This window comes from Nestor notabilis, unplaced genomic scaffold, assembly GCF_000696875.1.
Source record: "Nestor notabilis isolate BGI_N333 unplaced genomic scaffold, ASM69687v1 scaffold9637, whole genome shotgun sequence".
NCBI lineage: Eukaryota > Metazoa > Chordata > Aves > Psittaciformes > Psittacidae > Nestor > Nestor notabilis.
In genome coordinates, this window is record NW_009936046.1 from 16,599 (window position 1) to 88,687 (window position 72,089).

Below are 72,089 nucleotides of genomic sequence, written 5' to 3' on the forward strand. Positions count from 1 at the left end.
AGTTGTTGAATTTGTAAAGAGCTTGATATATAAACATGAGAACTCTGGAGCTCTTTAAGAACTCAGTTTTTCTGTTTTCAGGTACATCTACTGTTATAAGCCTTCTCTGACATAGGTGAATTTTTTCTTTTGATCACATTATCTCTCTGTAACCATCTCTCATTCCACCCAGCTTTTAATATTTGAGCACCCACCAGAATTTCTGAGGTCATCTTATTTCCTGTTTTCACATACTATTTGTAACTGTCTTTGGTCTTATTACTAGTAACTGGGTGACCAGCACTTTAAGGTAGATATGGCACCATTCAAGAGAGAGATGTGTGGTGTTTCTATTTGAACCTCATCATCCATCTACAAAAGAAAGTAGCGCTGCAGAACAAGCTGAAACCTGTAAAAAACATGTTCCTAATTGCTAAATCCAGGGTTAAAAATCCTTGTGGACTTATTCAGGGAATCAAATACTTTCCAGGGAATTCTGTTGCTGCTAAATGTGTCTGTATAAAATTAAACTCTCTGAAATGTATGGGTGGAAAAAAAATAAAACAACAAACCTTTAGGAGACTGTTGAAAACAATTATTTCTCTGACTTGTTAGGATTGCCTTGAGGATTAGGTCTATAAAATACTCCAAAGCTTGGCAAATATATTTCTTTATCTCTTCTTGTAGAGATACATCGAGTATTTCTTGAGGCAAAATGATGTGTTTAGGAGAGATGATGACTTTGCGTAGATGACAGTTTACCCATATGACAATTGTTGCTACCATCTTGTGTATTTCATAGATACTTTACCTGTCCCTTAGGGCCACTACATGGCCTTACTCCTAACTAAAATCCCTGAGATGGATGCTACCTAATTAGTTTCAATTAGGGACAAAAGGGGAAGCTCATTAGTTGGGAGATTGTGTTCCCAGCTTATTTATGTTGGTATTCTAGGACTGCTTTATAAACACCTTGTCATTTTCCTTAAGGTCCTTTCCCAGGACAGGGCTCCTCTTCAGTAGTGGGCTCCTACTCTGTGCTGTAAACTTCTGTGCTCTGGCTTCAGGGCACAATTGGCTTTCCCAGAGGGAGGAAACGCAATGCATGTATCATACCAATTGGAATGTCTGGGGAATAACCCTTTGTTTGGAAGCTCTGATTTGTGTTATGCTTTCATGGATCATTTCATAAACACATCAGGAAAGTGACTGTGTGGGCTTCTTGTATGGGTCGTGTTGTGGAAACACCTTGTGGTGGAAGTACAGCTTTAAAGCTTTGAGTAGCTTGCTGAAATGTTGTTCTAATGCTGACTTTGTTTTTCTCTGGTAGCTTTTAGTTGTGGTGTGTGCTAGATAATTAGATCTGTATCTCACATAGGGTCTCTTAATTTGGAAATGACCTTGAGAAAATTAGGATCCCTTGGGGATTGTTGCCTGCCCTTTTTTTCTTGGACAGTTCTATTATTTTAAGAAGTTCTGCATGTTATTGATGCGCATATATTGCTGCAGATAGAGAATACGGGACTTGACTAGTCTCTTGTTAATGTGACCAATACTTTTAAGATACCAATTAATAATCTAGAGGTGGTTAACTTACGTTATCTACTAAAGACTTAGAAATAGTGCTGTGGTAGTTCCGTGGCTGTGTAAGTTTAAACTGCTAAGACAGATGTTGGCATTTCTTTAAAAAAAGAAAAAAATCTAACATCTATAATCTGACTGTGTTTCTTAAAAATATTTGTCCTGAACAAAATGATTGTGGTGTTTGTCTATGAGGCAGCTAAAGTGCTGTTTGTTTGGCTTTTAGTCAACATACTTTCCAGGAAAAGGTGAAAGGACACAAATACCACAGACAAGTTTCATTTGTAGTTCAGTGAATATAAAGTATATGCTTTAAAATCAAGTCTCTCTTTTTAAAAAAAAAAAATAGAGACTTAGTAGTAAGACTCAAACTTCAGCTCCTCGCATATGCAGGGCTGCTTGCTTTCAGACTTGGCAAGTGTGGTGTTACTCATCAAGGCCACAGAACTGTGTGTTTGGATGCTGTGGGTCCTTCAGTAATTGTAGTAGTTCTGTTACAGTTCATTAGTTGAGCATGTTAGTAGTCTTGGGCCTTAAACAGTGACAGTAGATCCAATACTAAATACCTGCCTGGAGCCTCTCCTTAGGCAGAGGATTATATTGTCCTTCTATATTGATACAACACCTAATACCTTAGAAGCCTCTCAAATTCCTTGTTAACAGTAATAATAAATATGCCAGATAGTCTGAACATCTGTATTCTCAGTGGGCAGTATGCCAGCATGCCTCATAAATTAAAAAGCAGGATGTGTTCAGAACCAGAAGTCTTGAAGCAGACACATACATTGGGGTCAAAAATGTGAGATAAGTAAAAAGAATCCATAAAGATGTGATCAGCTTTTAAATGACAAGACCTTGAATCTGTTGCCTGAAGAGGATACTCCGGTGTTGGTAGTCATGGAAGTGGGTCTGATATCAGAATGACAGTTGGATCCAAAATATTTCCCTGTTGTTAGTTTGGATGCCAGGCCAAGTTTAAATTCTTAGAACCCATAAACCCATTGGTGGCTTTTTGTTGTATTTGTCAAAATTAAGGAGACAGTTTTCAGAGGGGACACCTGGAGGAGGGGAGAAAAGACAGCTTCAGAGAGGGGCTGGTAATGGTTTTCACTGCTTACTACTGTTGTCATGCAGCTGACAGGAATTAGGAGTATCATTATTAGCAAGTTTTTGTCCCTGCACCAGAGTACATGCTCTGATGTGCTGTACCTGTATAGATTGGATCACACATGCCTTCTGTGTGAAGGGAGAGGATGGTAAGTTATTAAATGGAACTATGTGCCTAGGTTCGTTTACAGGAACGTTCTTTTACTTCAAAATTTTAAATGTTTCAGTGTGCTGAAATCAATTTACAGGAAGTCAGGCTTGACTGATTCACTTTCTGCATATCGATTTCTGCCCAAAGTGAAATAGCTGATATTAGCAAAACAGGAGTGATTTTGTCTTTTTTTTTTTTTTTTTTTCTTTTTTAAAAGACACCCACATGAAATGACTGAAAATAATAAAGCTTTGATTCCTATTCTTGAAAGTTGTTGTTTTTTAAAAAAAGGTAAGATTTAAATCTGAATGACTTGGGGGAATTCCTGTAACAGTGATGAAGTTTACAACTGGTTTATCTCACTGTTTTCCTACCTTCATTTCAGTACCTTTTCTTGATCTTCTGAAGATAAATTAGCCACTGCCTGCTAGAATAACCTGTTTTCAGGGCTATCCATATTGCAGTCATGACAGGTCCTAAAACAGAGTGAAAAACTTAAAGGATAATACTTCAGTTTATTCCTTCTGTCTCTTTGATTCTCTTCTGTTAAGACTTGGGATTTCATCCATCAAATTAGCTGGTGAGATTCAGACCAAAGTTAGATTTTAGTTTACTGATTGTGACTGAAGATGAAACAGGTTTTCATTGCTTGATCAAATGCCTGCTACATAAAAATACTTTATCCTTCTACCAAAGGGTTTTGGATAAAACTGTTACAGATTAAACCATGTCAACATGGCATTGCCTTCTGCTATCTTTTAGTAAATAGGACTCTGGTTGCTGAGAGATATAGTGTCAATTGGCTGCTTTTAGACAGCTATTAGGAAGTTTTTAATCTCAGTTTTATTGTGGATTTTTATAAAAGAAGTAAGCCAGATACTAGATTTTTTTTAAGAAGCTGGAAATTCATACCTGAGTGCCAGTTGTTCCTAGTGGTATTAACTGTGCAAACCAGGCTAATTGGCTTTCATCTGAAGGCTGCTGCCCTTGTTCTAGCACAATCCTTGAAATTGTTTAAACAAAAGATTATTTCAAACCTTTCTAAAAGACTGGATATTTTTTCCCCTGTGCAGAACTCTGAGCTTTATAAATGTGTCAGGCTTTCTGGATTTACATACTGAACTTACACTACTGAACTTCATTGCCCAGTGTGCTACATTAATTGGTGTTAATACACCAGTGTTCATTCATATTGGTGTATTAACCTGAGCTGAACACTGTAAATGAATTTAAATGCTTGAAAGATTAGCATGTGTTTGAAAATATCTTCATACTGTTGAAGGAATTGAGAGGGGTTAATTCGTAGCTGCTTGATGATTTAAAGACAAAACCCAAAAACCCAAACCAAACCCAACTTTTAAAAAAGCAGTAGAACTTGAAAACCCTATTTTCAGTGACATGCAAGTGAACAGTGCACCTCTACAGGTGATGCAGTGAGCAAGGAGTGTCTCACATTTGATTATCTAATTTATCATTAATTTTTTTAATCAAATGAACTGGTTTATTTTAAGATTAAATGATGATCATGGATTATGCGGAAATTTGAGGCAATAGTACAGTCTTGCTTTCTTAACATTAACTGAGATTAACACTGTATGTAGTATCTCTGAAAGACAGTGAAGGAGCCTGAGTGAGTATAAATAAAAAGTTATTTCATGATTCCTATTTCATGAAGTCTGAGATCCCCTTGAGAAACTGTAAACTATCTGCAGTGGTTCCAAGGGCATCTCTTGTCCTTTTGTTTTCAGTTTGCATCTTATTATTTGCTGCTTGTCTAAACTGTAGAAAATATCTTGGTTATATGCAGCGCAGTGATCTGGTTTTGCTGTGAAAAGGTGCAAGCAGCAGCTTTTCTCATGCCTCCCTCACCTAGTTCTTACAGCCTCCGCACCCACTCCCACCCTCCCTGAAGCCTTCAAAGTCTACACACATGGTCTTTACCTTGTTGGGTGGTTTGCTTTTTTATTGTGCTGGTAACTCTGTAAAAGCAATAATGCTGCTGGTGGCTTGTGAGATGTCAGAATGAAAATATTAGGTAACTAGGAAAGGAGGACTCTGTTTATAACCACAGTTGTCAGTTTATGGAGCCTGGAATACACAACAGGTCAGGAATTACACATTTTAAAACTCATACAAAACCCATGCTGCAAACAAATTAAGGTCTGGATTTCCTACACAGACTAAATTCCTTTAGGAGTTATGAAGGTATCTGGACTGTCAGATGCATCGGTCTATTTGAGATGAGGTTAAACCAAAACTCTATCTGGAGACCTGTAATGTTTGGGCAAATCAAGATCTGGATCTCATCTCTGATTATTTTTCTTATAGGAGAAGAGTAACTTGAGTTAGAACCTCTTGACACTTTAATGAGACTGTGGTTTATTTCCTGGCACTGACTTTGTTTGATGATACAGATAGCAAAGCTTTTCTTTTGCACAAGAGCTGTCAAGAAAAAGCCATTTCTTCTTCTCAGAAGTCTCTGTCCTTCCAATAATGTCTGAGATACACTTCTGGAACAGATTGTGTATCTGGGAGGAAAAACAGCAATGGACATGAAGAAGGGAACTTCACTTGTTTTCTTATACTGACCCTCCATTCAGTTGTTTCCTGTTTTGGCAGTGAGTACATGGCTACAAAACAGCAGAAGTCGAGTGTTCCTGCCAGCTACTCTGAACTTCTTCTGTTATGGGTCATAAATTTCAAGGACAAGCCGTATTTTGAACTTACTGAAATTTGAGAAGTTGCATGTAATTCTTTAACCTAATATTAGAGTTTAGCTCTTTGATCACCCTGGCTCTGCTGCAACCCTCAAAAATAGCAGAACTGAAAAATCAGTTTTTCCTCAATGCAGATAATGACATTGAGGCAAATCAAGAATGGGAACAGCTGAGTTCTGCAGAATTGCAGTGATTTATTCTACAGCACTGTCATCCTTTTGACAACATGCAGAATGAATGTACTGTTACAATTTGGAAATGACACAAATCTATGGTTTTCTCTCTTTTGGAAGTCCATACCCAAGTTGTAGAAACCATTTGGGTGCAAGTGTTTCATTGAACATTTACAGTGTTTGGTTTTCTACCATGATGAAGTGGACACGGTGAAGTACTGCAGGGTTTACTTTCACCATTCTTAAATTTCTAGTTAGGTGTATTGAAACTAGTCAGGGGTGAGAAACAATCTGTAATCCAGCTGCAATAAACATGGGCCCAGAAAAAAAGTAGTACACTTTTCCATGTGCTGATATGATTTAAGAACACAATCGTGCCCAGTTTACATTCTCCTGGGGGGTTATTTCCGTGCCTAGAACCAGCTGACTGGTGTCAGAAGCTCTGCTTACACTGCTTGCGACAACCTGTTCAGATTGCCCATGTAGTGCTGAACTAGCAAGGGGCTTTCTAGGAAAATGATGTTGCAAGTGTGGGGTTGGTTTTTTTTTTTCCTAATAGAATTTATTTATTCTTTTAAACTCATGTAATAGTGTTGCTGAACTTTAAACAAGCCTGTTCTTTTCTCTCTCTCCATGCTTGACTTCAGGAAGAAGCTCAGCATACCAGCTGACTGGGGGTTTTTTGAGGGAGATTAATAAAATCAATATTACTATATTTTACTTGAAAGCAAAACTAAGAGACCAGATAAAATGTTTTAGAAGGGTGTTAAAGTCTACGTTTATTTCATTTATCTGGCTGAAAGTCTGCAGCTTGTTAAGATTAATGTCATGTGATACAGTTCACTGTTCATTTACCTGATCTTTAGATGACCTTCTTGTTACCTGTAAGTTACAGCTTCATTTCTTGTCCCTGTCCAAATATCTTGATACAAAGCTTTAAAAAATACAGGATAAGAAATCCAATCTTCCTTGTCAGAGAGGCTTGAATGAATGTTTGATGTATGTATGTATGGTTTATATCTTAGCAAGGTTCTTCTGTTAGAAGAGTCAGTTCACTGCTTCTATGTGACTCAATTTCATAGAATCATAGAGTCACAGAATGGTTTGCGTTAAAGGGGCCTTTAAAGCTCATCCAGTTCCAACCCCCAGCCACAGGCAGGGACACCTTCCACTAGACCAGGTTGCTCAAAGCTCCATCCAACTTGGCCTTGATTTTTTGCGCCCTTATGCACTGAATCTGAAGACCTTTCCCCGTTTGTGTAAAGTGGTTGTTTATTTTGGATCCCTTTGTACTGCCTCTTCTTCTTGTATTCTTCTGTACAGGTCTTTGCCACCTTCTATAATATAACTGCAGTGGCATTTCCGTTCTGAAATCAGCCTGTAATGGCACCTCAGAAAACAGCAGCTTTCACTTGACTTTACTGTAACTTTATTTTTTACTCTTCCACCTTTACAGCAGTGTCATCGTGTTTTCAGTGCTCACTTTAAGAAGAAATTATCTTTTTTTTTTTAATAAGCTCTTAAGCTAAAATTACTTTTTTATTTAAGTCTTTATATACTTGCTGTGAATTGCTTTCCATAGTGAGACTGCTTCAGTCGATAGATTACTGTGCACTTCTATAGCCCATGATAAAATCTTGGCAATTGCTGCTTCCCGTAGGAACAGAACTGTTAAAATGACAGTATATCATTATCTCTTAGTCTGAGCTACTCCAGAGTTTATGGTATAATAAGAGAGTGTGATCAAATTAAGGCCTGCAGCAAAGTTCCCCAGGAGCCTTTCTGTTGAATCTGAAGGCCTTTAGACTGGACATTTATTTCCTCTATTGGAAATAGTAACATGCAAATCTATGTAACATTGTGGTGTGCTTGAATGACTGATGTCATGAACACCACTTTATGTGACCTTGCCTAATACTTCAGGATTTTGGGGTTTATCTGCTCTTTCTTAATCTCCCACTGGTGTCTGAACAAGATGAGGAAAGTATAGTCAAATGCACTGTTGTGCTACGAGTGTATGTATGGCAGCTATAGCATGGTGCAGAGTGCCAGTGGTTAGAACAAGTTGCAGAAAATACTTCCTATCCAAAGGGGGAATTGGCAGACGTCGGACTCCAGAGTAGTTACAGCTTGGAAGCCTGAACGGAGGGGAGTTTTTTGAAGGCTGGGAGGAATAGAAATAAAGTGCTGTGGGCTACAGAGTGAAAAACTCATGTTAGGTATTTCTGACAGGAAGAAGGGTCAGGCATTCTGGTGCAGAAGGCTTTGGGGCAAGGGGCTGAGACCCGCCATGAGCACCTCTTCCTGGTGAACATCTGTAGGTCTCTGGAAATTAAGACTGTGTTCATGGGACTGATCGCTTTTGTCTGATCTTCCCTTGTGTTCTGTGTCCTTTCTTTGTGGCTAGAAATGTGATGCTGTCAGGCCAAGTGGAACTCATTCACGCAACTGAGAGCAACCTTCTCCTGTAAATCACGAAAGAACTTCTTATTCCAGTCACTAATGAATAGCTGCAAGAACTTTCCATTTGAAGAACAGTGCTTCAGTAGACTTCCTCTTTCCACCCCTGAAGCTTTTGGGGTATTTGCACAGAGTATGGGACTTAAAACCAGGAGATGAGTGGCATAGGATGACTCATCCTAAAAACCAGAAGCATTTGACTTTGGAAAACTGACTTCAGTTCTAGCCCTTCCTCTTTAAAGTTTTATATTGCACGACCTTTTAAACGAAATGTCGAGCTTCCTTTTTAACTGACGGGATCTCTGCAGTGTGACTGTGAGTGTGATTCAAGAAGGAGTTTCGTAACTTTATCAATCCCTGTGTTCATCCGCTGTCTTCAGTTCTCATGACATCACTGGCTTCAAGTTCCTCATAGCATAATAATTCCTTCTGTGAGTGATTCTGCTTTCTCCAGCATGGAGATCCTATTGTATTACTATTGACATATTCTGAAACCACCCTAACGCCAGTGAGCGTCAGTAGTTACGTGACTCCTGCAATAACCAGTAACGAAGGTTTTAGAGGAATGTACAAAAACCCTGTAACATGGCCAGTTGTAGATTGTTCCTCTCCAGTAATTTTCTCTGTTGGAGGCCATCTGATTTCCACTGAAGTCGGCTTCACATTCTGGAAGTGATCTTAAATATTTTGGGGGGGGTCACTTTAGATGTTTCAGCAACTGCTGTAGCCAAATAAAAAAAGACAAACCCAAAAAAAAACCCCACCAAAACTCCAAACCACTTTTATCCATGTTGCTGAGAAGAGCAAGCCTCTTCTTTTCAGGCTTGGCTTTGACGCTGAGGTCCAGGCACGCATACCCTCCAGGATTTTGGATTTTATTGGTGTCCATTACATTCAGAAATGAAGTGCTGTGCGTTAGCTGGATTTTCACAGGAGGCAGCAGGTTGCCTGTTGCCTTATCTTGGTCCCTCATTTTATTACCACTCCATTTTTTTTCTGTTTGTTGAAGCGTGCTTCAGAAATACATTATGCTTTTTAAATTGTCTGTGTTTCTGGGAGGTACATGGGGAACTTACTTCTTTTCATTTTCTCTGTGCATCTCCTAGAACTCCCTTATTCTTTCAGTACCTTGAGGCATTATAGCATCTTTAAACAGATCCAGTATGTGGCAGTGAGGTAACAGCCAGTTCTCTGTTCCCGGAACAACAAATTACCAGTTTCAGATCCTTAAATATGGGATTTTGGTATTTGAATCTGTGGAACATTTCAAGGCTGGGAGTAGAGTGTATGTGCACATGCACATTTATGCTTAAGTATGGTACTTTAGTATTAGAATGCCTTTGTATCAGTCCGTTTCCGTAATGAAGCATTTCATCAGTTTCCTTTTTTAAAAGAGAGGACAGTTCATTTCAAATGTGTTAATGTTGTGAAAGGAAACAGTGTAGATTAGTGCTGCTGCTAATTTAACCCAGCATTTACAGCAAAAATGCCTAAGGGTCTTTTGGTTTGATTTGCATTTTGCTGTTCTTATAATATGAATCCTAAGGGGGAGGGGGGGGAGTTGTGCTGGGATTTTGTTCTTTTTCTTAACACTTAAAAGAAATTACGTGTAGGCTCTGTGGGAAATGTGGTTAGAGATCTAGAAAACCTTTTTTCCTAGTTCCCTGTTTTTCTCTTGTTCATCCTGTACAGTCAAGTACAGAAGAAAAATAAAGCCCTGCAAAATACAAAGTCACCAACCTAGTGTCAGAGGTGGAATTCATGAAAACACCCATTTTAGCTGCCTCGTGTTTGAGATATTAGACTGTGGCAGTCAAGATCATATTCTCCAGACTGCATTCTTCATACGCAGAAATACTGGCAGCCATGTGTTCAGTTATAAAAAGATAGCAGCTGATGTCAGGGCTTATTTCAGAGAGGAGCCATTTCAGAATACTGTACTAATTTTGAGCAGGTATATGTAAAACAGAATTCTTCCCTTGACATGTAGCTTTCAGTGTAAACTGATACAGAGCTGAATAATAGGGTAGAAAAAGATGAACAAATAATAAGCTGCAGTATATAATGCATTTAAAAAAAGAATTGTCAGCATTATGCATGATTATTTGTGCAAAACTGAGAGGAGCAGAAAACCAGTTCAGTTTGGCCTGTATGTTAGGGATTAGATTTTTGGGCTGGTACAAAATCCTCCTGCTCTAATGTTGGAAAGTTACCACGATTTGAATCGGAGCCTGAGCTAATGTAAAACTATTCATAGAGGAGTGCCCAGCCTTTCTGTGCAGGTGATCTATGTATCACATGCAGCCCTCCAAAATGCACTGACTTTATGTGTGCAGAAACCTGTTCTCTGGTCACAGTGGGTGTGGATCAACACCATGCTCAAATATAGCTGTATCCGGACAGAAAACTTAATTAATTTTGAACTCTGCTTCATTTAGTTGACAATATTTAACAAAATTAATGTCATCCACTGAAAGGGCATGAATTTACCTCCATAATTTCTTTTTAAGGGTGATTTTTTTTTTTTTTTTTTAGTGGCCTCTGGGCTTGATTCATATATTCATTTCATGTACAATGTCTGTCTCAGGATTTCTTACACTTACTATGCCATTGAAATACCAGTTCTATGATAAATCCATTCCTTTGGTTTTCATTAATTTCAGTTAAATCGAAGCTCTTCACCCAGAAGTTTCTAGCACTATAATGTTTTGTATACTGACACAGTATTTATTTACAATGTGCAGTTCTGTTTCTACAAATTGGAATTAATGTCCAAGGACAGCAGAAGTCTTATTCTAACTTCTGAAATCGTCTCATCTTGAAAACAAGTGCATATAACAGTTCAGCCATCAGTGCACCATCCGAAACTCTAAATATATATATATATCTGCTTTAGCTGAGTATATGAATTGGATACAAATACCTTTCACCATTTGCAGCTTTATGACATCTTGCTGATAAGATAAAGATGCAAGTGATCTTAGACAACTTAGACACTGTGTTTGAAGCCAAGGGAGGTAGAAAAGGGTTTTTTTTTTCTATGACAATCAACATTTTCTAATTGCTGCTGAGTCACAAGTTGAACTGATAATTTCAGTGATAGTGGGAGCAATTGCTCCATCAGGAATGTAAAGGCATAATCTCTGGTAAATGTTCTGCTACTTCATTATGCAAACTAATAACATTTTAATGCACAAATAATGTTAGTTTTGTATTTTGATAAATTTAAATTCAGTTCTTAATATGAAGCCCAAGGTACTTTCGGTCCAGAACTCCAACATGTGAAGATATAAAATCAAATGGGTATTTGTCTTAAAATAACTAACGGTATGATGATATTAGATTAATATCTAAGACTTTTTTCCTTGTTTGTTTGTTTCAGGACATCAGGCACGAAGCCAGTGACTTTCCATGTAAAGTGGCCAAACATCCCAGAAACAAAAATAGAAATAGGTACAGAGATGTCAGCCCCTGTAAGTACACTTTCTTTTCCATTGTTTGTAATGGACTGTTGGCCTCTAATGACTTCTTGTAACAGCCAAATGTTCTTTGCAAGGACAAGATTTATGTTAGAGGGATACGCATCCAAGACGGTTGTTTTTGTTAACGTATTTATGAGATAGATGTCACAGGATGCCGCTATATCCATAGGATTGTACTAGAGCACCATGCAGGAGGTTCTGTGTTAGCGCGCACAAATCTGAAGAAAGGAACTTACTTTACCTTTGAATTCTTGTGCTAGAGATAGACAAGAGTGGTGGCTGAAGTAGCATTAATAAGATGGCAAGTTTCCTTTCTGTGTCAGTGTACTTACTAGAGCATCCTTTTAGTCAATATAGTGTAACTGCTTCTATTGGGAGATGGGAAACAGTCTTGCATGAAACACATGATTTCTGGAAAGAAGTCTAAGCTAATTAGAGCAGAGGGAACATTAGCAAAGGTGGTCTCACTAGTGTGAGGCCTTTGTTTCTGAAATGATTATTGTTACATATTCTGGTGCCGGGTGCATCCTTGAGCATGTGTCCTCTGGACAAGGCACAGTTTGGTGTTGCTGCCTGTCCTCCTTTTCATGATCCCGCATACAAAGGCAATAATACAGAGCATGCCAGGCAGAGGGAAGTCTGAACTTTTGGGGTGCAAGAGAGACTGCGACAGTCAAAACATGCAGAGCGCAAGGAAGTACAGGACAGTAGTTAAATGGTCAGCAGATAAAACTTAATGTATTAGACACTAAAGAAAGTTCAGAGCTGGCTCAGTAAACTGCCTTCTTTGACAGTGCCTGTTCTGGAACTTCTTTCCTTCTTCAAGGGTGCAGCACTGCCACCTGTTTTAAATGCAGAGTTTCTATACTGTCTACAACTGGGCAGATGTCTGCTGTTCAAAGACAAGAGTATTACAGTATATCAGGATACTTAAACTTAGTAGTTAAAAGTTCGTGAAGTCTTTGGGGTAGTTAACTGGGAATAGTAATGTTGCACATAGTTTGATTCACTAAGCAGTTCTAATCTTTGGGGATGTGAGTAACAAATAGTTCCTCTTTGCCTTTAGGTAATACTGCTTCCAGTCTGCATGGCTTTCTTGCAATATGTGGGAACTCTTGTGTGTGTGTTGGTGTTTTGGTTTATTTTAATCCCAAGTGGAGCAAGCCGAGACTAACAAAAGAGCAATGAAATCGCATTTCTGTAATTCTTGAATTTTGTTCATTCTGTACGTGACGGTGTGGTTGGGTTGGGAACAGTAGCAAAGTGTCTGTAAGAAGAAGAAGTCTGTTCTGTTTGTCCAATATATGTTTAGGCAAACCTTAACAACCTTGAACAAGCTGGGTTTGAATGTTTAAGCTGCAAAAGATAAGCAGTTGTGTAATGAGATTTATTTAAAAACAGTAACTTGTTAACTGTACAAATAGGTCAGTGTGAGCTGGTTTGCAAGTTACCCTGGAGGTTACTTCAAATAGTTCCATTCTTGCAATGTATTCTTGTAAGATGAAGTGCGACATCTGTTACTGCCCTGCTGTAGTGCTGTTCTTGAGGGACCTGTATTGTATTTTCAGAGTTATAAGCACCAGCAAACACTTCTGTGCTACCTGTCATTAAACTCTTTAGGCTTTTTTGATCATAACATCTGATGAGGTTGTGCCTTGATTGTGCTGTGTTGCATATACATTAACCAGTGTTTTCTAATTATGCTGCAGTTGATCACAGTCGAATTAAGCTAAACCAAGGTGACAATGACTATATCAACGCTAGTTTGATAAAAATGGAAGAGGCCCAAAGGAGCTACATTCTTACCCAGGTAATGGCTGGCAGTGGATAATAAAAATAATATGGTGATTGGAGTTGGTTTTCGTGAGTTTTCTTTAGCCTTACTGTGTTTGTTTTCTTTGTTGTAAAGCTTCTTAAGTACATATTGACATCTGTGTGTGTATATAAACATACACATAGAACAGATTTACAGAAGTGCTACATATTCCCTCTTGCTTCCTGTCAGCGCAGAGTGACCTTTTGGGGAGTGTTCTGGCCACTTGGTATATTTGACTTTAGACCCATCTAGGCTACAAACTAACATACCTCTACAAATCTGCTTGTTGTCTTATGACAAAGCAGCATTTAGATGTGATTGAAACAAATCATGCTTCTACACGGAACATCAGCACAGGGGCTTCAGACCACTGGTCTTAAGTGTCCTGATAAATTCTCTGAACAGAGGTGAACCTCACTTAATGGGAGGGCTTCACATTTGCAGAACTGTATATATGAATGTAAAGATGTTGAAAACCTGTATGAAATAACATACTTTAAATGTAACAAGTATTTGTGTTGAGTGGGGCAAAAGTTAACTAAAACATATTAGGGAATTTCTTGCACCTGATCTTCTGTTTCAAATAAGCAGAATGCTCTATCATGTGTTTCTTGTTAAACATCCTTCTGAAAGTGATGTTTCTACAGCATTTACAAATAATGTACCTCCTAAAACCACAACTTCCAAAAGGCCTAAGTTGGGCAGTGCTGATGCTTGTACCTTTAGTGTGAGAGAGGAAAGCTATTAATACTGACTTCAGTGATGGGAATTTGGGGGGTGGAAGTGGCTGGTTTTCACTGAATCTGTGAATTCCACACCTATCTATATAACAGATTTAAAAATACACGGATAGCCTGTCATCTTCTTCTGAGAGCCAGCAACTGTGCCAGAACTCTTGTTTGTCCTAAATGTTCAGTTTGCTGGAGCCTATCCTGGTCTTTAATCTTGCCTTGGTTTTTTTACCCCTCCTTCCACACTTTAGATAAAGGTGAACTGGGATTAATATTTTCAAGCAGCAGCAGCTCTTCCTTCCTGTTTCTAGAGAATAAAGATAAATCTTCTAAGGAAGAAGTGGACAGTACAGTGTTCAGTATAAAAATGATTCCGTGCACACAGCTCTTACTCCACTTATGACAGGGGAGGTTGATCATAGGGTTGAACTGGTATGTGGAATAGTCAGATGTGCAGCTAAGCTGGTACTAGTTTTCTATTGTGGTCCAAAATTTAATGGATTTGAGTGGCTTTATTTAAATCTAGTCATTCTTCCTGAGGACGCTGACCTGCTGTTCTGCTTGAGCAAAGTGATGGATAGCATATATGAGAAGCACAATGATGCTATGCTGGCTTGTGTTGTCCAAGATTCAGAGCAGTGGTTTTGGAGCAGAAAACACCAAAGGAACATAGCACAAACACACAGTTACAGCAAAATCTACTTTGTGAGTAGATAGTACTCTTTAAAAGGAGTTGGCATTGTTTCAGTCCCAAAGCAGATCAATGAAGATTCTGGAAAACCATATAATTTGTTAGTGATGTTTCAGTCTTCTGAATGTCCATTCAGTTTAGTCATTTTCAAGTATTATGAATAACGATGATGTATAGCAGAATAGTTCAACATAGGTGTTAATTCTGCTCTTAGTCAATGAGGTTTTATTTCCCCATTGCTTTGTATACCTTTCCTAAGAAGATTCTCAGCATTTTTCACTCCCAGTTCTGTTCTTGCAAATGAGACTACTTCTCTCTTCCTGTTACAGACAGGGCGGGGGGGAAGATTAACCATGCTTTCATGGGCAAACTCATAGTGGGAAAATGGAACTTAAAGCTGTATCACTGCGTTTTTTTACAGTTTGAAATGAGAAGTTGCTTGTTACATGTCTAAATTTTACTGCCTAGTGCAGTAACTTTTACTGAGGAACGTTGCACTGACACTAACAGAAAATAATGCTTATTTCTGGGGATTCTGTCTCTGCAGGGACCTTTGCCAAATACTTGTGGTCACTTCTGGGAGATGGTTTGGGAACAGAAAAGCCGTGGTGTTGTCATGTTGAACAGAGTGATGGAAAAGGGATCTGTAAGTACTTCAGTTCTAGCTATGTGCTCAGTGCACATAGCTAGATGTGCACTGCATACATTCAGTGTTCTTTAAAAAAGAAAAAACCCAAACAAGCAGAACAACAACAAAAACCAACCCAAAGAATGGGGTGGGGGTAGGGAGGAAATGACCGTAAGTTATTTTATCTAAGAAATTATGCCTAGAATTGAATACCCAGTGAACCAATCTTAGTGCAGAAAATTACTTGGTTTGTAATTGTAGGTCCTCATTTCTCCTGAATTTGTTCTCTATTGCTACCCTAGGTATCTGAATGTAGTTCTTCCCAGTGTACACAGATTGCACCTCTCAAAGGTGATTTACAGCAAGTGTTCATTCACAAGCATTATGAAATGGTTTTGAAGTAGCTAGAGAGGCACTTTGACTCCAGGCTTCCTTCATGCAGTAAGAGCTCTGATTATTAAAGGTACCAGTAAGGCACATTGTATCTCTACCAGTGTCATTGTTTTACAAAATTCATAAGAGGGCTGAGGAGAATGGAGGTAGGATTGGAAGGACTTCACCTGGTATCTACCTCAAGCAGTGATGTTCTGGGTGATGTGGAACCAGCTGTTAAGCCACTGCTTTACTTGCTATGACAAGAGTGGTGGGCTAAGGTCTGTGCAGACATTTTAGGAAGTTTACATTGAACAAGACAAGCAAAAGATAAAGGGAAACAATAGATGAACAAACAATTGGGGTTGTTTGAAGTAATTTATCTTCAGATAGATAAAAGGTTTGGATTCCTTTGGCACATAGAGTAGATGCTGTCTTGAGAGGAAGTGCCTCAGCCTTTCTGATGGTGAAGACAGGAACCACCAGGCATGGTTTTCATCCATGGGTCGGAGTTCTGCCTCTATGCTAATTCCACATCTGCCATCCTTAAAGTGGACTTGGCAACTGTGCTAACTTCAGACAAGAGCAATTTTAAAGACAGAAATGCACAATTTGAAGTTGAATGTTACAGTGCAGTCAGTATAAAGATACTTTGGAGGAGGAGTAGTGGGTATGTTGGGTATTCACCAGTGATAACTGGGTGGTACATGCTTCAGCATAATCGGGAAAGAATTCCCAATAATCAGGAAAATTCTTGTGCAGTGAGTTGTGTTTTAATAAAGTGCAGCCTTGAATTTTTGGAGTTTTGCTTTTTTTGTAGTGCAAGTGAAATTTAATCTTCAAAAGAGTTGCAGTAACCATATTTTCAATAGTTTCTTCCTTTCCAACCATTCCCGCTTGTTCTCTGCACTGCCAATAGTTCTGAACAAAATGAATTCCTGAGATCCCTCAGGGCAGGCTGCTTACACTTCTCAGCAAGCAGCAGTGGGGGACCTACAGTGGAGCACAACAAAATATTGTTTGCAGACACATTTGGTGGAGAAATGAGACGTAAAGCCAGCGGCTGCCTCTTTAACATCAATAAAAGAAAAAGTGCAGCAAATTATAATGGATTCTACACCCTGATTAAACTAGAGACTGGATTCTGTATATGAACTAGAAATAGTCAGAGCAGAACTGGTGTTAGTCCATGAAGAAATTACTGAAGAGTTTTCTTACTTATTACAATCCTGTCAGAAACCATCTGAGTCTTGAGAATGTTTTTTTCATTGTTCCTCCACATCAACTTTAAACCCATATTATTTGCCCTTTAATGAAAGAGACGTTAGGCATGTCCAGCATTCCATTCTGTTGCATGTTTAGCAATGGTCTGATGGTGAGCATAACCCCATGTCAGAGGTGCTTAGTGGCAGAAGAAGCTGGCCAGTTCTCCCAGTCACAATATCCTTAAATTTAACTGTCAGAAACTTGACTGCAGGCTTCCTGTTCATGTTGCTGATGAGTTTCTTTAGTTCTTAGTTTTAATTTTTCACTGCAAAATGTGCTACTTTGCTATTTGATTGACTCATTTCAGCTCCTAGCATGTAGCAGGCTTTGCAAAACTCAGCTCTCTGTGATACTTTACTGAGAAAATTGAAATTCAGTCAGAAGTACATAATGGGAACGTTTGCTGAATGCAGGGTTTTTGTTTGGCTCTTTACTTCTAAACTGTGCCATGCAAAATCCAAATGATCTCACTGCTATTTTTATTTCTTTGGTAAGTGAATGGAGTAACCCAAAATCTCATCTAATGTTACACTTGCAAATTAGCAGTGTTGTAATTCTCTATATGTAGCTTCTTCGTGGAATACATAATGCTTTTCACAGTATGTTCTGCTCTTGTTAGCATCTATCTCTTCTTTTGAAATTAAAATGTTTGACATGAGGGTAATAAATAAAATGCAGAGTAGACTAAAACTCAGATTTTGGCAGAGTGTTGTGAGAGCTTTTATACTTAGACAGTTATTAGATTTGTGGTTTTGTTTGTTCTGACACAAGCTAAAACAAATAATGGCATTGGTGATTTTGACTAGATTCCATAAGTCACACTCTTTGAGCTTATGTGTAGAGGAAAGAGAGCTCTACCTAAGCAAACCCGTCCTCGATCCTTGGCTATTTTCATGATTCAATTGGGGTCAAAATAATTTGACTCTTACAACAGGTTCATGTTGGAGCTGTGGTTCTGCAACATAAAGGAAGACTGTTGTTCTTCACACTAGAACTGGTGCTCCATGTTAATAAAAGGAGATGAAGAAATTATCTCATAAGAAAATGTTATATTCCTTGCCTTTTACGCAAACATAAATGACATATAAACGTCTCCCATTTGTTTAGGTCAAGTGTGCACAGTACTGGCCACGGAAGGAGGAGAAAGAAATGTTTTTTGAAGATACAAACTTGAAACTAACGTTGATATCTGAAGATATAAAATCCTATTACACAGTACGACAGCTAGAATTGGAAAACCTTACAGTAAGTACTGAAACTAGCACCAGTCAGTCTCTCTGAGGTGAGATTCGCCTCCTCATCAACAAGGCCTTGAAAAAGATGGTCGTGAATTATAACACATTTTGCTCTGGAATTGGTGGTTCTGCATGAGGTTGTTCTTCAGCCTCTAGATTCTGTGTTGTGGAAATAAAACTCCTGAATATTTATGAAACATATCTGGGGAAACTACAGTCATTTTCATGTCTCAGCCATACATGGAGCGAGAAGGTTAGTTTGTCACTGTCTTCCAGAGAATCCTTTATAAAATCACTTAGCAGATGTTCTAGTGTTTTTGTGTTATAGCTGAAATAATTGCTTGTCCTGTTAAGGTACATATTTACATGTGTCTTGTTCTGAGGTTTATTTTCAGGTTTTGTTGGCTTAAATATTCAGGTTTTGCATTGATGGCCTTTATCAGAAAGCAGGAACTGTTTTAGCCCTGTTCCTGCAATGAGCTGTATAGAGCTCGATACAAGGATCATGCCACTGGCTTTAAGAGAAAAACTCTTCTTTTTTCCTTTCTTTTCTTTTTTTCGTCTTTTTTTTTTTCATCCCAGTCTTCTTTTATCATTGTCCTGGGTTCAGCTGTACCAGTCATTTTTTCTCCTTCTTAGTAGCTGGTGCAGTGCTGTGTTTTTGACTTTCAGTCTGGGAACAACGCTGATAACACCGATGGTTTTAGTTGTTGCTCAGTAATGTTTACTCTGACCAAGGACTTTTCTCAGTCTCATGCTGTGCCAGAGAGGAGGGGAAGCTGGGAGGAAGCAGAGACAGGACACCTGACCCAAACTGGCCAAAGGGGTATTCCATACCACAGCACGTCATGCCCAGTATAGAAACTGGGGGGAGTTACCTGGAAGGCCCAGATCGCTGCTCAGGTCGGGCTGGGTATCGGTCGGCGGGTGGTGAGCGGTTGTGTCCTCTCCCCTTGTTATTCCTCTTATCATTATTATTGGTAGCAGTAGTGGTTTGTATTATACCTTAGTTACTGGAGAGCTGTTATCTCAACCTGTGGGAGTTACATTCCTTCGATTCTCCTCCCCATCCCTCCGGGAGCGGGGGGGGGAAAGAAGAGGTGGGGAGTGAGCGAGCGGCTGCGTGGTTCTGAGTTACCGGCTGGGCTTAAACCACGACAATCATTTTCATCTTCTTTTGTTGTCGTCCTTTTTCTTCCTCTTCTTCTTTCGTCTTCTTTCTTCTCCCCTTCTTCTTTTATTGTGTTCCTTTTTCCTTTGTCTTTTTTCATCCTTTTCTTTTCTTCCTTGTTTCTTTTCTTTTTTCTTCCTCTTCTTTTTTCATCTTTTTCTTTTGCACAGTACCAAAACGAAAGCATACATGCTGCTTCCCACCCTCCCTCTCTTCTTCCAACACTGCCCTGTACTGGAACAGTGAGGGCTGATCTAAAAGCTCCTTGAGGAGTCTGGCTAAGGAAGTGCACCATTAACTTCCACTGAATGCAGGTCACTGAAGATAATGTCTTAGGTCCTTAGTGCTGGGCTAGGTGTATATGTTGGGATATGCTAGCCTGAGTTCTGTCCTGTCCTGGTACTGCTCGCTACTAGAAGACAGAGTTATTCCTTTGCTTATCTGTTAGCATCTCACACACTTCATTTTGCCAGGAAGCGTGACAGCAGATATGAATTTGACTAAATTATGCCTGAGTAAGGATTTAGTTGATGTAGTTTGTGGTGTGTATTGACTGTGATGTCTGCCATAGACATGTTTGAGGGTTGTAGCTTAGTGCTTTAGGAGGATGTGAGCACCAGTGGTTTAGTAGTCTTGGAAAAAGTTTTCAAGTTGGGAACAAACCTATAAAGAAACAGCTGTGATAATATAAGGGCTTTGTCTGCAGAAAGTGTAAAGGGCTTTTAGACCTTGAGGTACTTTATTTAGAGAAATCTGGAAATTATGTAGCTGTCATTAGAAACTGGAAGGCAGTGCCAGCTATCTTGTGGTGATACTGAACTCTACTGAGTAAACTGAGCCATGCTAGAAATGAGTAAATTTACTTACCCGATTTTCTTTGCTCAGAATGGAGACCTTCAGAGGTCTCCATTATAATTATTTGTTACTAGTTTCTTAGCTGTGCAGCTGTAAGAGCTCCCTCAGACTGGTGGAACTTTGACAGTTGAATTTAAGCCAGCTGTTCTAAGGACGTAGTGACAGCCATGTAGTCTGAGTAGCACACAAGGCTGAGCAGGCACATGCCTCTATTCCATGGAAGTCAGAGTTATTTTCCAAGGAAGTAGCTAGAATTTTTCCAAAGGCACAAAATTTGAAACTGATTTGAAGGTAAAAATGTTTGAAGCTGAATGTTTAAATATGTGACTATTTGCTAGGGAAATGCACGGGGAATTGTATTTGCTGCTTAGAACATTGGTGTAGGCAACTGTGCTTTTGAATACTTGTGACTCGTGTATCCAAGCTAAAACACTTCCTAAATACTGTTTTTACAGACACAGGAAACCAGAGAGATTCTGCACTTTCATTATACTACGTGGCCTGACTTTGGTGTCCCGGAGTCACCTGCTTCATTCCTCAATTTCCTGTTCAAAGTGAGGGAGTCTGGCTCGCTTAACCCGGAGCACGGGCCTGTTGTGGTGCACTGCAGCGCCGGAATCGGGAGATCCGGAACTTTCTGTTTGGTTGATACATGTCTTCTACTGGTAAGAACTACTTATTCCAGATTATATGCTATGTCTGTAGAGTTATTTTGAGGAATGGTTTGTTGCAGGCTTACAAAGAGCTGTGGTATGTTCTGTGAATTATTTTGCATGCTATTTCCCATTATCTTATTCATAGTCTGGTTTGGAAGCGTATTCCAAGGCAGATCTTCTTCCTCACTGGCCATACTGAGCCTGGGGAAAAGGAGTCTCTAGTTTTAGAGCAATTCACAAAGATAGGCTTTGCCTTCATGCTTTAAAAAAATCCCTAGATGTCTGCTGAATAACAGTGTGGACTGTCCTGGAACAATGTAAAATAAATCTAATGTGTTTCCTTTTACAGAGTCAACTTTGCCTGTAGGCGGGAGGAAATTGTCCTGACTTCAGGATAAAACTGCAGTTCCCTTGGCTTTATTCTGTCCCTGTGTGAGAGCAGTAATACAAAGAAGCCAGGCCTAGGTTAAAATGTCCTGTGTGGGGTTTTTTTTCCCTAATTATATTTTCAAAACAAAAAAGGCCAAAAGGGGGAAACGTAAAGCATTTTGGAGGCCCCGTGTTTTTCTTTTTAGGGACCCAATACATAGCTGCTGCCACCAGTTTTTTGTGAGTTTATATGGAGGGTAATGTGAAGGCCCCACTACAAAACAAGTCATTGTGCCTCTCCTCAGAGCATAAAGCATGTTTCAAATTTTTATCTTCAGATGGACAAACGGAAAGATCCCTCTTCTGTGGACGTTAAACAGGTTCTCCTGGAGATGAGGAAGTACCGCATGGGGCTCATACAGACAGCAGACCAGCTCCGCTTCTCCTACCTAGCTGTTATTGAAGGGGCAAAATTCATTATGGGAGATGCTTCAGTGCAAGTGAGTCCTATTGGCTGCACAGCCTGTTTTAACTCGAGTGAATATGTGGGATGAGCTGAATAGAGAAACCTTTACATTTCATGCTTGCTTTAGCTTCAATAGTTTTTGTGGGGTTCTTAAACACAGTGCTTTACAGTCTGTCATGGCCTATGTGTTGTCTGTAAGAACCGTCGCAGAAGTCCCTGTGATACAAGCGGTGGCCCTGTGTACTTTACAGCACCGTAGCTGGGGTGTAGACTGGCTTCCCTGGCCTTGTGCTTCGTTTCAGATCATACAAATTTTCTAGTATGCCAGAAGTTGCAGTATCATGTTTAAATCCTCTGAGCTTGTTTTATTGCAGGCAGAACTGCAGCAACACAGATTCTGGTTTGCACTATTTGAATTTTCCAGAAGTAGGTGATAATTTCTTGCATTTATAAGCTGTTGTCTACTGGATGTAGCTTAGGTTTGGAGTTCTTGTGTCTCTTTAATTTCCTTCTTACCAGTGCACATGAACAGGGAGAGTATAAGGACCCTGCCATGTTAAAAGTTATAGTAGCTTATGTAAAAGAAATGGAGAAAAGCTTAATAGGGCTTTTTCTTCCCTGAAGGAACAGTGGAAAGAGCTCTCCAATGAAGACCTGGACCCACCACCTGAACATACCCCACCACCTCCCAGACCACCAAAGCGAACGTCAGAAATGCACAATGGAAGAATGCATGAACACACAGAATTCCTTCCTAAACATCAAGTAGTAGAGGAAGAGATTAGGTGTTTGGTTAGCACTGTGGAAGAGATGGTTCCAGATGGCAGAGCTCATTCATCTGTGCCACTGATCACAGACAGGTAATGCATTTAGTTTCCCCACTTTTAACTGTCCCAAGAAGAGTGTCCAGTTGGCTTTTGGCGTTGAGAGGTTGTAGGATGTTGGCTCATAAATGGCTTTTCATACAGAAGGGCTTGAACAAACCTTGATCAAGTTAGTGTAATAGTTCCAACCCAAAATCGTTTTACTAAAGCTCTTGTGCTCATGTTCATTTAACTCCACACATAAGCCAGGGCCTCTTACAGGAGCCTGCTGAAGTAAAATTGACAGCATAATGAGGTGGTTCAGTCTTGATTTACGTGCAGTATATGTTAATTTACAGAGGAGTTCTTTCACTCTGCAGGGGCAGTATTAGTCATGTAGCTGAAAACTAGGCTGACTGGCTTTAGCCACACTCAGAAATGTGAAAGTAATTGCAAGCAAAGCTACTCTTGATGAAAGGAGTAGAGTGGGCTCATGAACAGAGGACTTTCTACCTGCCATTGTAGCCTAAACTGTAAGGACTTGCTGTGTTCATGACCTTGGAGAACCCGGGGCTTCTGCCTGGTTAACCGCTAGGTGTCACTCCTGATTTAGCGGAGTGGAGTGGAAGCGGACGGCGTCCGCTGGCCTGGTGTTACTGGCATCCTGCGCGTTAACTGCTTGTATTCAGAGCAGCCAAATGGATGGAGAGTCCAGCACTGAACGGTTCTTTCCCTCCAGTACTGAGTGTTTCTTTCTTTGTCCTTAAGTACAAGTCAAGACACTGAAATTCGGAGGAGAACTGTTGGTGAAAATCTGCGTCTCTCGCCCCACAAAGAAGAGTCGATGAAGTCGGAGAGCTCAGAAGAGGATGATGAGAACATGATGACGACCTGGAAGCCATTTCTAGTGAATATATGCATGTTCACCTTCCTGACGGCGGGAGCTTACCTCTGTTACAGGGTGTGTTTTCATTGATGGACGTGCCAGCAAGAGCGACCCTGCAGAAAACACCACCGATACCATGGGTTTGTAATCAGCTCCTCTGAAGGAAAGTGAACGGAGGCGCCTGAGCCTCGTCTCAGTGGAGGTAGATCTTAGCTTGAAAGGCCGGAACTTTGGTTAGGGCTTAAAGAGAGAATTGATGCACTAGGGTTTTATCTAGCCCTGTGGTCCCAAGAACATAATATTCTAATCTCAGGGCCTTAAAATATTCAGGAGTAAGCAGAGAAAATGCCAAATAGTCTGTTTTCCTTTTCTTTTTTTTCCTCTTTTTTTTTTTAAAAAACTCAATAGTAGAATTACAACACATTGTTGTTTTTAGCCTTTTTTAAAAAGCCAGTTCTTGTTCTTTTTCTTTTGTTTCAGAAAAACTAGGCACAAGTGAAACTTGCTTGTACTCTCCAAGTGTTGTAACCAAATACATGACTTATTGACAAGGTCCCAAAAACAGAAAAAGAACCCCACATACCTGAAGAATGTACCTTTTTGGAATGGGAGGGCACTAGGGGACGGGTGTTGTGGTTGGGGTTTTTGGTTTCGGGGTTTTCTTAACTCACTTCATCATTACAGACTGAGTTGTGGGCAGTGCCTGTGGTATTGATATATTTAATCTTGGCATAACTGTTCTTAAAGAGCTTATTGTTTTACATGTGTTTATAGAAACAGGCTTCTGCATTTGCTCAGGGTATCCCAACATGTCAAGCTCTTTTTTTTTCCTTTTCTTTAGTAAGAGTATCCCCTCATTGACTTTTGTTGCACTCTACTTGCACATGCGCCTATTTACATTGCACCATCCTTTGTAAAGCTGGTTTTACTTTTACATTCTGGCTTAGGAGAGGTTGAGGGGAGGGAGAGAAACAGGAAGGGAAGTTCAACCAAAACGTGTCCACCAGCATTGTGCAGCTGGCATTCAAATGGACCAGTGCTTAAACCTCATCATTTGGAATGTAAAAGGCAGTTTCACTCTGCCCCGTAAGGAATAGCTTCCTGCGAGGGTCGGGGAGGTGACGTGCTCGGAGGCACCGCAGGCAACGAGCAGGAAAGCACTGCAGTAAATCCAGAGCAATTAATGCTGTGGCAGCTTCCTTAAGACATAAAAAGCTCAAAAGAAGCCATGTTGGTCTGTGAACGTACCCGTTGGCATCTGATGCAAGCATTTGTCTGCTGCTTTGTTCAAAGCAAAGAGTTAATGTACTGGCTTTAGTTTGGCTGAAGATTTGCTCTTCAGCACCACGGGGCAGAGCGGTGCGAGGGGCAGCCCTGCACCTCTGCAGCAGGGGATGGGGAGCACCCTGCGCCGCGCCTGGGACTTGGATCATGTAAAGTGCTTGTAAATAAGGATTTGGGTGCATTGGTAGAACTGTGACTGGAAGTCAGCATTGCACTAACGCTTAGTCAGTGCTGCTCCTCCTGTAGTACCAAATTATTAATAGAAGAATAGCAAAGGTGTCTTTGCTCACGTCATGGCGCAGAGGAGAGGAGTAAACTCACTACCAGAGGCTGTAGTGATTGAAACCATGACAGCTGATTTACAACAGTGTTACTAATCAGTTCTTTTTATTTCTAAAGTCTTTCTAGAGTTATAGCACTTAGCCACCATTCTCAGTGCAAGCATCGCTATGGAGTAACTTATGTAAGTCTTTCCACTCCATATTTATTTGTGCAAAGCTGTCTGGGTGTAGCTCTTCCTTCAGTGAATAAGTTGGTGAACGGTGGGGGGTTGGGGGTGGGAGTTACTTCTATTTTGTGTTTTGTTAAGCTTGCATCAAGGGCTTTTCAAAAGTACAATAATAAATCCTCAGGTAGTACTGGGAGTCAATACTTTACCTGTGAGACTGTTGGTCAGACCAGTACTTGAAAGGAGGAATGTTGTAATCAGTCAATATTTAGTTATATTATTGGAAACATGAAAAATGAGTATAGAAAAATGGTAATATATAATGGCTCATCTGTGTATTTAAGATACATTATGTGATTGCTTTGTCCCCACTATTCTCTCCATCATCTGGTAGAATATTGTTCTAAGGCAACATTTGTACCCCGTTTGTATTAAAATGCATGTAAAGTCTTCTAGTGTCCTGATTAAATACCATGTGCTTGAAAGGTGAAAGAACTTATATTTCTGCTTCCTGATGTGCCCAAATTATATTTGCATGACCTGATCATTAAGTGGCTGTGGTTCCAAGGGTGTTGCTGGAAGTCCCTTCGTTCAGCGCTAGACTGGTTTGGTGTTTATCGGATAACATGTACTCGCCCAATCCTTGGCATGACTTCCTATTGAATTCCTGCGTACTCAGTGTAACCCGGTTGTTCAGCATGGTTCATTTCAGCTGAGTAAGTATAGTACAGACATTCCAGAGAGTTTAGTAAGCCCTAACCACACCTCACCCAGGGCACTTGGGGCAGGCAACGGCCCAGTGATTTCAGGGGCTGACTGCCTGTGCTGCCACTGGAAGAGGAAGAGAGGAAGACCTCGTGCTAGAGCCCAGTGACAGCCTGCTGTGACCTGCAGAGATGCAGCTCCTGCAGCAGTGGCCCATGTGAATAGCAGGAACTGTAACTTAAAGAACTGTCCTGTTCCCAGGAGGGAGTATTATATTTTAGGCCTGACAGGAAAACAGAGCATCCTTCCTTTGGATGCAGAACAACTCACTCTAACAAGAGAAAGCTTCTGCAGCCAATAAATGTTCTGACCATCCCCCTTCCTGCCCCTGGCTTTTGCTATTTCTCCCTCTGTTCCAAACATCCCCTGTCCTGGGATTGGCCATGGAATGTCCCCCAAGCCTGGTGAGGTGTGTGTAAGGTTTATCATACTGAACTGTAAGCATTTTTGTTTCGATGTCCTGTATATGTATGTAGTAGTTTGGGTGTGTATATACAGTAGCGTTTCAAAGTGGGTGTATTGGTTAACCTGTTCTTGGAAAATGGACAAACATCCATGTTAAACTTGTTAGAAAGTTAGTGAGCTGCTCTGCTATATGCCTTAAGCAAATATTTACTCATCAGGTCTTTCTTTTTTACAGATTGCCATAGAATAAACTTTTGTAAAAAAAAAAAAAAAAGAAAAGAAAAACCCAAAAAAGCTCAATGTTTTGGTATAACAGTTTCAGGTCTCTGTCTTTTGTGTAAGCGCTGCAAAGACCTCACAGGTTCGAGTAAACTGTACAGTTTTTCAATTTCCCATACGAGTTTTCAGTTCTCATTTTAGTTGTAACAATAAAACTCTTTTTTTAAAGAAGGTACGTGAGTGGTGTTGCTTCCCCTCTTCCAGGGGTCAGGGCTGGCTCGAGCCTGAGCCGCTCCTGCAGCAGGGCCGGCGGGGGCTGGTGAGGAATGGGATTTAAATGAAGAACTTTCATGTAGGTCAGAGCTCCAGTGAGAGAGAGGTAAGTGCATGACTGTCCCTGACACATCCATCGCCCTCCTTTAGTCTTTCACTTTAAACAGTTAGATTTTAACTGGCTTGGCTCAGGCAATCAGTGTAATAACATGAGTGTAGGAACACTCAAGCAGAGAGGGTTTTCCGAGAGTTTGAGTTGTGCTGTAACTCAAAGCTGCAGGTGACAGGGAGAAGGTATTCCCATGTGTCCCTGTGCCCACAGCCATCCCACTACTGTGCTGGTTGAAGTATTTACCTTTTGGTTTATATCTTTAAGGGAAGCTACAAGTGGAAAGAGAACTGTCACTAGTTCCATAGACTGGTGGTATATCAGCAGCCAGAGTGAGTTCTCATGCTCCTGAAGCTGCCAGCAACTGACCTGTGGGTGTAAAGCCTTGTGCAGGCAAGAAGGTGACTGTGCTGCCCTATCCCCTTCTAGGGGCAGGGCACTGTGGGGAAGACAAGCGTGGGGCACTGGAGAACTTACCAAAGTAGAACTTCTTTTCCCTGCCTTTAGAAAAAACATCTGTAAATGAAAAGCAGTGTTACAGCACAGATAAGCAGCCAGTGAGGTTTCACTCTGCTATGGAACAGCATGACCCAAACACCACAGTCCTGCTACCCAGCACTCCAGTACAGCCTCCAGCTGTGTGAGCAAAGCTGCACAGCTCCAAACTCAGCCGCAACAGCATGAGCTAGACAGACCGACAAGGAGCGGTGTGTGACACCGAGCACTGAGGTAAGATCCTCCTTCCCCTGTCTGCCTGTGCCCAGCACCATGAAGCACTCACAGGAACTTGCCTCAAATGTTTTATTAGAACTTAGAAAACAGTATGAAATCCAACAATAAATACTGAATAGAAAAAGTTATATATAAAAATATATACACACAAGCTAAACCCTTTCAAGTATTTTACCTGAAGCCAGGCTTCTCTTCATAGTGAGCTCAGTGGAGGGTAGCCAATGTTGAGTAAGGAGCCTGACAACGATGTGTAATTATGAGAAGTTTTGATCTATGGCTAAATGAATACATTTTAAAACCAACAACAAAAAAAACAACTTATCCAGAGCAGTCCGTATCTGTCAGACCTGCCCGGGCCACATACAGTAACTGCTGAGGAGACACGTCAGTCCTTGCTTGCCCCTGCCCTAAGCTACAGTGATGGTGAAATTGGCTGTTGAGGCTTTCGTTAAGCAACTGAACTGTACAAGGAAAGGGAACGCCAAGCAGTGCCACTGGATAGTCTCTCATGGAGGTGGCAGTTGCTGTAAATGACCCGGTGGCTGCTGGTTTCTAGATGGACTGCTGGAGAGTGATCATTTCTCTCCTCTATAAGGAATAAATAAAATACTTTACAGAAAAATAGCTCATATTTGATTTAGTTTGAGCGGGGGCAGGCGATTCCAGTGAGACGGGGAGTTTAACTCAACTGGTTCCATATTCTAGGAGATCCCAGTTTTCATTTGTCCAGCACTTGGTATTTCGTCATGTGCTGAGAGAGTAAGAAAGTATTCCCACCTGCTTCATGCAGACTGCATCCTCTGCCCCTTCGGGAATAAACCTGTGCTCTGTCAGCGTACAGCACAGAGCAGGGCGTAAGTAAACCAGGCGCTGATGGACACCACAACCAGCTCCTCAGGTACCCATGTGGGGCTGTGGGAACAACACGAAGGCTCCTCCTCCACTGCTAAAACACTGTGATTTCAATTTCAGCCTCCTGTTGTGCGGTGTCTCTGAGTTCACAGCAGATCCTGTCCATCTTCTCAAAGGCTTGCCGGCCCTGTTCACCTGTGGAGGAAGAGAAGACAGCCCACACTGAGGAAGAGAAAGCAGCTAGAAACACACTGAAAAACGGGATTCTCTGGAAATGCTGCTGTTGTGACCTTGCTCAGAACAACAAGAACTCTCAGTAGTGACAAACGCATCTCTAAGGGAATAGTTTTCCAAAAACTACTAGAAGCCGCCATGGAAAAATCAGCCTTCTGTAAACATTTCCACATGACTAACAACTTGGAACATCACAGCTGGAAAACTCGTGCAATACACGTGAATCTGAGTGTTTCCAAGAAGCAAGTCTGGAGATCCCCAGAACTAAGTGTGAACTGAAGCGGTTTGGGGAAGAACAGAAGAGGGAAACGGCTATCTATCTTCTGGATAAACTGGATGCCCTCCCCAGCAGCAATGCATTCAAGAGGGGCAGCCTGGGCAGTTCTCTGCCTTCAGCAGAAGCACAAATGATGGCAGCACACAGGGAACACTCATGTTTCACAGGCAGGTCAGCTCCACTGCAGGCCTGCCAAGTCCAGGTGAAGTAACAGAACATGGACCAGTAAAACCACTTTGTTTGCTCTCTTTACTCCTCCAGTGTTCAGAGTGGAACCACGTGAAGAAGAATAGGAACATCAAAATTAGAAGTAACTAGGCAGTTTGTAGGTGGCTAAATAAGACTACCAGACCTGAAGAGTCTGATGATGTTCTGTTACATTTAAAAGACCTTTAAGTCATCCTCACTAATCTCAGCTGGAAGAGGCTTTATTGTGACTTGCCAGGTTCTAACGTCCTTGTTGCAAGATCTAGGAGGAGAAAATTGCTGATGCCAGTACTGCTGTTAGGCAGCACCATCAGGAGTTACCTGCCACCTTCTTAAAAACTTCAGTGGCTCTTAAAGCACTTTATCCTACAGTGATGGCCTTGGTCCTGTTCTGCAGACCCAGCAGAGCCTGTGGTACAAAGCTCATCTCAGTGTTATGAAGTAGCTGTTGATAAAGTATTTTCATTGTCCCACATGTGTTCAGGCCTGTTCTGGTTCTGCACTATTTCATGTTACTAAGTAGTAGCACGACAGACTTACCAAAGGAGAGCGTTGTTTCCCTGGCTGCATTCCTCACCTCCTCTGCATCGGACTGGCACAGGTGGGCAACCTGCTCGATACTCTCAACACCCTGTGTGAGAACAGCAAGAGCAGCCTTTCAGCAAGCACCATGATGAACATTCTTTGCCAGTTAAACTCATCCACACCGACTCCCATCTCTTCTTGCATCCAAGTTCTACTGTCACCTTCCCCCCAGAGCAGTTTGCAGGTAATTTTTCTGATCCTGCTCAGTAATTTAAGAAGGAATGATACTTCCTCTCCTCTTTCAGGGCATAGAAGAAGTGCAGAAGTTCTCAGGTGCAGCTCACTGCTGCAGCACCATTAAATCAGCACAAACCAGTCAGGACCTTCACTGAAAGGGCAGCTGCAGGTTGTGCAGGGGCAGCAGTGGCTTTGCAAAGCTGACTTTGAGGATAAGACTGATTTGTTGGGCCTGTCTTGTGACTTGTCTGTAGAAACTGTGCTCACAGTAATGCCTTGTATGCAAACTGTGGCTGCTGGAAAGCTTCACATCTGTTCTGGCAGTTTCTTACAGCAGCAATGCAAATGTTACTTTTATTTCCTGACTATAAGCAGCTTGTGTTGAATATGAGATGAACTGATTTAACTTTCAATTTCTACAGTTAAAGCTTTAGAACCGACTCCATATACAGCTCACTGGGGCTAAGTTTGACACGTGCAAGATGTCCCCCAGTCAGACAGTGGCTGTTGTCCTTCACCAAAACCAATGCTGTAGAAGGTACAACACACCCGTTCGGCCACTCTACTGTGCCCCCAGTCAAATCGAGACACCCCCAGATCCCTGCAGCTCCCTCTGCTGCTGCCTTTTGAATAGCAGCATAAATAGTTTGTAACTTTGGCAATCAAATCATTCATTAACTCCTAAGACAAGCTGAAAAAGTGATCCTGCTGGCTTAAAAAAAAAGCTAGATACACTTTGCATGTGGCAGTTTTGGCCAGACACACACAGCAGGAACAGAGCTGTAAATACTCACTCTGAGGTTTTTAAGAGCCAGACATGCAGCTTGCTGAAGTCTTGTGTCAGAGTCAGCTAAAGCATCCGTGTAAAACAAGAGAGCCTGAATGGAAGAGAAAAAGAAAGGTTTTATAAACTACAGCACAATCACACACTGAAATTCAGCCTGACCTTGGTATTACCAAGCTGAAACTGAATAAAGGACACGGACAAGTCACTCGAGCACTGGTGTAGTTTAGGTTCTAGTTAGGCGGTCCGGGAAGATCAGAGGACAGCAGCACTATTCCAGGACACAAGATCCGTGTATTTCAGCACCTGTTCAGACAAGCCGGGAAGAATTCGGCCTTTACCTTTTCCCTGCAGTTCCTGCTCGCTGCCACACGGCACAGACAGGCCGTGGCCGCTTTGCTGACGCGGTGGTTGTCGTCCAGCTGCAGGAGCCCCAGGAGCCGCAACGTCTGCGGCAGCGGCTGGGGCCGGCGGCGGGGGCCTGTTCAGCCGCTTTCCTTTCAGCTTCTTGAGAGTCTTCAGCCGCCCAGGGCACTGCAGCTCCTCGATCAGCATCACTGCAAGAGAAAGGGCAGCTGAAGACAGTACCAAGAGAAGACAAACCCCCCTAATTCGGTCTCCCTTAGCCACCAGCAGCTGTTCACATGTCTCAGGCACAAGCCAAGCATGGCAGGAAGCAAATCAGGACAACTGTCCCTTTGACCATCCTGTCTTCTCTCTCTGTCATTGTTTCATTTCCTCCTGTGCCAAGACCATCTGATGAATGGAGCAGAGATTATTTCACCCTACTGGTTCACAGGGTGAGTGAAGCCTTGGGTGCATCAAGTACAACATGCAGTGCTAAAGAACTGCATCTTCTCCTACAGTTTTGGCCATTAGGACAAGCAGACCTTCCACAGTGAGGAAAACACTGTCTAGCAAAATGCTTTAACCATCCCTGACAGGTCTTGCTGTCCTGGTCAAAGAGAAAAGCCTCTGTCTTTTAAAACAGATGAGCTCAGGCACTGGATTTGCAGTTCCATTCTGAAGAATAGCCCAGGATTTCCTCACTGGCCAGCAGCACACAAGTTCCTCAGCAAATGACTCGTCTGCATCAAAACAAGACTAAAGATGCAGCCAATATCAGGACTGTTTTTAAAATAACTCTTTTCTGACACAGACTAAGCTGTAAGTGCTGTCACGTGCTGGGCTCCTGCTTCATGTGTAAGCTCCGAAAGTGTTTGCTATTACCTATGTCTGGTTACAGCTGCACAGTCACAGAGCTACAGACATTCACTCAGGCGTTGAAGCCAGCCCTCGACTGCTGCCAACTTTGTTTCTGCTTGAACTTCAGACTTTCACAGACCCAGTTTTTAGAGCACTTATGATAAACCCATCCTTCCCACCTCTGCTTTGTTTATACCCCATTAGATATAGGAGCCAAGCTTGTCCTTCCTGTTCTAATTAAAATTACGTGATCATAAGGGGAATTGTCTATGCAATGGTTGGGCTGTTTTCTGCTCTGAAAGCAGACCTTGAGTAGTAACCTGGAGAGCAGCTGCTGGGCTTGCCAGTTCAAGGGAAGGAGCCAAGCACTGCCCTTACCTTCTTTAGCAAGTTTTCCCAAGTGTTTTTCCAGGCTGGTGATGTGGTGCTTCTCCAGGTAGCTGTAAAATTGGAATGAAGTCACTAGTTCTGTTTGGAGGGGCAGGGAGGGGAGCAGCCCATCACAGGTGACAATCTGCTCTAGCAACCTCTGCAGTACTGGAAGCAACATGGGAAAGAACACAGGAGAAAAGGAAAGGTTGGTTAAACGTAAACTGCTTCGAACAAGTGAAGTAGGAGTTGTAGTTTAGTTTTCAAATACACAAAGACAACTTTTAGTCATGCAACAAAAGGAAGCCTGAGTGGCAGCTCAGTACCTGCTTCTAACTGACGGGGGTACTTCTCCTTCACTTTGAGCATCAGTGTGTATTTTAGTGCGTGACGGAATCTTTCTGCTGAAGCAAACAAGATGCTGCCAGGCTCTGCAAGGTCACTCCACATCTTCAGATAGTGCTTCTTCTTCTTAATCTTCTGAATAACTGAAAAATCACATTTCAAAGACAGTGAGCTCTAGCAGATTTTGGATTTCACATGAGAAATGAGGCACCAGATGGTGTATGTAGAGATGTGTCAGCATTGACTTGTGTTTGTGTTCTGTAGACGGCTTTGTTCAAAGCTGGAGATTTGCTGCCAAGTATTTTAACATCTGCAAGCACTGATTTCACCAGGCTTGGGTTGAGCTCCTAAACTGTCATTACAAGACCTGAATGAGACACGTAGCAGCATCTCTGCCTTGTGTCAATTCATTTTATCCAAGTCAAGTTTCAGAAGAACTTTCTGTGAGTTTAACTCTTTCCACTTCTATCAACCAGAGCTGTGCTATTGCCAAGCATTTTAGAGGATCCTGTCTTATGTACCTTCACAAGTGGAGAACTCTGAACCTCAGTGCAGAGGCTGAGTCATGCTTTCCTTCAAAAGGAAGAAGAGCACTTGAAGCAGAGCACTTCAGAAGAGGACTTGAAGCTCTGTGGCTTCTCGCTATTATTTAAACCCTTTCCCACTCTTACCTACAAAGATACTGAACTTGTGTTCTTCATTTAAGACTCCTACACTTTCCTTGTCATGCTGTACCACAGACCTTTCAGAGCTTTGCTCCACGGAGAAGTTTCTTCTCACAGCCTTCAGCATAAAATCTGTCAGCAAATGCTTCCAGTTAAAACCTGCATTCCTGCTTCTCGCTATTATTTAAACCCTTTCCCACTCTTACCTACAAAGATACTGAACTTGTGTTCTTCATTTAAGACTCCTACACTTTCCTTGTCATGCTGTACCACAGACCTTTCAGAGCTTTGCTCCACGGAGAAGTTTCTTCTCACAGCCTTCAGCATAAAATCTGTCAGCAAATGCTTCCAGTTAAAACCTGCATTCCTGAGAGACCAAAAGTCCTCAAAGTCTCCCACTGGGCCTTTATGATTTGTCACATCCAACAGCCAATGGAAGTGATTTAGTAGTGGGAAGGCCTGAGATGGGACAAACTGCACACCAAAAACTTTTGGGCTGTTCGGTTACTACGTAAAAGCAGAGATATAAAGGAGGATTTTATTAGTGTTATGCTGTTCTTTGACTGCAAACTCCATCATCCATAACATCCCTGTTTCTAAGACAAACCAGTTCAGCTACCAGTTCTTTGAGACAAAACTTCCTGAAATCCTTTCCTTCCTTGCAGAGGAAAACCAAGCAAACAATGAGCCCTGTTTTCCCTAAGAATCCAGGCCTAAAAGCTGGTTTAATTATGTGACTGTGTACAAAATCCAGGATGAAACCCTGATGGGTCTGGGGAAGCTCAAGCAGAGCCACCTGCCCCTCTCACACCTCAGGCATGCCTTGGAATAGTGCAGTTACTCACTTTCTTCAACAGACAGATCCAGGACATCCCCTAGGACCCGCGTCTGCTCTGATACCTCTTCCAGGATATTCCTCTGGACAACCTGGGCTACATTGGGTGAGCTCAGTTTCTGAAACACAACATGCTTATCTTAGTAGCTGAAACAAAGGCAGTATCAAGCACAAGATGAATGAGGGTTTGTTCTTGGAATCAAACTCCTGTAATCTATAAGAAAACACACAGCTGCTCTCAAAAGGCCTCTTTGCCCATCATGGCATAGATGGGTCCTTCTGAGTGCAAACCTCCTCAGCAGAACAGGATGAGTGAATCACACTGTGCTGGCACAGGCTGTCTGGCACTTGATTCTTCCCCACCCCGTCCATTGACAACTGCACAGCAGATCAATACTAACTGTTACACTGTCCTTTGCTGCCCATCCTCATCAGAGGAAGATGATAATGTGCTTGAGCACTATAACTGAAATTAATTGAGGAATGAGGTCTCAAGGGGAGGCAAGGCTTCTTTCTTGCCTACATGCTGCCAGTTTTGTTCTAGAAGTAGCAGTTTTCATTCATTAAGAAATTGATTCCCCTGTTATCGATACACAGTTCGACCCAAACCTGCTCTACTGCATTAGCAGCCTGCTTGGGGCACAAAGGTATTACTTAGAGCTTCAGCAAAACCCAGAGGCTGAAATAAAGCAGCAGAGTTTTGTATGACACATTCTGAGCATGCACACTGCATTTTCTGGACTTTGAGCCTTTCTCCTTTTATAAAGGAACCAGCCACATATTCGCTTTTGTTTGTAATTAGAATCAAAACCACAGACTGTTCCTTACCTGCAAAAGGCCTTTGCACAGCTTCAGATGAGTTATCAAAAGCGTGTCTAAGTTATCATCACCAGTAGTTACATCTCTTGTTTCTGTTCTCGTGTCACAGCTCAGGGACTGGAGTGTGGTGTCATTGTATGTGCTGTTGAGATGAGGAAAGAAAATAGCAGAGAGTTAAAACTCTCAGAGCTAAATAAACTGAAGATGTGCAGTCTCAATAACAGCCTTCAAGCGAGTTGCAGAAGTACAAACCAGGTGGCATTTAACAGATCTCAGCCTTTTTTATTGCACTGATAACACTTCTTAAAAACATGAGGACTTCATTTCTATAACTCTTTCCAGTACAGTAAAGACAGATCAGTTGATCCCACAAAATCCCATTCTGTAGAACCAATACTAGTAAAAGATGCTTCCAGATAACATGAATTGAGTTGCTGGCTCACTGAGAAGCAGCACATAAGACAAATCCTGTGGTGTCTCCCAATTCACTGATATCGGGAATGTAATAAGTCTCCCAGGATCAGGCTCATAGCTCTGGAATGTTCTGTTTCAGTGCTACACAACTTGCAAAACTGAGTTCAAAAGAAGCAACAGGCAGAAGAGATCTGTAAGTTACTTGTAGCCCTCTCCCTCACTAGGGCAGCACTGTCCAGCACCATCCTGATCAGCCTGTTTGCTGCAGTCTGTTTCTAGCAGCCCTACACGTTAAGCACTTCCATCATACTCTGTGGGCACCATCCCGCAGTGTTTTCCATAAGTTTAAGTTTCCTGCCATTCCAATTGGGTTATTCTGACTCTCAGAGTATTCAGAGCAATTGATTTCTGTCCTGGATGTTCCTACCAGCAGCAGCTCTGCACAGCTGTTACTCAGCCAAGCACAGTGTGTCAGGAAGCATTCCCGGGATCAGCCCTCCTTACCCCTGTAAGAAGTGCTGCAGACACATACCTGATACTGGCTGTCCGTACGCTTCCGAACAACGACAGCTCATCGGCGCTGCAGTCAGCGTTTAGGAAGTCAAAACTTTCCAGTACTGTCTCCACCATTAAGCTTTCCATAGATGAGTGTTTGTGATGAAGTGTCTCTAGCTGTGATGGAATGGGAGGGAAGATACCATTATCTGTGGTGATCAAGCCATTTCCCATGAGTTCTTGGCAGTTTTTCCAATCACTCTTAATAACAAATCAATTTGCTTTTCTGATTTCATTCTTACAACATCAGGAGTTACCTCCTGCTACAGGCTCTGATCCAAAAATAACGTTCTAACTGAATTAAGAACGTGCTTCTGTATTTTGATCTGTCTGTATTACTCCCTGGATTTCCCTGCTTGTTCAGGCTGATACAAGAGCTGATTTCTTCTGCATCTTGTGCCATTTTCACTTATTCCCTGCTTTACATCTTGAAGTAACTAATTTAGGGGTCTGTTGCATTCCAAGAACTTTGACATCAATAGTGGATTTCATGGGGCCAGTAACTTTCTCCCCCTTGGAAAGGCTGCTGTGAGAGCTCTGGTTAACACTGTTTATTATTCCAGACCTCAGAGGAAGCCTTACAGTATCTTATCTACCACCTCTGCACACTGGCCCCACATACTACAACGCTACCAGGTTTGCAATATAAGCCACTGCTTGCAGAAAGCTCTTCTCCAGGACCTTTCCTCTAAAGACAGATATGTTTTCAGCACCATATGACTTGTCAGACAGTCTGAACTGCCTGCAAAAGCTGTGTGACCCTGGAGAAACATTAGGTTTGAACTGATGCAGTCATCTCCAGACTAAACATGAAAACATCAACCAAACTTAGAGGCAGACAAAATCCAGAGGCCGTGACACACTGTTCAGAGCCTGCTGAGCCCAGGCTCGCTTCCACTTCGACTGCAGGCAGTTTCTTAATTTCTTTTTCCTCGTTACTGACCTGCACACAGCACCTGCAGGCTGCCTCTTGAGAGAGGCTGTTCAACCGCGGGCTCCTGTGTAGTCAGCTCTCAGGGTTGTCTTTTCCGAGCAGTGCCTGACCTCTGGTGGCCAAACTTACTTTTCGGGAACATGCTGTTGCTACATCATTACCTCAAATCCACCACAGTCATGGAACCTCTTCAGTTTTAGGAGTAACAGTGGAAGCTACACCATCTACCAAGAGCAAAACTCCAACATACCTTTAATTTATCTCTCAGCGATGAAACCTGGTATTCCAATTTCTCCAGCTGAGCTTGCACCACATTATATGATTTCAGCAAATTTAACACTTCTTGGAGAGTCTTATCAATTGACTTTGTATGTCCATCTAGTTTTTGGTCATGTGCAGCATTCAAACTTTTCTGGCTGAAGTCTTCATGCTCTGTCAGACGGTGGTTTCTGGTCTGGTGGAAAGAATCTCCACCTTTGTGACGACTCAGAAAACTAGGTGGGTTACTTGGAAATCCATCCACACACGGCGTCTTCTTCAGGATATCCAGAGTTGTGCGATCTGGAAGATGATGCTGTCGCTCTTCTGCACAAGTCTCTTGAATCATCACCAATGGCAACGTCCTGTGGTCTAGAGCTGGAGTTGCAGTTCTGGATTCCATCCCTTTCTGATCCTCAGAGCTGAACGAGTCCACCTCGCTTGTCTCTGCTGGGGTGCAAGGCTTGCTCCTCCCATGCACATCGAAATCACAGGCAGCCAAGTAGCTCAGTATGCTGGGAGGCTGAGCTTCATCACTTCCATCCCCCTGGCTCTGCCTTTGTTGCAAAACAGACTGCAGCAAATAGATTCATCAGTGAGCACAGAGACAATTGAGAAGCACAAGATACCACCAAAGACAGAGAACTAAGAGAACTGCGGCCTTCTGTTCTTGGAACCATACACACCCAACTGATCAAAACCACAGGGCTCTTCTGCACAAGGCAGCCAGGCCAGTGTAGACTGGACAAAAGAAGGCTTGATGGTTAGGGGAACATATCAGTGATGTTACTAGTACTTGAGATATATGGCAGAATTAAAGGGTCATACAAAACAACCCCCTCTTGAATGAATGAGGACAGAGGTTTCTATTCCCTTTGGATACACTTGGCAAAAAGTGGCACTGAGGAAGAGGAAGGTTGGTTCATGTAGCACCTCTAAGACACCATTCTGCTCCACAGAGCAGAGACTACCAAGACAGACTTGGTTCCTAGTTTGGTTCCCACCACAGACTAGTAGAGCAGATGCCCACACCCCACCATTCTGGCTGCCAACAGGAATATTTGGCAGCCTTGTTGGGGTTTTTGTCCAGTTTTGGTTCCATTTTTTCTTATGCAAAATCTCAAATGAAACTCAAAAGAATAGAGGTTGAAAGAAAAATATAATGAAGCCCCAAAATACACTGCAGAGGCCCTGGAGTGCTACAATTTTCACAGGGCTGAGTTTGTTCTTCAATAGGCTGGTCTAATCCCAAAGTCAAGTCCTAGGTCTGTGCTTTGCATTCTGCTCTCCTGGGCATACTCACCAGGTAATATTTCTCTCTGAAGCTGGGAGTATTTGGTGGGGTCCAGTTGTATAATGAGCTCTTCCTGCTACTCACAGAAAACTTGGCAGTGGTTCCAGGTGACAAGAACAGGTTCTCTGTGTCAAAGGGGCTGTAGAAGGACATACAAAGGCCTAAGTGTCAGCAAGTCCAGAAAGCACAGAAACATTTAGCAGCAGGAATAGCTGTTAGGATTTGAACTGTGACATTTAGTAAACAACACAGGGAATAAACGGAAAGCAAGACTGCCCCTCTGACCAATACCTTTGATTGCACCAGCAGAGAAAGAGGTAGGCAAAAAGGTTCTGTATTTTACATGGAATTCTCAGCACGCTTTAGACAGAGACATGTGCCACAGTCCTCGGAAGAGGAGTCCAACAGGCAAAAAGTTTGAAGCACTCTCTGTCCCTCCACAGTGTCCTACACAGACCCCAGTGCTGGCAAGTACAGCATCAGCTGCTTGCCAGCAGCCACTGGACAGATAGCAAGATATACACCACATCTGACACAGGCAGGAATTATAACACAGGTAATAAAGGAAAACTGCCATGAATTCCCCCTGCAGAGCACACACCACCTGGAAAAGCCACTGAAAAACCCCACCTGCATTATCCTTCAAATATTAATGAACAACTCCTTTGGCTGGCAGAGGAAGCCTGTGCAGGGGGATATGGCAAGTTGTGTGGTTCATACACTCATCGATGACCCAGTTACAGCACCAGAGGATGCGGGCTATGGCCTAGAAGAATTTGACAAGTCCCACTCTAAAGACCCCACACTTACCTACTGTATCACAGCCATCAATTTCCCAACTCCTTTGCAAAGAGGCTAAGGAAACATGGACAAACTGCCTCCCACAATTCAGCTCAGCAAACCAGGACAGGGAAAACATATTTTAAGTTATTTAAAGCAAGTGTGTCTTTATGACATGTTACTTTTGTTCTCCACTGATGTGCCCAGTGGCACAAGGAGGTTTTCCTTCTAGGTACCGGCATTTTGAAAAACAGTTAATTTTTTGTAACAAACATGCAATCTCACAGATATGACCATAATGACCAAAGAGTAGGATAAAATCAGCTGCATTCAGCTGTACAGCACAGAACCACAAGCCTGAGAAGATCCAAACAATCACAAGGACTAATCAATTACATGAAGTGGAACTTTGCTCTCCAGCAAAAGCTGAAAAGCAGAGCTCCAGTTCTCTCCAGCTTCTCATGTCACACAGGGACAATTCTCAGCAGTGTCCTGCAGTGCCACACACCACTCAGAATAGAGGTAATGCTCTGAGAGCTCACCTAATGCAGGTTAATTGGCTAAATGAACAGTGTCACCCACCTGGGGTTCATCAAACAGGCCAGTTCCATGGGGTCACATCAACAACCATCTGCATTGGCTCACTATGCATAACATAAATTGGGTTTCTGACAGCAAGAGCCTTTTAGGCAAAGCCTCCTATGTTTACTGATGGAGGAAAGTTATGAATCCCATCCATGGCATTTCTTAAGAAGAGTCACAGGGACCCATTCCCCAGATTTTTCATTTTCAGCTTTTCATACAGCAATGCAAAATGACACTTTGGAGGAAAGGGGCAGGAATAACAAGCTACATCTCTTTTGTCCCTTTTGACAATTACTGAAACCCACTGGCAAAATACCACTATTGAGCTGCCTCCAACCACGCACACACTCCCTGTTACTGCAAGATTACAAGTTGAGAGAGCAAAGCAAAGGGTGAAGGAACGAATGAAATCTGCTCTACAGCATCCATTCTCTCTTGGTTGTAAGCTCCTGGGGCATGATACATCGTCTTGTTCCACATTTGTATAGCAAACAAATCACCATACTGAGACAGAGCTGTGAATCCATCTCTCCCAGCACCTTGACATTGACAGAAGCCAGTAGGGGATTTTCAGGGGAAAAGCACAGGAAACAAGTCAAATCTAGTAGGTTTTCCCTAGACACACACTCGAATCTGAGGCAACCCATAGCTCAGACCTGTCACGCAGCAGACTTTGCAAGCAGACTATTGCCTTTAGTTGTCGCACGCTTTTCCTTAGTTTGTCTGGTCACTTCCTGAAATCATCGACACAAAAATCCCTGCAAAGGTCAAAAGTTTGCAGAAGCTTTACTATTTCACTTGAAATTGTAGAACAAGTACTTTGACATGGTGGTCTCCTGTGGCTGTACTGAGAAATGGTGGCTAACCATTGCCTTTCCACATTCTCCACAGTGAACATCTGTATGCCTGTACAGTATTATCCATCAACACCTGACTGAAAAATCCTATTAAAAAGTGAAAGAGGCCCCACATGTCTGATCATCTTTGTTGTCCCAATTCTACCTCTATAGTGCCAAACATGTTGGCCTTTGGTTATGACTAATTACAATATTGGCATTAAATGCACGACACTGCAATGCCATCAATGTGAACGCAGCGCGTAACTCTCCCTCAGCTTACCTTAGCACTGTTGCACGACTTCAGTGTTCAGGTCCAAAACACACAGCCCCAGCCTGACCTTGAAGGGGTTTACAACTCATTAGAGCTCCTGTTTCCTAGATTCAATCTCCCATAACATCAGAAGCGCGGCATTTGCACACATCAGAGGTACCTCAGCCTTGCCAGCGCTGAGCATGGATTCCCAATGAGATACTGTTTTGTTATAACCACCAAAGCTGTGGAGGGATTAAACACTTGAGATTTCTACCATTTCCCTCACTCTGCTGCATTCTTCCACTGGGTGAGGAGGACACTTCCTGGTTTATATTCTCAGAAGGTCATAAGTAATCAGGCAGAACATATCAGAGCTGAACCCTTCAGTCCTCAGCCCCACAGGACCTGTATTCCTTTCTCCCCTGCCAAGACTGTGCCCTAATCACTCCCCTTCTGTCCAGTCACTCCATGTATTAAATATCACCAGCCAGAAGGACTCTTGGTGGGCAGACCTGTCTGAATCCCACTACTAAATCTGTGAATCCAGACTTGCATTAATACAAAGCACCACCAATCCTGGTCAACTGGATTGAACTCACTGTAAATCATGAGATTTCTTTTTTTCCCCTATTGAACACAAGTGAAAATGCCCATACAACTTGAACAGTATGATTGTTGTTAGGTTTCACCTACCCACTAATGCATAATAAGCACCAACTTCAAGGTCAGCATAGCTGATCACAAGATTAAGCTATGAAACATCACTTCCACCAAAAAGCATGTTTCCATCAAAAGCACAGAGATGGACTGTGCCTAAAGATACCTGTAGGAGTAACTTCCATCTGTAAGAGCAAAACTGTCAGTAGCTATGTATCCAGAAAAACAGACTTTCCTTTTTTATTCCTCCTTAAGGCTTTCTTCCTCCTACTCCACAAAGCCCTGTGAGCCAGGCCAGCACATGCTCAAAGCAGGCAGAAAGCACAAGAGTGGTTCTGGCTGGCTGACACCCTTAGATGCCAGTACAGGGTGCTAACTGAAGTTCTGCAAAGAGAATACAGGCTTTCTCTTTGTCCTCCATGTGAGACACAGAATTCAGACTGCTATTTAGGTTGGCAAAAAACCAATGTCTTCTGCCAAACTGGCCAAGAAAGCTGTTCTGCAACAGGCCCAAGGTCATTCATGGCATAATCTATAAAGGAGCTGAAGGAACTTTATTTAGAGCCCAGAAGACTAGTGGTCTATTTATATTTCTAAATATACATTTAGAAGTGGAAGACTGATCCACACTTGGATTTCTCACAAAGCAGGTCTAGATTGAAAGCTTGCCTCTCAGGGAAGTTCGGGCAAATCAGCTGGATTTGTTTAGTTATTCTTAAACCAAATAAAAAAGCAGCTGTTGAGTGCTCTGCCTTTGAAAAATAAAAACACCCCAAGTTATGACCACACAACTTCTCTTTTCTGTAAGCAACTTCAGCAAACAGGCTGTCAAAGAGGAGCCTGCCAGGTCTGCACAGAGCTGCTCTGGAGAATTCACTTGGGAGGATACCAACTCATTTCTCCAAACTCAAACACAGCAGAGACACAGAGACCGAGTTCTCATACACTGAAACATGCCAAGTGGGGATTAACTCCCAAAGAAAATGTGTCACCACTAACCCTGTTCCCAGCTCAGCTGTTGCCAGCTCTAAAAGCTGGGTGATGGTTGTCCCAAATGCCACAAAAGTGCTCATCTCACCAAGCAAAAGCTGCATTCTGAGCTGTGAGCTACTGCAACAAGCAAGGGGCAACAGAACTGGGATTTTATCTTTCTAGAAAAATATATATTTAGTCACAAATATAATTTGTTTTGGAAATTTAAGCCATTATCTGAGAAACTGTGCAACATCCCAGGATAGGAAGGAGGTTTTCCTCATAAAAGTCCTTTTCTAACAACAACTTCTGTGCAGAACTATTTATGCAAGATATTGACAGTAAGGAAAGTCAAACAAGGAGATTCAGCAAAAGCAGATGAAGTGAATTGATCTGTTAGATGCCATTTGTGTGGGTTAACAAGAAAGGAGTAAAAGCAATTTCTTCCAGACTCTACTACGAACATGCCATCTCTCAGTATAGCACTTCCTGTATTAGGGCAAAGCCAGATTTTATATGCAGTTCAATAAAGAATGTCTCCTTCACTGCACAGGTAAAGCTTAAGTTGTTAAGCTTTAAGTCAGGGGAAAAGGGACTTCCTTTACAAGAGTGCCTCTGCAAGGACAGGGTTCTGTCTGCAGTCCTTTCTGCTCTGAAAATGCATATAGAGCTTTTGATCACTTTATGTCTACATTAAAGCCAATGCAAGCTTTGGTGGTGTGTGCTTGTTGAAGGGCGAGTAACGACAAATAAAGGCAGACTTTGCTGGGGATGTACAAGAGCCTGTATATCCTCTTACGCCCCTCTTCTCTCTCTCCTTCTTTCCCCAATACTAAGACATTTGCATGTCTTAGTTTTAATTGGTCTTTATCTAAAAGGGCTGTCATTTTAAGAGCTGCTTTTACTTAAAAAAACCCCAAACATAATGTAACTTGCACCATCCCCACTCCCCGCAGTTTGCAATAACTCTGTCATGAATATCTCTGCTTTCAGATTCAAGGGGGAATACATACATAACTTGGCATGAGTAAGAGGAAGTTTCATAGGGCATATAATGCAAGATCACAGCAAGCTTCTGGAATGAGGTTCTGTTACCCAACTAATTAGTGGCTCATCTTCTCAAATCAGAAACAGAAGCCTCAAAAGTCTCAGAGCAGCTGCAGCACCTCACCAAAACACATACTGATGCCCAATGTTAGATCTCGGGAGGAAAAGGTGTCATAAACAACGGGTGCAGGCAAAACTCTGCTGTGTGAGTTTCTCATCAACTTAGAGCCATGTGTATGTTTGAAAGTAATTTCCAGATGCTGCTGCCAAGACTCGTTTTTCAGCCCAATTGCAAGCACAAGTCAATAGTAAATTTCAAGAACCACAGCAAGCACGAAAGACCTTCAGAAAACAGTCTGTTAATCAACAAAGCTTTTTCTTCCCCAACCCCAGAAATGCAATCTCAAAACTGTTCATCCACACCTGAACAGCAGTTGCAACAGAAAAACTCTGTGGCATTTCTCCTGTTAGTGGATTAAAAGACTGTGATAAGGGTTAAGTCAAACAATGCTTCCAAAGGTAATGAAAAATAGAAACAGGGTATTAAAAAATCAAGTCTGATTATAAAATAATTTGGTTACTTTACCCTGAGGGCAGGAAAACTTTTCTCTTGCTGAAAGAGCTGTCTGGGCATATTTGGCAGATCACACATTCAACATATACAAGCATTGCTATTTTTTGGTAATTCTTAAAAACCAAGAAACCAGCACAGCCAGAAAATCAGAGTTGTGTAAGGCCAAGTCACAGGTGCTGCTGGCCTGCAAGGCACAGCTCCCTGCCCTTCCTCATCTGGACGTTGTTAGGTTTCTGCTTCTCCTGGATCTACAAGCCTAGATCCACAAGTCATCACAAAGTGGCCTTTCAAGAAGGTCGTTGTCACATGGGTGTGTTCAAATGCTACTTTGCCGTGTTGGACTGGGAAGAACTGAGGACTGCACTAAGCCATGTACAAGTGAAGAGTGCCCACTGTTTAACTGGGCTCTTCACTAAGATGGCTAGATTTAACTCAAACAAGAGTAAATGGAAACAGCTTAAGAAGTTTTGACTTCTTGTAGACAAGACTCACAGTATGGACTGACAGTCCCATAAGGCAGAAATAACAGCACTACCTCAAAAATCTATAGTGCTGTGTCTAGAGTGAGGAAGAAGTTCCAGTGCAGCATCCACAACAGTGAGAATTTGCTTTTAATAGCATCAGTAATCCACTACAAAAGTTGATTTACAGGTTCAAATTATAAAACAGTTTAACACATCACAAGCACCATGCAAATACTCAGCTATTTTAAAAGTGCATCTGTAACCAAGCTTCCCTGTAGTGCACAAACAGGCCTTATATTGATAACTGTAATAATCACAGTGCAAATATAAAGGTGCTAAGTCTTTGGGAAAGCTTAATTTTTAACAAATTGTGGCCTGGTAATAGTGATTGTCCTAAAATTGCAACTATATATTTTTTCATTGTGCCTAGAAGCTGCTATTTTCAGTTTAACTTCATCATCTTTAAAATTACTGTTCACGTTTTATAGATGTACATACATCGCTTGGAGCTAGACTTGAATGCTCATCCTGAACAGTAGTAAGCTAAATAAAAGCCTATTATCAGTTCACATGGCTAGCCATGGCTCTGGCAACATCAACACATAGAACTGAAGGGTCATAGACACAGCTCCTGTCCCTTTCCCCCACCCCTTCCTGAGGACTGGTGCCACAGAGTCAGAGATCAAGCACAGGAGGTAGGGTTGCTGTGAGGAAGCACAGGGCTGCTATCTATCCTGCACCTGCTCTGCAAATAGAAAGAGGACTATGATGTTGAATGCTACTAGGTGACATACCCAGGAGCCTTTATTTCAACTGTTTAGCTCCAGCTTCATCTGAAGCTGTACTTACTTCCAGAGGACTTCCAGCTGCAGCTTGATGGTTCCCAGTTCAGTTATGTCCACAATGATTGCCTGAGGCTTGGTTGTAAAGAAGTTTATGCTGTCACATGTCACGACACCAACTAGAATAGTGGCCAGTCCTCGCAGCTCTGTCACCTGCACGAACAGACACATCTGTTTTCATCTTACCAGACAATCCTCAATCACGTACATGGAAAGAACAACACTCCAGGCTCAGATATGCCCCGAGGCCCACAGCAAACTTAAAACCTTAATATTCAGTTTTGGGCTCCTAAACTGTTCAGAGCCAGTATCCCCACAAGGAACATGTTGTAGATGGCCGGCAAAAAGGAGAGAAGTTCTACAAGTTGGGGAGACAGAGCTGTACAGCAAGTCTGACAACAGGATTTGGCAAACTATGATTTAAGAAAAATTAAGTCTGAAGTTTGGAAATTCTAGCTATGGTATACATACAAGTAATTGTTATCAGTACAGAGTCTAGCTTGTCTACATACTGTAACAACACTGTCATAAAGGTCTGTATTACAGAGAAGTATACTATCCTACCTACACTAGACTATGTCAGCTCTCAGTTGCTAAAGGATCTGCATCCACTGTGACCTTTCTGGTTGTCCTGAACTCAGCTGTGTGCCAAAATCAGAACTGTGGCAGTTCTTTCCTCTGTCTCTGCAGGTGGCTCTGAGTTTGTTATCAATGCATTTGCAAACCTGCATTTTCCCCAGGCTGGCACTTTGCTTCTTCGCTACTTAAAAAAAAACCCAAGACAAATCTAATCAAACACTTGCTGAGTTCCACACACTTCCAATGCAGATCAAATTGTTCTAGAAGCACATAAATCAGACTCAGCACAGAGTTTTAGAAAAAGTGCCTGAAGTCCACTTCAGGAATTAGTTACATGCCTGTATCTCCTTTAAGATTGAGCAGAATTATATTGCCAGGCTCCTCTTGGAACACCCTTTGGCACTTCTCAATTTTATTTTTTAATTTTAAGCCTGCTATGTATTTGTACTGGGCAGAGATGATTAAGTACAAAGTGGAAAGAGCAGGAGAGTGTGGAGAACATTAGTCAGCTTAAGAAGGTCTTTTCATAAGCTGACAAAAAGAATAAAGCTATCATTGTCACACAAAGTAATACAAGGTTTTACAGCTATTATGGGAAAACAGGGATCTGAATTAGCCTCTCACCTGATATTCATTGTGCAGTGGCAGCAAAAAAATGCATTATAAGTACATTTCCAAAGGCTGTGAGGGCAAGATGCCAAAGAGTCTCTCCTATGTAACCCAGTTTTGCTGCCAGATTGGAGGGGAACATTGCAATAGCTGCTTTAACACAGCTGCCAAAACTTGAAGCGCTGCACTGGCACAAGTTTCCTGGTAGAACAGGATCCAGCACAGCCTTCGATCGCAGCTCCTTTTAGGTTGACAGGAGTCATGTTGCAGTGTCCAGCCCGCAAGAGATTGCCAGACTACAGTGGCAATGCTGTTTAAGGATTAACTCCTGCTAGGTAAGTGCCAGAACCAATGCCAAGGGCAGCTGCACAAGAGTCTATGAAAACTACATACTTCACTCAAGGGGTACCCACAATGTGTCACCTACATATCACAGGCCATTGGCACCGGTCCCTTACTATTGAGGATATGACTTTTCTGAGGCACTTCAGAAAAAAAAAAAAGCAGCAGAACTCTAAAAGATATCAAGTACAGACTGTTTGTGCCAGTATATAACTGCCATTGGTTCTTCACAGATACAGAGCATCTCTGGAGCAAAACACAACAAAAGAATCCGCATTGCCCTCAGATAAAGGGCCATTTGAACTACAGAGACAAAACATGCACACGTGCGATGATGTTTTCCATATACACAATTCTCTCAACAGAGAACAGAACCCCAGGCAGTTAATATTCCACATGGGATATTAAATAACAACTACATACACAACTTTTTGTCTCCACATCTAGACTTCACCCTAGAAAATCCCAGATATCGATCTAGGACATAAAAACAAGCCAACAGTACACAACAAACATGCACAACCGAGCACATATACCAAACTCCACAACACAGGAAAGCAGATGCACCAATACAGTAACAAGTGCCAAGAAAAACAGAAGTAGATGTCTCTTCAGTAGGCAGAACATTGCTTAACTGCCATTTTACCTGGCTAGGAAAAGAAAACTACTTCAGAGTTTTGAAAAGTGCTTGGCAGCCTAACAGGTAAGTTGTATGGCAGAAGACCTGTCAACCCACTGGTTCCAATCCAACCATTATACACCACACCTTGATTTCAAACTTCTCATGGAGATTGGGTATAAAAATCTTTTCTTCCTCATCCCATGTCTGGCTGTCATCAGTCTCAATCTTGCCTTTCAACCTCCATTTTTGGCGTCCCAGTCGCACAAACACCTAGAAACCACCAAAGAAAAAAAGGATGTTGGGTCAACATATTCCAGAATGTTCCCTTCAGTCCACAGGGCTCACACTGTTCCAGTACTGCAGAAGTGAAGCCATTCCTTTGATCACTATACGTTTAGGAACTTGGATAGAGCTAGAAAATTGGATGTAGAAATTCAGGTTGCAGGTTTTAACACCTTAACTCAGTACCAAATGACATGTCCCACCCATTCTAGAACAACTGCAAAGCTATGTTGCATAGTAAGTGTAGGGGTGCTAAAATAAAATGCACACTGGAATTCATTTGGGACTGTTAGAAGTAGGAAAGCAACCAAGTAAGATCCCAGGATGCATTCAAACCATGCCAAGGGCAACCTTCCAAGAAACAGACAGCAACTGTTACTTGATTCCAGGGCAACTTTGAAGACAAAGACCTGACAGGTTGGCTTTGATAGTCAATCACTGCAGTCTTTTAAACCCTCTCATAACAGTTGAATCACATCTTTCCCTCTTCAGTCTCAGGGAGCAGAGTAACTAGTGACTGTGCTAAAGCACTGTTCTTACCGGAACAGTGCAGTTTTATCACAGTCCACTTCCTGCTTGTCTTATACATGTTGCCCCTTTGCTCTCCTGTTCCTCCACTGCAAACTCACAGTAGTAAAATAAAGGACAAAATGAATTGCTGTATACTGCACCTCATACTGGTCCCCCGGGCAGAGACGTGCAAAGCCCACCAACCCTGAAAAGAGAAGGAAAACTCCAATACTTGTAGAGTTTCACAATGTCCCCCAAAGCCTCAGCTTGCAATAAATACAGCAACTATCTGGCTAACACCCCCATGTCCTTAACTCTGTGCAGAAGCTATGCCACTGGCCCAAAATACTCTTAGAAGGGCAAACATTAATTGAGTTAAGGAAAGAAAGCTTGTCAGCTTTTGTACTCAAGTATAGATACCACTGCAGATCTGGTTTATAGCACTAAAGCAAACAGAAGTTTTACAAAGTTCTGTTAAGGGTCTCATCCAGAAAGCCAGTGGAAGCAACTGCCACTGAGTAAATGTACTCTCAGTGGATCAGATTGTTACACAGGAAACCCCAAATCAACTGATGAGTCTTGAAAGAAACAAGAATGAACATACCTTTCATCTTCAAGTGAAACTCTCCCAAATGGACCTCCAATGCCCCTTCTATAAAGCACATGTCCTAGAAGAAGGAATGAACAGTCACTATGACTGAAAAGCAGCACAAAGTAGCTACCCTCCTATAAAGGCTATTTTCTTTTAAGGACTTCTTTTTTTCTTAAATGACACACTAACATCTTCACTACGGGAGACTGATAAAAAGTCCATCCATACTACTTTTAAGATAGAAAATCATGATGCTGCTCCACAGAAGAATGTAATTATTTAAGCAGTTCACGTTATTTTCCACTACTTGTTTTGTAAAAATAGCACAGCATATTCATGATCCATTTCTCATCTCATTACTTCCAGTGGAACTCACAGTGGACCCCAGTATTAAAGCAGAAATTCAAAGGATTTTTCACTTGTCTTTGCCAATGCATGAAGCCAGGCTGAGCTGGGGCAAAAAAGAGAGGCATAGAATTCAAGAGCCTTCCTGTAAGGTATTTATTTACCTCACAAGCTTCAGTTCACATTATGTACCTGTAATTTATTTACAGGTTAAGTTTTCAACCTGCACCATTAAAAAGAAAGGCAGCATTAAGTCCTAGTACATTTTTTGCTAATGAACAGTCAGTTCTTTGTTACATGTCTATAGTATTCCCTACCTCTGTGCACTCTTGGAAGTTCTTGTAAAGCTCCACCAGACTCTCTCTGGAAGCTTTGGTGGAAGGAGACAAGGAAAAGGCATGTTTCATATTCGCCGCCCCATCTCGTAGCCTGCACTGGATACAGTAAGCTTCATAAAGTTCTTCTACCTGTAAGATTTGGAGGGTAGGGGAAGAATGAACAAGAATTACCCCAGCATAGTTACTATATGTTTTGGAAAGGAACATCAGCAGTCTTCCCCAGCAAAAAATCCAACCAAATCCCACTATCATAGTATTGCACAATGCTGCAGCTCCTGCATTTTACAGACTGATTAGAGTGCTACAGTTTGTAGACATTCCTGCACAAAATCATGGGATATTGAGAAGCAACTAGCTCTGCTGTTATCAGACTAGAAAACAAGGAGTAGACTAACAATTCATTCAGGGGAACATTGCTTGGAGAGCAGGAAACCAATTCTGTCAATACAGATTAAAACACCTACAGCTGTGTCAGTGAAGAGATTTCATTCCTTTAGAAGCAGAGGGCAGACAGCAGACATTCACTCTACAGAACTGCTGGTTTGGCCCCTTGTGAGGAGGGAGGAGAACACGCAAGTCTCCTCACAGCAGCATTTTCTGAATAAACTGGCAGGGTATACAAACTGGTTTCACAGCCAAACTCAGGCTGGGTTGCACCCAATGTTCAGCCTGAATAGAACCATTCAAGAAAGTAAATAAATAAAACTCCCCTCCTCCTGTAAAAAGAGTGGTTACAGCTTTCAGAAAGTCCCAGCATTATTCCCCTTCAGGTGAATTAAAATATTTTCTGTTTAGATGGTTTTCTTACATAGCAGTGTAAGATATAAACCTCCCCTTACCTTGCTTATGTGAAACTCCAGTTTTCTGATGTACCTCTCCACAGAACGGATTTGCTTTTGAAAAGGGGAGAGAGATGGGGGGTGTCTTGAGAAATTATTTCCTAAACATGCCTTTAAATAACAGAGTAGACACATCATCCGTTTTTCTCTGTCTGCAACATTTCATCTCATCCTCAATAGTCTTACCTTATCCAGGTCATAGTAGAAAGCCTGAAAGGGAAATAGCACAGGTTGAACAGGAGAGCATGTATATTTGTACCTATTAACGATACTTTCATATTGACTACAAGACTCACAAGGCACATCTGAAGTTACACTAAATTAAGATGCATTGTTTCCTACAAGGAGACAGGACAACATTTTTAGAAGTAGTTTCATTTTCTGTGCATGGCTGGTTGGTTTGTTTTTACAGATGCTTTAAATGGGAGAGTAAGAGTCTGGCCACCAGCTATAACAAGGACTTGGACATTGGTGATGGTAAATGGGAATTTGTGATTTTGATTTTTTATTTTTTTTAATCTAGTTATTATTTCCCAAAGGAAAAGCAAAGTTGAATGTGTGAGTTGTCTTTCCATTGCAACTGTCGCTGAACATACTTCCAGGTTGTTGTGAACACAAGAGAATGAAAGACACATTCACCAGCTATGGGAAACAAAGCCTGATCTTTATCACCATTTCTGTCCATAGTCAGTTCCTGGAGTCCCAGGTGTGAGAGAACATCTATTTTTGTGATTTTATTTTTAAAGTCATTTTAATATTTAACATTAAAAGCATCTTACCAATCTGGAGTTTCTTTTCGTATCTTTGTGTCGACCAGAGAGATAATCCAATTCAGCCTGATGTGCTTCCAAATATTCACTGGAGAGGAATAAAACCCAGTGTCACATTCTTCTTCTGGTACCTTCATTATAACATCTCCCCAAATAATTTTTCAGCATAATGCTAAAGCAGCTTCCTTTGTTAGAAGACTTCTCTTTATTTACTCTCTAGAGATATGAATGGCTATATAAAGGAATATGGCTCAGCAGACAAGAAAGGACAAGTATTTGTCTATGGAAATCACCCTAAACGCAAAGTCACTCCTCAAGGAGTATCTGTACACAATGAGTGCCAGAAGATGCTGGTTACTTGTTACCTAACATTAGGAATCTCCCTCAATCCTTTTTACTCCTCCAAGATGTGGGATGCTACAGTGCAATTAAAGAAGGCCACCAACTCCATCCTACAAAGTCAAAGAACTGCAACAGGAAACACTTGCACTACCAAACCAAGCTCACTGAAGTACTCCATGTGTAAGGCAGGACACATGCCATTCAATGTTTTAGCAAACAGAGCTGAATAGCACCTTTTAGTACATGAGACAATTTCTTAATGTAGCCATTACATTTTCCAGAATTAGAACTATTGTGCAAGGTGTGAAGCACCTGGCGCCAGTTGGCTTCTAGAGCTGCTTGCAAGCAAGGATTGTCCCTTAGGAATTCACACAGGGACTTAACTTATTTCTGCTGAGACCATCTTCTTCCAACTTTTCTTTTAATACAGGACACACTTGTGTAACTCTTCCCTCTTCTGCTTAAAAGGGAAAAAGAGTCACCTGGCAAATACTACATTCTAAGACACAGTCTCCGAGGAGTCAAAATAACTTCATTTTAGACAACTGCATTTCTTCACATTTGCTTTGATGCATTTAATTCTTACTGTTTAAAACCAACTCCCCAAGACATCCGGTGGCTCCAGCATTGAGTTGTCTGCTCTTTACACTTGCCTGTTAACAGCTCAGTGCAGAAGTAGCCAAGGCTGGTAGCAGAACAGAATTCACTTACCTTTTAGAAAAGCTTCATCACTTTTAGATGTAAGTATGTTAGAATTGCCAGCTTGATTAAATGGTACCCAGATGGTTAACAGAAGAGTTATTTTCTACAGCTATAAAGAAACAGGCACGTAAAACATGCTCTGTACTAAAAATTCAAGTCACTCCAGCACCAAGTGGACTCAGTCTGCATCTACTTAAAATTTGGACTTAGCATTGCTATTTGATACAGTTGTTTTCTGTAGGTTAGTCAATTAGCTAGCTCCTCAGTTTTGGCAGGAATCTGACCATGTGGCATTCACTGCAGAACTAGGAACAAATTCTGATTCACTTTATGGTTTTTCCTCCCTAAGCTCTGATAAATTCTAAACCCTGCTAAATTATTTGGTTTCATTATTTGATTTAAATCTAAATCCACTAATAAGACATTGATTGATACTTTTAGGGCTAAGACTTTATAGCCTTTTATCAGAATAAAAATGTGACACATTTGAGTTTACAATCTATTATTACAGCGTGTTTCATGTTCTTTGCTTAAGAAAACAAACCATGATCAGAATTAATACAGTAGCAAACTTCTGAGGACAGCAGTAACATACATGAAGGAACTGTTAGTAGGATGCCAGCAGAAAGAGCTACAGGGTTTACAAATCCAAGGAAAGGTATTTTATTTTCCCACAGGTACTCCAGGGTGTAAATATTCCTACAATATTAGACCAGATCCATCAACATCAACTGTAATGACGCAAAACGTGTGTTTTTACATAAAAAGATTTGAGGACTCAGTTAAAGGTTGATGAGTTTCGAGCACTGATGGAAGCAAACAGCACTTACCACACTTCCTTCCTGGTCCATAATAGCTGCCATTTCAGCACTGAATAATATCAGCATTTCTATGAGGTAACTGACAGCTTCCCCAAAGCTAGATTACCCTAAATTCAGACTGCCAGCCCATCCTTTGACCCCTACTGTGTCTGCTGCATGCATCCACTTCTGCCAGATGGGAGACAATGGACAAAACTGGTCTTTAGCCTTTTCACTGAAGTCTGTACTGATGCAATATTGGCTGTGCAGTCAACCATAAGAGAGTCTGAAACAGTTCTACATTTAAAGCAAGATAATGTTATTTACATTGCCATAAGAAAATGGAGTTATACTACAGCTCTGTTTCATCACCTCAAGTCAGCTGAAGTTTTCAGGTGGATCTGCTCAGACCTTTCCCTTACAACAAGCCACACAGAGATGAAAGAGTGCTTGTGAACTCCAAAGCTGAAGTCTATTAAAATTAAAAAAAAAACCCACCAAACCCAAACAAACAAAAATAACCCAACCCACAAGAATATCTAGCTCTAATTAGCACAGGGAGAACAGGAACAGTTTATGAACCAACCTCCCCACTGTGCCCTTGCAAGACACACCCTCACTTTCAGACTTGGTTTTAAGTCAGCTTTTTGAGCCAAAGCAGTTCCACACAGTTCCCTCTCCAGAAGCATTCTGCCAATCACCCCCCAGATCTGGCTCTCCCATCCCTATCCAAGTCTCTCCTTGATCTGCAGACTTCCTGCCTGCCACCCTGTGTGCTCTGAAAGCCTCCCTTCCTCGAGGGAGAGCTCAGTTGCTCCCCAAGAGATGGGGAATCTCCCCACAGAGTTTGATCTGTCACTGACTTTTCAGAGAAGTGTAACAAACTAGGAACAAACAAGAACATCAGAGCACTTTGTTTGCAAGCAGACTGTCTGAGAGTGAATGAAACTTGTTTTACAAGGTCCCAAGCCAGTGTCTGGGAAAGTCATTACATTTGTTTAGAGACGGAGACAGAGAACAGTGATAAACAGACTTAAGCAGCATGTCTGGATAAGGCAAATTACAATATTCGAAAAGTCCTTACTTAAGTCCTTTCTTCAAAGCTTCAAAAATTTTCTTCACCTGCAGTGGCTTTGGATCCCAGATGACTGCCCCTTTCTGCAGGGAGTTATAAGCCTTGGGGGATTTCAGTGACATTCTTGATCTCACTGAACTTCTGCCGAGAGACTTCCTGTAGAAAGAGAAAAGAAATACGGGAAAGATACAAACTCCATTACCTGGGAGAAGAGACACCTATCCCACAAGGCTTCCAGGCTACAAGTTGTATGTCCAGTCCCATATACCTTGACTCAAAAGAACAAAGTTCTTGGACACACCGAGAAACCTTTCACAGATACATTAGAAAGTTAAGGCCCAGCCCTAAATACGTAGTGCAGAAAAGCTGCAAGCTTTCTGTGGCTTCAATAATAATCATTTCAATAAGAAACCTCTCCTTCTCCAAGCTTGATGCAGACTCCCGAGAGCCTACTGGTTCTCCTTTATCCTTTTTAAATAAAGAATAGTCATGCATATTCCTATTTCTTCAGTACGGAGGAGGGGAACAGAGCAAACAAAAGAAAAGCTCATTTTTATAATGGTTAATAACAAGTTAATGTTCATACTGATAGCAAACATCTTAACAGACACACATGGAAGCTAGCTAAGGCCCTGTTTCTGCATGCACATTCACACCAGCTATTGGGTCAATGATAGAACTAGTCAAGCAAGCCTTGCTGCAGGACAAGGACATTCCCATTCTGCACCTCTCAAGCATAGAGACCTACAAATCAGGAAAACAAGGCAATAAACTTTTGATCTGCTCCAGGTCTAACTGATAAAGCTAACATAAAAAGCCTTTAGAAATAGCTATTTCTTTGCCTGCATTCACCATCCATTTAAATGATGGCTTAGAGCCCTACCACATTTTAGGAAAGCAAGCTACCAAGCCCAGATTGCATACAAGACATGATAATCCAGACTGCATACAAGATACAATTATCAAGGTGTTTTTTCAGTGTCTAACACCTCACTTCCTTTCAAATCAACTGCAAAACCAAAACTAAGTATTGTTTCTAACAGAAGTCCCATGCACAGGATTTTCTGTACTAACCTAAAGAGCTAAAACACCCCAAGCCATTAGTTCTATACATCTACAACATTTAAACCAAAAAATAAATAAGCTCTCTACAAATAGTTCTTTCATATTACCAGATTCCTGCCTGGCTTATCTCTATATATACACTTCTCTAGGTCTATAGCTATTTTTATTTAGATTTACTAATACTCTCTGTAAGTCAAGCCTCTAAAATAACATTACCTAAAGAAGTTTCCCATTCCACCAAGCCAACTGGTTGCTCGTAGAGAAGTTTTCCACCTTCTCTACAATCTCCACCCTAAATTCAGCTCACCTGAAGAAATGATGAACTTCAACCAGCTTAATACTTTGCCACTGGCTGTTTTAAGTTCTAAGCATGTGACTGAAGGCCTAAGGATATTGAGCTTGGTGATTAAATCCTAGGCCCAGCACACCTGAGAGCAATCCCCAGTCCTGTTACAGAAACCTTCGAGTAACCACGTTAATTACCTTGGTGCTACATTTCCACTTAACTCCATTTTTAACATACAGTCTGCCAAAAAATCTGATAAAATTAGGGGTTGCCAAACATTACTGGACATTTAATATCTTCACCCTGGTGATTATCTTAGTTTTTATGATGGCTGATGTAAAGCATTAATTAACCAAACCATTTGGAGCTCAGGTTACCTATAATGAGGAACATAGCTGTTAAGTTAGAAACCTACATTGTTTTCATTGAGTATTCCATGCAAAGCAAGAGGGTTTCAACAGGAATAACACTGGAAGGGACAGTCTAGCCAATAACAGCAGTTGAAAGAGTCTTCTAGAAGGATTATCACTTAAGATTCTTTCATGCAAAGAAGGAAATAGCATTCAGTTCCATGCTTTAGATGAGTACACTATTTAGCAAGATATCATATGGAAGATATAATTTTTAAGATTATATATAAAATAATTTCTTTTGAAATTAAAAAGACCAAATTACTCCTGGGTTTTGTTTATTTTTGCAAAGGAAAGGATTTTGATATTTACCTTCAGAGTTTTGGAAAGCTAATCTTAAATTCAGGAAATCATTTCCTTCAGCTGAAAGTATAGCACGTGAGCACAGATAGGTTGGGATTTAAAAGTTACCATTTTCCTCAGTATCTCCTACTGACTGATGTAGTCCATACATTACTCAGTGCACTGATGTTAAGAATCCCATTTTCATACATTTCCTAGAAAAGTGAAGTGGCTGACAAAGGCCTTTAGGGACAGTAGCTAAAAGCTAGATGTTATGCTGCTGCTTTCCCTTGTGAACTTAATAATTTAAGTATCAGATTTCCCACTTTATAGATAACAGTAATAACATTTGCTTCCTGTAGAGACCATTGTAAGGAAAAATGAAATAGTGTGTCTGACTGAGAGCCTCAAAAGGAAATTGCTAAAGAAATACAAAAGTATATTTAGCATCTGCTTAAGAATCATCTCCATGTGGACCTGATTTGTGTGTCATCCTTTGGACAGATCTTGCATAGGGCCCCTGCAATCTCCTGCTGTGTTTTGCAACAGTGCCTGAAGGAGAGATAAGTTAGGAATGGGTGATTAAAAAATTTCTTCACTATGCTGGTAAAGGCTCTTGGGTGTTCACTGGGCTGTGACTGAGCATTTAGTACACAAATTTTCCTTATTGTGGTGATTCCTGAACAAAACTGTCTGTCTAAACACTGAAATAATGAAAAAAGCAACATCACAAACCAAAATGTGCAGACAGGCATTCTGCAGCTAAAAGCAACAGAATAATCTTAAGGGATATATGAACTCTTCTGTTAGGAGCATTCTTACCCTGCTGGACTGTGCCTTTGTTGGAGAAATAGCTGTTCAACAGTTTTCCTGGTAAATCCTTTCCCTGCTGGAACTCCCACTATGGACTTAAGCTCAAGTCTGTTTCTATAATTTAATGTCAGTGTTTTTCTCAAGATCTTAGCAATTGGTGTGGTTTAGATGTGCAAACTTTGCTAGGTGTAATATTATCTTTCAGCTTCCACAATAAATTCATTTATTCAAATGTGAAGATTTCTTGATCGCATCACAACCATGCTGGAATTGCATTTTTGCTCAAGCTTTACCATGCTATGTTTAGCTGAAAGTTTAATTCAGTTCTTTGGTTCTTTGAAAAGATATTTTATGACATGAGTCAGGTATTTTACTGGCACACAATAGGATTTTTTCGAGCAGAATACTTCTAGAAATATACTTTCCAATACTTCTATATGATACTGCTAAATGATTCATTTTGTTATTATTCTAGCATGCATTGGCAGTCAGAGATTATATTCATTTTCCATTTATATGTCATATCTTTTAAAAGCACTTGACAGGCTATAGAGGGATCAGAAAAAGAACAAGAGCACTTCTAGTGGAAAAGCTGCAGTTATCTACATAGAGCAGTGCTGCACAACAAGTTATGATAAGCAAAAAGGGAAGAACAGTGCAGGATAGTTTAACAATTACGAAGCTCGACTGAAGACTGAAAGACTGGACTGTAACCTTGGCTATACTACAGACCTGTTACTGATAGCAGTAAATTTGCAGTGGTCGTCTTGGCCTCTAATACTGCTCCCTTCCTCTCTTTTGTGGCATTGCCAGGAAGCAGCCCTTCCTCTCATGTAATGCTGCGCTGCTTAAATAACTCCAGGCAAACTTGAGTTGGGTTCATTACATAATTTGCCAGGATTCACCATTAACATCCACATCTTTGTAAAAGTCTATGAGATTTTTAATTACCATAACTATTCCCAAGGTTTTAGTCAAAAAGCATCAGTTACAACTGGGCTGCTAGCAGGAAGGGTCACAGCCCTTCATTTTTCTAGAATAAATGGACACTATTAATACTGTGATATGTAGCCTCCAAATCCAAGCCGTCTCTGGAGTACAGTGTGTATAGTAGTAAGATAGTGAGGTGGGAAGTACAGCTATTTATCAGTGAGCCATGACAACACTCAACAGTTTTAAGATAAAAATGAAGGAACAACTTCTACACATAGATACCTTAGGTTTAAACAATACATTCACAGCCCCTAATGTCTGTTGCCCAGACAATCAGGTGCTTTACTTTTTGTGTTACTTACGCCAGTTTTCTGCTTTGCACAGTGCTGAAGCCAGTGAAGGAACAACTCCTGCTGATACCACCCCCATCACCAGGGGACACAAATGTGAGTTTGACCGACATGATTGCCAGTCAGTAACTGTCAGCTTCTGAAAGAAACAGAAAAACAGATGAGTCAAAACATTCCTGGCAGTCCAGGCTTGCGCTGCTGCAAGTGTTGAGCTGCATGGAAGTAGAAAGCCAGACCAACAGACAATAGATTAAATAGAAAAACAAGACCTGTCTGGTATACACGTTTCCTCTGTTGCCATCCACAATACAATTAATAAGGGACTGAATAGTCTAAAATGAAATCTCTTATGCCCTCTTCAATTTCTGATTGATTTTACAAACTCACTATGTAAAAGCCAGATTAGCCTCAATTCACAGGCTCTCTACATTTCTGTAATTGTCCCACTGCTTAAGGAGTTCAGGCCAACCAATATATTTCCAAATCATTATGGATGCCAGCACAATACTTAAGCTCCAGACTCAGCCAGGTCCACAAAGCAGTTCCTTGCATCCGTGCAGACCCACACTGAAGTCAATGTAGAATTGGCTGAGCGTGGTACTTAAGCCCAAGGCAGAAGTCTGGTTTCGACAGTAAATTTCAGGTTCATACTCCTCATCTGGCAGGATTGCTCTTGGATTGTTCTCCTCTGTTTTCCATCAGTCAAAATCTTTCGCTTTCTGGAGAATTGTGTTCTCTGCCATATGTCTATAGAATCCAACTTAGAATATAAGTAACAGACATATCCTTCAAAGCAGCTGTAGAAAATCACCCAGACAGTTAATACACAGAAAAAGTCCCTTCCTTCCCCCCTCAAGCTGGTGTAATGTAAACACCACAACTGAGTAAAACTAAGTAAAACAAAAAGCTGGAGTATCTATTTGTAGAGAGAAGCGCAAACTGCAGTGAAGAGCTCTACATGATCCACGCAAAATGTCCTACATTACAGAATGTGCTCTGCGAAACAGTGAGCTCCTAATCTATCACAGTAGATACTGGAAAGAAAACCCATACTCAGCCCCTGTGCCTGACATTATCCCATCAGTATGGCTACAATTAGTCAGACTAGAAGCCCAGAAATGTCAAAATGTCAAGATAAGACTTTTCTCCCAGCTCTGCCACTAACTTCAGAGCAACCTAACTCAATACTCCTCCAGACTGCATACAAAGAACTGTATGGTTATATGTACCTCCCAAGAGGGGTGAGATTTGAGAGTGTTTTGGTAATTCTGGGCTAGTCTACAAGTACAGGGAATTACTGTAAGTGACTATGCTTTAGGTATCATTATCTACCAAAGTAGTAACAGAAGTTGTCATGGATTTCCACAAGCAGCAATCCTGCAGTGAGAGCCGACTATTTCATTAGTTCCCTGGGCTGAGGCCTAAGACTCCATTGCTCTACAGGCTGTGCCAACCTCACAAATCCATCTGTGAAAAACAGGCAAAATATTTGAGAGAAAGATGTAAAAATAGTAGATCTGAGCCAGCTACCTGCTTTGCAAGCTACCTGCTTTGCAAGCTACCTGGTTGTCAAAAGAGGCGCTGTGCATGGCTAGGTATTTTGTACCTCAGTGCATCGAAATCCACGTAACTCCATAGCTTCAGTAGTATCAATGGCAATCTTACATGGAAAAAACTAGGTGCATCTTAATCACCTTTTAAACAAGCTGTACAGCACTTATGTTCTCTTGCTTTGAACAGATGTCTCCTCAAAACCCTTAATCAGAGACTGCACTTGCATCATATCACAGCTGAAGTTTTGAAATCTTTTCCATTCTTTCCTCTAGTTTTCAGCTGCTTGTAAGCCTGTGAACAGTCACCCCATCAAAAGGATCATTAGACTGAAAAAAACATGCAACTTACTGAAAAATGTAATTGCATAACAAGCTGTTAAAGGAAGAAATACAGGGAATAGCCTCATGGTTATTGACCACATCCCTCATCAAGGCTAAGCCAGATTCCCAGGATCTATTTGTCAGTTCTTTAACCTGGGAAAGTAAGTTCATGAGTAAAAGTGAGGAAGAAAGTGCAGGAAAAGCTTTACCAATTTACAGGACTCCTAAAGCCTGCATAGCACAAGACTGACAGCCTTTGAAGTGTGTAGGTATGGAACAAACAAAAAGAGGTGGACCCTTGACAGGCTGAGAAAGTGGAAAATGACGAGAAGAGTCCTGAGGTAAAAATCTGTGGTACAGAGCTCTAGATGTGAAAAATTAGGTTGGAAATGTACAGACCCCGAAAACTCAGTTGGTGAAAGAAATAAATGTCTTAGATTGCCTAGACTTGATCCTGTTACACGCATGTTTTCATAAAGCAGATAGAATTCTTCAAGAAGATGTGCTGTTACAAATGAGAGGTGAACTGGACCGCACTTGCACACAGCCATAAGCATTTAAAAATTCTCATGGGACGTTAGTTGAACTGCACAATGCTCAGGCCTCAAGGCCACTGACCGTGTCATGTCCTGCTGTAGCTACTTCCAAAAGCAATTCATAAGCACATTTTCACATTTCCCTCTTGTAAGTATGAAGAGAATTTAAATAACGTTAGGAAAGCACCATTAAAGGGCTTATCTTTCTTTCTTTGAAAGAATGGGGATGAAGTCAAATACCACTTGTATGTTTTTTTTTGTAGCAACCTAGAAATCCTACAGCTCACTTCACACTTCTGAGCAAAAGACCATAAGTAGGATGTCAAGACAACATTTTATTTGTAAGAAAGATTTATAAATGCAGTTGTTTAAACAGAGTGGTTTGCTAGCCAGAGTGTCTGTACAAAAGTGTTGAGCTATGTTACAACTGCTCCTGAGAAAAAGCATCTGGACACATCTCAAATTCAACTCTCCCTTTAGGCTAGAAATAAATCAGGTAAGGACCTCCGACAAAGCTGAGTTCAGATCTGTCTTCAAACCTGCAACCTCTGCTGTGCAGGGCAGTGTCTCCAAATCTCATAAATACAGGGATTATACCCAGGGGAGCAGAAGAACTTCCTCTCTTTTAATCTTCCCCAAAGCACAGTGTGAATATGGTAGCTAGCACAGCTGGCATCTGGAGAGCGCAAAAATACCAGGCCAAACTGAAGGAGTCTGTTGCTGGGGCAAGAGAAACACTGAACTACTGATAAAAACAAGAGGAGTCTTGAAAAAGTCTTATAAAGCTTGTGGGTCTCAAACAGATCTCCAAACTGCCAGGTACTAATCGACTCACGTTTTAATACAAAGGATTTTGTAAGACTGAGACTTCAGGTCACAGAAATGTATTTCTAATACAAATCAAATGAGCATTTTTTTCAAATTAAAAGCGTATGTTTGTCCCTGTTTCAGTGATTTGCCATACAAAACTATCAGCATTTAACCTGCAGTGTTACCAAGTATCCAGGCACGCCGAGCCAAACATTTGTCCTTCTACATAGCCGTGAGCACGCTCAAACTGCATGTTCTGCTTTGTCTCTGTTGGTATTAGGGTATTCCTCAAGCCAAAGGGCCTTCATCCTCCACAAACAAAAAACTGGTGTCTGTTTGTGTTTATGGCTAAACTTTTCCAGCCCTAGTCACATATTTAATTGTTTCTGGGCACAATGGTTTCAGCAATTTTATGAGGAAAATATGACTCACTGACTTCTTGCAAAATATTTCTGCTTGTGTTTTGTATTTTGAATTAGTAGCCATGTTCTTCTTTTACTACCTCCAAGAGGTTCACTTGAACTTGGTGAACTGTGGCTAGAGCAAGGAATTCATGTTTCCTTAAAATGTATAATGTTTTAGTCGTGAATGACCAGTTGGTTAAGCGCTACCTCTTGCTCCTAGTTGTGTGTCTACAAAACCGTACCAGATGTCTGTTTCTTTCAGCTATCTGTGGACACACACATCGAGTTGACAGCCCAGGCACAAGTGGAGATGTATCTCCCTAGTGTCAGTACTCGCTTCAGTCAGCAGCAGCTGCCTCACACAATGAAAGCCAGTTTGAAATCACATCAGTTGTTAGTCACTATAGAAAATAAACACAACGACTGAACACAAACTATCAAATGTCGATCACTTCAGTGTCTTAGGATCATGTTTGTAATTCTGGGTATGTTCTGTGATTACAACAATTTGTCTAACACCACCTGATGTTAACTTTCATCTTACGTTTTTAGACTAGTGTTGCTAGTTTTATACGTAACTTTATTTGTAAATGTTACATTAGCTTTACTTGGAAGGGCAATAGAGCCACTCTATCTTCTAGTTCTGGAATCCAAGCAGACTTGATTTAATTTTGTATTAGCGCCACATAATCCTTTTCTCAGTATCAGATGTGCTCAACATTTTAGTGGAGGGACTGCAGCCTTGACCCTAAAATATGTGGCTTATATTTGTGCCTATATGCAGAATCCTCTGAGTTAGTGTATTTTTGATAGCAGAGTTCATAGATTTTATTGTAAGGTTGTCACCTGGAATCTATGTCTTTTTAGATCATGGTTTTATAAAATTCACTTCAGGTCCATGACAGCCAAATTTGTTATTAATGTGTATTGGTTCTACACCATTTCTACTGAAACTCAATTTTCACTGTGTGTAACCCAAGTCAGTAGTGATTAAGTACATGAACATTCAGGGACTTCAGAGACATTCTCTGGACTTACTCTAGAAATTATCTGTGATTCCAAATTATCATCTGCTGTTTCAAAAAAGCCTTCAGTCAAAGGTGCTAAGTTACTCATTCCACGTCCCTGCATTTATTATAAACTCCATCACAATAACTGTTTTGCTGCTATAACTGCATCTGTATTGGGGTTTTAGCTGATAGAAATATATACTGCTAACACTTTTAGGTGAAAAGACAACCCTAACATAATTACACCAGAAAATTTCTAGCATAAGTAAAATTTAAGACTAATTTTGCAAAATGGGCTACATTTGTCTACCATCACTTTGATGTGATCACAATTCTTTTTCTTCTTCTCATTTATTTCAAAACTCAGGCACAATGGAATTAAGTAACCCTTCTGAATGCTTATGATGGGTGGGATCCATTTCAAAACACTTGCGGCAGACAATGGCATTTGAGTCTTTCATGACACTGATAAAGAAAAAGAAATCAGATTATTGCAATGTATTACATTAATGTCAAACATTTTGGACAAAGTCTCAGGGCTGATCAGGGCCTGAACCACTGAAGCTTTTTGTGATTTCAATGTACCATGGACCAGTGTGGAATTTCCAGACCTTGGCACTTAATTTGCAGCGTTGGATATCTAAAGAATCCAGACCATTACATTAATGAAACTCCTGAGATGTGATAACACCATGACTTGGCACTAATAACTCTAAAGGCGGATGTAATGAAAGCTTACGGCACAAGGAATGAAGTGACCATCTTGTGTACAGCACAGTGCTGAATCCACTGGGAAAATACACGCTATATTTAATCTTTGCTCTCGAGCATTCCTTAGAAAAACCATTGACCTCAGCAGCAATGTCTACTTTGCTAGATAAACATTCCAAATTTATGATTAAAACCCCTTAAATTTTAAGCATTTTTGTTCAATTGTTAGACAAACATTCTATTTATACACTTATTGGCAGAAGTAAGAAAAAATTCTCTGGTTATTTTTCTAGAGACGAAAAGTCATTTGAATTAGGGATACAGAAAGTGCCCTTGATGCTACACCTCAATACAGCTATTCTAACAGAGCTTTACATTCAAATACAGATCCTTTCTTCAGATAAATCCTTTCTGTGGAAAGGATTCACAACACAAGGATTCACAGCAGAATCTAAAAACGTCATACGTAATTCCCTTTAACATAGGAATCCCAACCTGTGGGAACACAGAAAGGGGAAGAGCTACTGCAGTTACATTTCCATCTCACCCCTACTCACTCTTTCTCCCTGCTAATTCCTATAAATATAAATAAATAGGAATAAAACAATGTAGACAGATGAACTTGTTCAGCTGCTTTTGCAGAAAAATACAATCCCTGCAGGAAACTACCTCCTACCAAAGAGGTGTGTTTAGCCATAGTGCTGTGAAGACCACTAGATACGGCTGTACAAAGCCATGAACAACCATTCTTCCACTCACTGCCACCAAACATTTCTCATAGAATCATAGAATACCATGGTGGAAGGGACCTCAAGGATCACCTGGTCCAACCTTTCTAGGCAAGCATGACCTAGACTAGATGTCCCAGCATGACTAGATTTCCCAGGAGGAATGATTTCATACTGTTTCCAGCATGGAATTATTTCTGATGGTTTAAGACAGAGCAAGGTGAGAAATTACATAGCAATTTTGCTGCCAGTGGAAGATTTTGCTTCTCCACATAGCTGCACATGTGTTCCACAGAACTTCCTGATCTAAACCTGTTTAACCTAGATTATCAGATGGGCCCTTTACTTTGCACCAAACTTGTACCTGTTGGGTAGTATTTTGAAAGTCTCAAATGATTCAAAAATATAATCCCATTTTCAAAAGTAATTTAGGCTCTTAGCAGGTAGTTAAATTGATTTTTAGTAAGAATTACATTCATAGCTTACATTATTTAGAAAGATGGGGCTTCAGTGTGTAACTCATTTTGGTACTTTTGCAACTTTTATCTTGGCAGATTCAACTCTTAAAAATACTTTTCAGTACTGTGTATCTGACATAGTTTCCTCTTATCCATATTCAAGCCATAAAATCAGATAAACAGCTTTGATCCAAGTTATTGCTTTAGTCATTAGGCCTATCTATAGCTTTATGCCAGCTTCTGGAAATGAAGCTCTGGAGTCCAGGTTTCCTATGCAGCATTAAATTAAAATATCATAAGCAGTCCCCTCAGATAGCTTCTCCTGTGCTGGAGGTAGTGTCTCTGATGTAACCATTTTTAGTGTGGTTCTTTGAACACAGGACTCAACTTTCAAGTCCAAGAGACCTGCTTTTCAAGCCTGCAATTCAAAACCTTACTGTATTTCTAATTAGCTTTCATCTAAGCATACAGATCCAAGCTCTATTCTCAGTGACAATGATGCACATCCAGAGGAAATTAATAGGTCATTTGTTCCAGATTTCCAGTAGAATCCCGGCAGCAAATGTTGGCCTGTGCTTAGTTAATGACCTGGAAACTATTTTTCAAGACATAATTTTGTGGTCAATTTTGTACCTCCCTCTAGTGGCAGCAGATATCAAACAAATGAAGCACAAAGGAGACCTTGTCACGGATCACACACTGATGTATTGTGCCTATTTCTTTCATGGAAATTTGTTATTCAGAATCAAGGTTGGCTGTAAATCCCACTGTAACTTCTTTTTGGTAATGCTGTAGGAAGAGAAGAATCAGGGGCTGCACATAACCCAAACCTTCGTTTACTTTCTTTGCCAGTGTGTGGCATATTCATACAGCCTCATGTAGTTTCTCCATGCTTGCCTACATCATAGCTCTTCTAGTTGCTGTGAGTACTTTTGCACCGAGTTTTGCTTTCCTCCTCAGGGGAAGGCTCAGAACAATTCACCCATTATCAGCTGATTTATGAGCACAGGGCTTGCTGCTAGCTCCTCTGGTTTCAATTTCCAACTTGATGACAAACTTGCAAGCCTGAATCAGAGATTCAGGAATGTGGCAGGCTCCACACGCTAGCCTGACTTGCAGCTTTTTCAGCTTTGGCAGAATTGGAGTCTGAAGTTAGCTACATTATAATGAATACTTAAAACCAAATTCCTAACAAGAGAAGAAGCAGATGGCGCTGAGGGAGAGCAATTTACAAGTGATGAACAGGCTCTTCCATTTCTGACAAAGGAAAATTTGCCTAGCAGCAAGGCACTGAATCTTACCAATTCCATCCTAGAGAGGTTCCTCCTTCTTAATTAGGAACCCCAAGGAACATTCTTGTGTGATACATATCTCATTCTCCTTGTTTTCTCCAATCTGTGCCTGAATGTAAGCTACACATAGACTTACCAGGTGTGATCATGTCTCCATCCACCCACCCTTCTAATGCAGAAGCCTGCTAAAAGCCCATTTCCAGGTCAATTATGAAATAAGGAAGGTCCTTTATCTCAGCCTTAAGCTAGTGGAAAGTCCCAAGTCTAAGCGTCAATAGAAACCACCATGATGGATAAAATACATGTTTTGATTATTACACTCAGAAGACTATATTAACCAAACCAAAACAGATGACAAACTTCCACTAATAGTGAAATTTGATGTTCAACAGTATGTGGGATATAGTTTGATATCTTCATAAACTGAAGTTTGTGAATTACAATATACTGGTATGTGCCCTGGGGCAAGCTTCTGATGTGGGAGAAACTATCTGCCATTTCACTGTTTGATCAAGAAAATTGTCCCTTTATTAAGAATTAAACCATTAAGTCAACTTCCTATGGCAACCGTGTTTTATTCCCATAAATGCTACCAAGACAATCTTGTGCCACAGAAATGATGAAGTTTCGAAGTTAAGATCAGTATCCAAAGAACACTGGAAAAAGAGGAGAAGTATATTAAATGTAATATAAAAGGGAAATAGGAGAGAGAAAACGTTAATGTTTTAAATCAAAGTATTTTCTTTAATGCTGAGCAAACACAGACTTAGTTTTTTCAAAGACAGTATTTCCACTGCTGATTAGTGAAGCTTGATACCTATCTCAAAATAATGAAAAAGGGTGTATTTTTTGGAAAGAGATACCAAAATCAAGACAATTTAGGATGTCTCTCACTGACCAGCTAACACCAGCATGTTTGAACATTTTGTCTAGGCTGAATTTATTCAGTACCTTCTAACGCAGGCTTGAACTCATTATATGTTGTACAAATGAGGGTAGCTGTCATAGCAATCCTAACACTGTGTTCTGCACTAATGTTCCCTTTCTGTAGATGCCAACAAGCATGTAAACTTGTGGAAAAACCCAAGAGCCTTTGAATACAGGCGGATATATCTGTACTTTCCCCGTCATTCCTGACCAATTCCTAATACATATGTTCTGACAATCATGCCCCACATTTTTTATGGTGTTATTCCCTGCTTTTATTTGGTTTGGGTTTGTTTTTAATGAGGTGAACTTTGCACAGCCCAACTCTAGCTCCTATAAAATCTGTGTCTTAAATAGCCAGATTTAGTGATTTTTGTATGGAAAAAAAAGGCCTACATACTAACCACACAGCTGTACTTGGAAACAGATGTTTTACCAGCTTTAAACTGAACTAATGAGGACAGGAATATGGAACAGAAAGGTCAGGAAAACTGTCTAGATTTTGAATTTGGAATTAGGATAGAGTACAGAAAAGACTGGTGCTTCCACATAAGGGGAGGAAAGAAGGATGGCAATTCCACTGATGATGACAATTTGCACTGCTGCACTACCTTCCAAGGCACTACACTTCGCAGCCCTGCCCATCCCAATGTCAGGTCTATTCTATTAACTTACAAAAGTATTCCATAGTGAGCAGGCCAGATCCTCAGTTTTTATAAAGTCCAGGATTGTGTTGTGTCTCCTTTGCATTTAGATTGTGTGAAAGGACTCTAAATACATTTTTCAAGACTTCTGTACAACGTAATGTAGACCAATTATTTAGGATCAGATACCGTGAAAACAGTAACTTCTGATAGAAATTTGACTAAACATGACATTTTTTTAAACTAACTTTGCCCATCATTGTGTCCTTAAAATATAAAGTGTCTTCTGCTGCTAGTTTGGAAATAGATAAGGATTTTAGGACCACTGCCTCTCTGCCCAGTGTTGCTTCCATCAAATCACTGGGAGCATTGCCGTAAGTTCAGACAGAGGACAAACAAGACCTCTGTAGTCATGATTTGGAGCTCACACGGGAAAAATGCATTAGAGATGGTTTTCTATAGGGAAGATGCTTCAGGTTTTCCCTCTAGTTCCTCACTTAAGCTTCTTTACAAAACTGTTCTTGATTTGTCTTTATATGCTCTTTATCAGTACGCTGCCTTGCAGTACACAGCGGGTCCTTTGCACTAAGTCACACCAGCAAAGAAAGAATCTTCTGCCATTTAAAGCTTTGTTAGACAAGGTCATTACATGCAGAGGAAACTGGGTTTAGTGGGGCCCTAGTTCCCCAGGGCACTACCATAATATAAATTATTAATAATAAAAATAAACATTGGCTTGCTTGAACTTCTCTTCATTCCCTTAGAGCTTATTTTTGTGACAGAATTAGCTAAATAAAGCCCACTTGAAAGAATGTTTAATTTCAAACTATCCAAACAAAACAAAATGGAACTAATTGGTTCTTAAATATTAAGCATTCAAAAGGAGACAGTTTTGGAAACAGGCAGAAAACTAATGTATATTGGGATACATATGGTGAAATGAGCAGTTAAGCAAAATGTAACCTAAACTGAGCTACATTTACTTTTAAACCAGATATTCAAGTTTTGTCAGTCTGGTTCTGCTTAGAAGACAGCTTTAGGTTATTTCAAGCCTAAACAGAATTGCAGCAATACTCTTTTTAAAATTTTAAAATCAAAAGAGTCAAATTTGTGTACTGACTTCTGGGCATAGTTTGCCAGGAAAGACCACAACACCTACAATGATCATTACTCCATGGAGTGCCCCTTAAGCCTGTTTCAGCCATAAAAGATAGCTTAGCAAAGACTACTGTTTCAAGTGTTTTATCTAAAGCAGTTGGGTAGGGAGAGTTCACATAAACAGTTCTGACAACACATCTCTAAAGGAGAGTGGTGATGCCTTCCATCAGAATAACTGCAGATCTGCCCTGGCCTTTATGAACTTCCTTTCTTCAGCTCTCTGTTTTTGTTACTTATACTTAATTCCAATATTTCACAATCAGCAAATGGAAAGTAGCTGTTTGGGCATATTCACTAAAGGTTAATACAGTTGCCATACTTACTTCTTAAATCACAAGTATTTCTAGCAAGACCAGAAAATTCTCTAATGTGGTTGAAACTTGTAAACAATAAAGAACATATTCTACATCAGAAAGGAGCAAGAAGTAGGTAAGTTATAGCCAAAATCATTCTGTACAAATGATTTTAAAAACGACTCAGTGGTAGAATTTCTGTTTGGAGGAGCAGTGTGTGCTGTGACACGAAATCAGACTAGTGGAGAGCCATGGAAAATGCACTGCCTCATCAGGCGCATGTTTACTCTCCCGCTTATCAATAAGTGACATTAACAAGACTTCTGCCAGAGATGATAAATTCCTGGAAATGTCAGACTCTTCTGCATCACCCCCAGCTCAAGCACAAGAGAGCTACTCACTGGAAATGGGAAAAAAAAAAGGCAGACATAACTGGAAGTGCTAAACAGAAGTTGCGCAGCAGGATCTGTTGAGACCAAACCACTTCAACATCTAGGCCAAAAGCTAATCTAATTTTAAGGTCCCTTGAAATGTTATGAATATCATCAACAAACACGGCAAGAGTTGCGCATGAAAATGCGTTTCAGTTTTGTGCACAAAAAATATCAATCAGCTCTCTGTCTCAAACAGAGACAGAGACTTCTTCAAAGACTCTGAACCCAACTGTTTGTTCCCTGAGGACTCAAAGCTTTTACTGCAACGAGCAGTCACATCTGCTTACTGTTTCATATTTTTCAGCATCATAAGGAGTTTTTCTTAGACTGTGGACTGGTTTAGTCAGCATCTATGCGTAAGTACAACAACAAAACTCCAACAGAAGAGATAAGTGAAGTATTCTGCCAGTTTGTTTCTACCTTTCTCCCAAAGGACGCAGGCAATCCTGACCAAAGGAGTGTTCTTATATGAGTATTTTGCCAGCACAGCTAAATCTTTATGGCTTTCATTTTTTAACATTCCTCTTAGCACTCACACCTATGCCAGAAACTTAGTTACACAGATCTATACAGCTACACAGGAAAGCTTTGTTGGTTTAATACATCCAGTATAGTTCTGAATGATATTAGTAGTTTGTAGATAATGTGAACGCTGTCTGTCTATCTATACTACCAGCACCTCACTGCTATCAGAATATTTGTATTATTTACTACAAAAGTTCTCCTAGAATGAATGGAGCAACTTGGCCAGCCTGTGCTTTCTACTAAAACTCTCTCTCATAGAATCATAGAACGGTTTAGGTTGGAAGGTATCTTAAAGATCATCCCGTTGCAGCCCCCTGCCACAGGCAGGGGAAGCTTTCACCACAAGTTGCTTCAAGCCCCTGTGTCCAACCTGGCCTTGAACACTGCCAGGGATGGGGCAGCCACAGCTTCTCTGGGCACCATGTGCCAGCGCCTCAGCACCCTCACAGGGAAGAGCTTCTTCCTCATATCTAATCTAAATCTCCCCTCTTCCAGTTTAAAGCCATTTCCCCTTGTGCTGTCAGACCTAATACAATTAGTACTAATACATGCACATGCACATTTTGCCAATTCAGCCATGTTGGTAAAAGAAACATTTTTTATGGTCCTTACCCAAGTTAACTGAGGGCAGGAATCTGTAATACAGACAGGAGCTTAACAGCTGCAGAGAGGGGCTTACGACTTGTGTCTCTTTAGATACTACAAGGACTTTACTAGTACAGATGTACTGCTATAAGGGATCAGGGAAAAGACTAAGTAGTATTAGCATACAGCACTGCCGTATCAATGCAGCTGCAGAAGCTTTTAATGTCATATGTCTATATAATTTGAAAAAACATCAACTGAGACAAAATTATAATAGTATAGCAGTACTACATTTAGGCACAGAACAAAGGTTAGTATGGCTACATGGCAAGTGCAGAACAACTCTCAATTCTCAGTTTATAAAAGATCTGTGGGTAAGTCCTTCCTGACTCATAAACCAACTTATTTTTGTGATGTAAATTGACTTAGTCTATGTTACCAGATGCTATTACTTACCCATGAGCCAATCATAATTGAGACCACTCTTGCTGAATAGTATCATGCCACTTGACAAAACGGGGCCCCTTCTACGAAAGTTCTCTTAGTTCCCTTCCAACACGGAAGAAGTGAATTGCAGTGCTAACACGCACACTGGCTCAAGAGTGTGAAGAGCTCTTACCACAAACCAATGAGCAAAAGACTCAAGGTATCAATCAGTTCACTGAACATACTGATCCTTAGCTCATTAGCTCCTTTTGTCCTAATAGAACAAGGACAAACAATAGTCACTTTCAGCATGGGGTATGTAGCGAAATTACAGTCAGATTTTCATAAAATTAAAGTTATTAGAGCTGCAGAGAGTTCTAACACAAAAACTGATGGCCAACTGCATAGTCCATATTCACACTGCTGTTGCTTGATTGCTAATTTAAGAAGTCCTGGTGATGAATGAGACCACCAGCAAAGAACTTTGTATTTCAGGGCAACACATAGGCAAACAAAACAGTTAAACACCACAGTATTGTGATGACTCCAGCGATATCAAAGGCACCATGTGTGCACTGATCTGCTTTTTTGGCATCAGTCAGGCATGATTTGTGAAAGATATGATGATCATGCATCTTGCCAGATGAGCCTGAGATGATGGCAGCAGTGTCCAGAATGCTGAAAGGTGCTGTAAGCACAACAGTGATATGCCTTCCCATTAAGGAGGAACCATGC

The 72,089-nt window shown here is 41.1% G+C and overlaps 2 protein-coding genes across 2 annotated transcripts; one reads left to right on the forward strand and one right to left on the reverse strand.

The window, feature by feature from the left end:
* The first annotated feature begins 11,547 nt into the window (after nt 1-11,547).
* On the forward strand, nt 11,548-24,205 carry PTPN1 (protein tyrosine phosphatase, non-receptor type 1). The gene is made up of 8 exons (XM_010018140.1): nt 11,548-11,641; nt 13,360-13,460; nt 15,436-15,534; nt 18,262-18,399; nt 20,871-21,080; nt 21,779-21,940; nt 22,531-22,766; nt 23,478-24,205. Exons 2-8 carry the CDS (start codon nt 13,425-13,427, stop codon nt 23,683-23,685), a joined length of 1,089 nt encoding a protein of 362 aa, XP_010016442.1. The 5' UTR covers nt 11,548-11,641; nt 13,360-13,424; the 3' UTR covers nt 23,686-24,205.
* Nucleotides 24,206-28,776: 4,571 nt separating this feature from the next.
* Nucleotides 28,777-58,652, reverse strand: FAM65C (family with sequence similarity 65, member C). The gene is given in 22 exon segments (XM_010018141.1): nt 28,777-28,877; nt 29,941-30,031; nt 30,957-31,040; nt 31,288-31,416; nt 31,418-31,503; nt 32,531-32,689; nt 32,848-33,009; nt 34,377-34,485; nt 35,195-35,327; nt 36,132-36,271; nt 37,339-37,920; nt 38,650-38,779; nt 45,661-45,806; nt 47,950-48,075; nt 48,759-48,802; nt 49,202-49,265; nt 49,852-50,001; nt 50,712-50,765; nt 50,898-50,921; nt 51,491-51,569; nt 54,410-54,556; nt 58,552-58,652. Coding segments are annotated over 22 exon segments (2,841 nt in total).
* Nucleotides 58,653-72,089: the final 13,437 nt, after the last annotated feature.

Coding starts and splice junctions, on each gene's coding strand:
- PTPN1 (XM_010018140.1), top strand. CDS start 13,425: ATGGAAGAGGCCCAAAGGAGCTACATTCTTACCCAG. Junction 21,941..22,530: donor TGGGAGATGCTTCAGTGCAA/GTGAGTCCTATT, acceptor TCTTCCCTGAAG/GAACAGTGGAAAGAGCTCTC. Junction 22,767..23,477: donor GTGCCACTGATCACAGACAG/GTAATGCATTTA, acceptor TTTGTCCTTAAG/TACAAGTCAAGACACTGAAA.